At 41.2% G+C, this 72,089-nt stretch overlaps 4 protein-coding genes and 1 long non-coding RNA gene across 6 annotated transcripts in view; 2 read left to right on the top strand and 3 right to left on the bottom strand.

The window, feature by feature from the left end:
* LOC308141675 (serine/threonine-protein kinase BRSK1-like) overlaps window positions 1–8,500 on the bottom strand; it is a gene marked incomplete at both ends in the record, with an annotated part of 24,625 nt that extends 16,125 nt beyond the window's left edge. The window contains 5 exons of the mRNA XM_080511882.1: window positions 1,028–1,144; window positions 2,390–2,530; window positions 2,675–2,760; window positions 7,879–7,973; window positions 8,413–8,500. Coding sequence (XP_080368008.1) covers window positions 1,028–1,144; window positions 2,390–2,530; window positions 2,675–2,760; window positions 7,879–7,973; window positions 8,413–8,500 — 527 coding nt within the window. The remainder of the gene's footprint in view (window positions 1–1,027; window positions 1,145–2,389; window positions 2,531–2,674; window positions 2,761–7,878; window positions 7,974–8,412) is intronic.
* Window positions 8,501–16,665: 8,165 nt separating this feature from the next.
* Window positions 16,666–29,714, bottom strand: LOC308141500. The gene is made up of 4 exons (XR_013936977.1): window positions 29,579–29,714; window positions 27,128–27,289; window positions 18,155–18,265; window positions 16,666–16,992 (listed from the first exon to the last, which is right to left on the bottom strand). It is a non-coding gene; the product is annotated as an uncharacterized lncRNA (long non-coding RNA).
* Window positions 29,715–34,361: 4,647 nt separating this feature from the next.
* On the top strand, window positions 34,362–36,923 carry prl (prolactin; the record flags this gene model as incomplete). The annotated part of the gene is made up of 5 exons (XM_080511880.1): window positions 34,362–34,404; window positions 35,332–35,444; window positions 36,249–36,356; window positions 36,443–36,517; window positions 36,732–36,923. The coding sequence occupies 5 exons, from the start codon at window positions 34,362–34,364 to the stop codon at window positions 36,921–36,923; spliced, it is 531 nt and encodes a 176-aa protein (XP_080368006.1).
* Window positions 36,924–39,411: 2,488 nt separating this feature from the next.
* Window positions 39,412–45,505, top strand: LOC308141427 (dual specificity protein phosphatase 3-like). Its single transcript, XM_080511588.1, has 3 exons — window positions 39,412–39,654; window positions 43,168–43,400; window positions 43,935–45,505. Exons 1-3 carry the CDS (start codon window positions 39,494–39,496, stop codon window positions 44,141–44,143), a joined length of 603 nt encoding a protein of 200 aa, XP_080367714.1. The 5' UTR covers window positions 39,412–39,493; the 3' UTR covers window positions 44,144–45,505.
* A 19,681-nt stretch (window positions 45,506–65,186) lies between these two features.
* Window positions 65,187–72,089, bottom strand: part of LOC308141145 (thyroid hormone receptor alpha) — a 40,106-nt gene continuing 33,203 nt past the window's right edge. For both annotated transcript variants that reach the window (XM_080511173.1, XM_080511174.1), the window contains exons 6-8: window positions 69,698–69,844; window positions 67,484–67,742; window positions 65,187–65,683 (exon numbers count right to left, since the gene is read on the bottom strand). In XM_080511173.1, coding sequence (XP_080367299.1) covers window positions 65,433–65,683; window positions 67,484–67,742; window positions 69,698–69,844 — 657 coding nt within the window. In that variant the 3' untranslated portion in view covers window positions 65,187–65,432. The remainder of the gene's footprint in view (window positions 65,684–67,483; window positions 67,743–69,697; window positions 69,845–72,089) is intronic.

Below are 72,089 nucleotides of genomic sequence, written 5' to 3'. Positions count from 1 at the left end.
AGGACTGAGCAGGTGAATCCAGGTGGAAGCTGCTTTCTAATTTTATCTGGTAAATCCACGTTCACGCTGATGGTTTTTCAAAAAGCTTTTCATGAACGCTGCCATGGATGGAACAGTCCAGAAGTGGAAAAAGGATTTACATTATTTACTTAAGTAAAGTAGTTGTGTATTTCAAATGGATTAAAATGTTGTTGTTTTTTTTCCTTTTAAAGCATCTTGACCCTTTATTTCCTGGTGTGGATAAACATGTACTGTATTGTTATGGTGATACTATTTTATCGAGCTGAATCACTAAGCAACAATATAGATCATGATTTTCAATTTCTAAAATAGTTTTGAGTCAAAAGCTTCATTTTTTTAAATTTAACAAATAAGAGCCTGACTTATTTTTTTTAACAGAAGATCTTGGCATTATATTAATATAACCGGATCCCTCTTAAATTCAACTTCTATGTGATTTTCCTGTGTACTTTAAACTTATGTGGGGTCTATATAGTTAGAAAAGGTTCCTACATGGGAAAGTTTTTATTTAGATTTTTTTTACACATCCATACACTATTAAGCACTGTTACCCAACAATATAATGAACTACGGTTTGAAAAAAACATGGCCTAAATACAATTATTAAAAAGAAATGAACTGGTTGTTTTATCTGCACAATGCATATAATCAAATATGGTGTCCAAAGAACAAAACAAGAAACAAATGTGAAAATTACCAAGTGATAAAACAAGGACAATTCTCATTTGAAGAGAAAATGACCCGAAAAACTAATCAACACTTCATTAACGTTCACTTGTGAACGTTAAATGACTTTGAAGTCGACTGCAGTTAAACATGTTCAAGCACATTTTGTCGACTGGACGGTTTCTCTGACCGTGAGAACAAGAAGCTTTGACAAAACAACAGTTCAAAAAATATCACGTTTGACCATACAATCATCGGCCACTTGCTCATTAACACTGATAAACATTAAATATGAGTTAAACATTCTGAAACTTCCTGAGCTAATGAACCCAGCACTCACCCACAACTGGTTTCTAGTAGACTGTCGCCGACTTGCAGCGAGGCCATGCCGAAGTCTGCTATCCTGATGTTGTTCTTCTCGTCCAGGAGAAGATTCTCTGGCTTCAGGTCTCGATGACTGCAAAAAGCACACAAAGTCAACGAACGCACCACATAACTGACAGGGAAAACCCCTAAATGCTCAGTATACATGAGATCCCTTGTTATCAGGGTTTTAGCAGTATTTTCTCAAGATATCTGTCCATCAAGTTCATGTTTAATGTGTCACGTCTGCCTTCATGTGTGCTGTACCTCTCTGAATTTAAAGTCTGGAGTTGCACCGCCCCTCATGTGAAATGCAATATTTGAAAACTCTGATTACAACTTCCTGTTATTGCTAAACATCTGATTCTACTAAATCAGATTACGGGTATACATGTGCATAGACATCGGATTATTGTGGAGAAATGCAGACGTGCTAATTTGATTTCTCATCGCCACTGATGAAACCTGCAGATTTAAATGATAATTGGAATAGCCTGATAACTCCAGAAATTGCATAATGATCCGGTTTCCAGAGTGCGTGTAAACTGACTCACTGTTTACTTCCTGTAACGTTTGTCGGGTAACTTCTTTCGCCTTTATTTAGGTTTCTGCCTGTTGTCTTGTGCATCCTTTGGATTTGGTTTTTATTAATCAGAAAAGATTGATTTTTGTTTCAAAAGTTGCCAGTCTCGCTCTATAATATGAATGTGGTGCAGCTTGTTACAATAATGAAGCATATTTTGTACTTTAGAGAGATTTTAAGGGTTTTTTAGTGATTTATTTTACAACACAATCTGTAAAGTAACTGAAAATTACAAAAATGTGTATTATGGATAGTAAAACAGTTCTGTATTTATAGTTGATTTTATGTTGTTAATAAATTGATGTGTTGTTGCTCTCTAAGATCACCTCTTACTTCCAGTTAGGGCAGGCGATTGATGCTTTTGGCAGTTTTTGTTGGAAAATTTCCCATTAACACACATTTAAGACATAAAAATCTATTAAAATATGTGCAATTCTGGCTAATTCTATAATTTTCCAAAACAATTTAATATTAAAAAAAAGTGTATTATTTCTAATTGCTACTTTTGTGACTTTGAAAAGTGTCGGGTGGAATTTGACCCTTGAAATATCCTTCAAGATGTGTTTTAGTGAATTCTCTATAACTGGTAGCACCTTCAATTATACAATACTGTATCGGATCTGAATTCTTGTGGCTCATATAGAAGGAAACATTTCACACATCTTGTACAAAAAAACCCCAATATATTTGATCATTTTGAGACAATTTTAGAACTGAAAGTGCAGAAAGTGCAGGAGCAGAAGGTTTATTACTGACCATATGGAATGACTATGGCAGAAATCGAGGGCGGAGATGATTTGCCTGAAGAACTTCCTTGCTTCTTTGGGGGTCAACCTGCCCTTCTTCACCAGGTAGTCAAACAATTCTCCGCCTGACACATGCTCCAGCACCAGGTACCTGCGACACAGACACACAATAAACAAAAACAAAAAAACAACCAAACCTCACATATGGCTTATATTCAGTGTTGTTATTCAACTTCCCAAATTCTTCAAGGTTGTTGAAGGCAAGCGCACATGAGAAAGGTGCAGAGGTACTCACAGGTATTTGTTATTCTCATAGACATCATGCAGCTTTAGGACGTGAGGATGCTCTATTAGTTTAAGGATAGCTATTTCTCTCTCCACCTGCATCGGACACAGGGAGGGGGAGACGTGGAGAAAGGTTAAGAGAGAGAAAGAGAGAGAGAGAGAAAGGAAAGATTGTTAAAAAATGACAAAGCCGGAAAATGCCAGCCAGGGAAAGGAAGGTAAACATGGCGAGTAAAAACGCAGTGTGAGGGAAGAAGCGCGTATAAAGATGGAGTTAAGGGGGGAAATGCAGAACAGATGGAGACAGTACAAAAGCTTTTAGTGATTTTAGTGATTTTAGTGTTTTGTTTTGTTTTTCAGTCACTTCATTGAACTCCAGAAAGGAAAACAATCCGCCACTGTAAGAAAATGAAGTCAACAATGCGGGGGTGCAATATGGCATCCAAAAGTTTAAGAAATGTCATGCCTATAATGAAAAATACATGTATCTCAGCTATTGTACTATTATCTTGTGATAGTAAATTACACAATTCGGCTTAAACGTAGGAGCCTTTCTGTGCTGGGTTTGCATCTTCCCCCTGTGCATTTGTAGGTTTTCAAACAAAAATGTTCAAACTGCCATAGGTTAACTCAGTGTTTCAGCCGGATTCGTCCGTGTGGAGTTTGCATACTTATGGATTTAGTTTCATACATCGAACCTCTATGTAGAGGCTGTTAGGATGAGCTTATATGTCTTGCTGAAACATAGTGGGTATCGTGTGGTGTGTCGCGTTCCGGATAAATGTTGTTGACTTATACATATCTACAGCCCCGAGGATATGTCTGAGGAGGGTGGAAAGTATTTTGCGTGCAAAAGCTGCCAGACGAATGTGAAACATGTCACACAAATGCAAAAGTGGAAAAGAAATAAATAAATCCAGTTTGATTTGAGGCTACGCTGTAAAACCTGCAATATTAATGCTGTTCATTAAAGATAATAGCAGGGCTTATTTTTCTAATTTTGTGATCAAACATACGACCCGCAGGCCGGAACGCCGGCCAAACCAGCAAGAAAATTGCAAAAAATGTCAAAGAAAACAATGATTTCTTAACAAATTTCTTAAGAGTAGCGAACACGACATGACACGGTGATCCGATCTGAGATATCGGCGATGCTGCCATAAAAAAAACAAAAAATAGCTATGTCATTGCAAGAAAACTATCAATAGCTTCAAAACCATGTTGTCAGCATCAGAATCTTTCATTAAAATTGAACTTATGTTGAGATCGTAATCATTTTTACATAGTAATTGTCTGGTTTGTCTGGTATATGAAAATGTATAAGAAAAACTTAAAATGTATAAAGTTAGTATGGCACCATTTTACCTATCCAGCCCACTCAAGTTGAAATTGAGCTAAACGTGGCCCTTGAAATAAAATGTGTTTGACACCCCTGTTTTAAAGCAACACATCACATAAACACACATCTACCTTCACCCTTAAGCTCACCCTCTACTTGGATCGAGCTTATCAGTCTCTTTAAGATATAAGAAAAATCAATTAATTCTGATTGGCTGGTTTCCAAAAACCCTCTTGTTCAGCTATACTTGCTTGCATGTGGCTTGGAGCTCTTGTAATTTGACACCAGCCCCATCATCTTGCTAGGTGCTACTGTTCTGAGGTTATTTAAAAAAAAGACAAAAAAAAAAACTATGCCGGGTGTTACGTTTGCTCAAACATGCTCACGGCCATTGACTATAGAAAGATGAGCTCCGTGGCAGATCTTTAAAAGTGATGTTGACTGGTCAAACTGTTCCAACACATCAGGCTCTCTGCAGCGTTTCATGATGACACATGCATTAGCATGCATTAGCATGCATTGGCCTGCAAGGCATTTCAAACATGCAAAATATTGCACTGCATTGATTTGAGTGGAGGGGACACAAGCAAAACCTTTAAAAAAATACACACAAAAAAAAAACATGTTTTTGTTTTTTAATTGTAGGTTCTTTGTCTCAAGCTGATGTTTGAGTTAGGTTTTATTTCCACTCTGAATAAAGTTAATTAACTATTGGAATAAAGTATGAATAATAAAAAAAAAAAAGTTATGGAACGTAGGCAGAGACGGCAAGTCCTCATGACACTGATGAAAGTCCTTGAAAGTTTTGCCGTATTTGATATCAACATGAACATTGTGTCATAGGTCCTCATCAACGCAAACTCATTAAAGTCTGTTTCCTCACACAGAAGCAAAATCAAATCAACGCCGACGAACCTTCACTTTTATAAATAAAGAAGAAAAAGAACTTTAATAATTAATATTAATAATAGCTGTGTAACTTTTCCCAGGTCTGCTTCAGCCACAGCAGCTGCCCATAGCATGACCTAAAAACGGAGTCCCACATGGAACAGAATCAGGCCCACTATTGATTTGCTCGCCACGTTGGGCAACTAGAATCATTGGGCGGTATATTGTATTTGCGTCATTCTCAGTCGGAAAAAAGGGTTAAAAGCTCAGGCCGAACGTTCCTCAAAGCTTGGCTGTATTCAGTTATTGTCATTTCAAACAAACAAAATAAAATCCTCCCAACACTGATCTGCTGCAATCGAGTTTAATTGATTGGGATATACTGGTATGTATAGTATGAAGCGTGATTACCCGTGAATGTTAAAATATTCTATAATGTATCTTGAACTTGGGGGGGGGGGGGGGGGGGACTGCTTTCAGTGGTAAATTTACTTTAAGTGGCTGAAGCTGCATAATGTGTCAACTTTAAGTGCAAATCAAATTAAAAATGTGAAGAAATGTGCATATTGATTGATCAGCTTTTGCCAAATGTCTATAAAACTTGCTCAAAACAAAACTTTACTAAAACAAGAATCTCGTTATGGAGCAAGTTCCTGTCCATGGTCACATCTTGTTTTTTTTTAAAAAACTTAACTTTATGAGTTGTTAGCAGCCACAGAATATATCAGATGAGGTCACAGCTTTTTGAAGACTTTAAATGATCATTTTAACGTATTTAATGGTCATTTATAACTATACAATGTGAAATACAATCAGTTTGACACTTTCTTTTAGATTTAGTTCACATTTAAAAAAAAAAGATTTTTTTAAGATTGTCCCCAAAAAGTTGCAAAAGCCAAAAAAAAAAAGTAGCTTTACTTCTGGCCTGTTTCAAACCCAGACATAATCTTGAAGTAATGAAGTGAAATATGACCGGTAGCCAGTATAGCTTCATTTGAATGACAAAATATGTGCAGAGCAAGAATGCATCGTGCATGGAAATATAGAACTTTGTCCAGTTCAGTGTTTTACTATATACTTTTACAAAAGCCAATATGATGCAAGCACTCAGCCACAGGCAAAGCATCAACATGAAGGGGGGGGGGAGCTATTTAAATTTAATTTCAGTCCAGTGTGTTTTAACTGCAGCAGCTCTCATCAGAGGACTTAATTAGCAGAATGAAATCATCCCTATTGTTCGGTGTGCAGAAGCAGTGCCCACACACTCCACAGCTCCAAGTTACAACACACCGACGGGCTTTTCTGAACAGAAATAAAGACTCCTTTTCTGTTGCTATTTCTGCAGAGTGCACGCTCCCATGGGGTGAACATGGCGGATCTGCCATAATTATACAGCCACTAGGGTTGAAATAATGACAAATTTTGCTGGGAAACAGACAAAAGATTTCTGATGGATGGAACTGAACTTTATTGAAGCCGAGTTTTGCAAAAGGTGCTTCCAAGGGAGTGAATATATTTACCAAATGTGTCCCCCATGCAGCTCCAGTGTGTTCATTTATTGGAGTTGGATCCTGTTTGGACACTGGACCTAATTCGACAGTGCAATATTGAATATGCATGTTGTGCTTTTTTCTTCACATCTTTATTTAATTTTTAACTTGTGTATTTTATTCAAGAAATAACTTTTTAATCCATTTACATTTGAGCATAACATGGGGAGTGGGGGTGGGGGTAGTTCTTTCTGAAAACTAAGCTTGTAAATTATGCTAATGCAAGAAAACTACATTTTATATTCGGAGGGATTGCAATTTTTTTAATAGCTCAAACAATTCTTGCGCAAAATGCTTTGATGCGGCTGGTATGTAAGGTGATTTCAAACGTGATCCCATCCAATACAACATGCAGTCTAAAGAAATGTCCAAAATTTAATGCAATTTATTTATAACTAAATGAGAAAAATGCTAAAATATTGTTGGATTAAAAAAAAAAACATTTTTATTGCAGGATTCTGCAAGTGAAACAAGATTTCTAATAAGAGCATCATTTTACCTGTTCTTACTTTCTGCTTGTTTGTACATTGTGATGGCACACAAGAAAACTTCCTTCCGGGACCCAAACTTTTTAAAGCTGCAGATAATAGTCAAATTCTTCTGACATGGATAAAAGAAAGCTCATTTTACCAATGTACCTCACATGGTCTTTAACATTGTCACATTGTCTGGTTTGAGATTTGCAATATGTGATAAGTAGCCTAGTTGGAGGCCATGTTTTCAAGCTTATTAAAACAAACCCTGATATTGTAGTAGCTGTGTCGATTCACTTAAAACAAACCAATGCAACTTGCACCAGAGATGCAGTGAGGCGTCAGTGTAACTGGTTGCCCATGGCCCAATGCACTATTATTTAGGTGGGACATCAAGTATAATTGAATAGTATTAAGTGCATTATTTTAAAAAAGGTCATTAAGTTGTGATGAGTCTGTCTATGCAGAGGGGCTGTGCATTGAATAATAATAGCAGTGATGATGTCTGTAAAAGAAACGTACAGAATAGTGATAAATATAATATCAAATATAGCAAGTATTTGAAATAAATGTGCAAACCAGACTCTATGGCTTTCAGCGGGTCACACCCTGGACAGTCACACGCACACTCACATTCACACATGTGACAAATCCAGTCGGTGAGTCGCCTCAAATGTATGTTTTCCGTGGGAAACCACATAACCTGGAGAGAACCTCCCCGAGAAAGAACATGCAAACTCCACACAGGAGATCACAGGGGATGTTTTCTTGCAATGAGGTCAGAAACACTCAAGTGAAGTCATTGACTCATACCACAATCTGATTACAGCACGATGACACCAAATACCTTCAAAATGTTGATCATGTATCATCTATATACAGGCAAACAGCACACAGGCAGTAAAAAAAAAGAAGAAAAAAAGACATGTGAGTAAGTAGGTGAGAGTAATTGTGGGTACTGAACCTTCATCAGGACCGATTCGGACAGCTTCTCCCTGTTGACAATCTTAATGGCCACTTTCTGGCCCGTGATACAGTGGACACCCAACTTCACCAGCCCTGAGAGGCAGACAGAGGGAGGGAGAGCATGTTTGAACATCGCCAATCATGATGCAGTGTGAAAACAGGAAGGAAGTGATGGCATAAATAATTCAAAAAGCTTAAATTACATTGTCACAAAGTCAGCTACACCCCCCCCCCCCCCCCTTTTCTCCCGAAAAAAAAAAGAGAGACTCATTTAATCACAAGCTTGATGGAATATATGCTCCCAAAATGTGTTTTAACATTCGCAGACCCTGAAAGATGGTTGTAAGAGGAATGAAAGCACTGAAGATAAGAAGGAATGAATGAGGATTACACGATGAGCCGTGATTATTAACGAAAATGGTTCGGGTGCAGCTCAGTGGGATCTGCTCATGCACCTTGCAGACGCCCTGCTCCTTCTTGAAGGGAGGGATTGAGAGAGAGAGAGGGAGAGGGGGGGGGGGGGGGGTCCTACCTGTCTGTCCCTTCCCGAGGGTCTTCTCCAGCCGGTAAGGCCCCACGTACTGGCTGGATTGGCCAACCGACAGCTCCTTGCTGCTCATGGTTCCCGGGGGATGAAATCCTATTCCTGGTCGAAGGCAGATCAGGATCGCGCTCGGTGCTGCTCCGTGCGTAATGCCGTAACGCACATCACCGGCGGCTGCACGGCGGCGGAGAGGAGACGGGAAGGAGAAGGAGGCGCGGAGGACTGGTCGTGATCTAAAGCCGGGCCCTGCAGGCTACTCCCATGCACTTGTATGTCATGCGGTCAGGTCTCTCTCCCTCTCTCTCCCTCTTTTTTATCTCCAGAGCGCAGAAATCACAAGGGGTGTGTGGAAACGATCCGATCCGGGAAAAAGTGTGAATAGTCCCATCAAACCCACCCTCCCTGCTATAAATAACTACTTTAAAGCTGATTGATCCAATGTAGCGTATGCAGCTGGACAAAATATGAAAGTAGAGCAAAGAAGAAAAACCTTAAACAGACCCGGACTGGACGCTACATTTACCACAGGATTGATTTCTGCAAGAGCAGAGTCTCGAATATCCAAAGTCAGATTGCCCTGATTGAATCCATTCACAGATCGATACCAGGGACCCCGGTCCTTCTGCGCCTGCGACCGTCCACCAAGAATATTTTCGGAATCTTCCACGAGCTCTCACATCCCTCCTGCGGGCCTTCAGTTTGGTCAGGATCTGTCTGTCTGTGTGGATGCGGCGTTGTCCAGATAATAATCTATTATCACAACAGCATCAGCAAGAAGAATGGGTTTTCCAATATCCGGTGCACACTTTGGCTCACCCCCTCCCCGGCCCTGCATCAGGAAATAGAGGAAGAGGGGGTAGAGCATTAAAAAAAAAAAAAAAGGAAGGAAAAAGAGAGAGAGAGAGAGAGAGAGTCTGGAGGCAGGGACGGTGGCCAGACAGCCGCAGCGGGGGGAGAGGGAGCGGCGCGCACGGAGGACGATCACAGCTCGGCCCGGCGATGAATCCGGTTTCTCGAAACAACAAGCATCCTCAGCTGGCCCGGTGGTAGCCGACTCCCCGCCTCTCCTCTCCCCTCCCTCCCTTCCCCTCTCGCTCCCTCTCTCTCTCTCTCCCTCTCCCTCTCTCTCTCTTTTGGCTCATGATATCACCGCATCTCCTCCCTGCGCCGGTTCGAGTCTGATGATGCGCAAACCTTTTTTTTTTTACCCCCTTTGCTTTTCCTTTTCCTCTAATGGGGTAAAATCTGCTCTCGGGGTGTCAGAAGTTGCAGGATAGCGCTCATCACTGACGGGATGTCCTCCTCTGCTGCCCGTAATAACCCCCTTTCTCTCTCTCTCTCTCTTTTTTTTTTTAAAGCACCCCCTCCTCCTCCTCCTCTTCCTCCTCCTCCCTCCTCTCAGGCTTCCTTGTCTCCATCAGTCAGCATCAGCATCCGGGTTCCTTCATCTCGAGAGCCCCACCCCTCCCCGTCCCTCCCCTCCTCTCCTCAACCCCCCTTTCACTACAGCAAAGTTCCTCATTATGTGATTGGCTGCAACAACCAGGGATGCAAGAAATACAACAAGGTTCAATCAGACGCACAGAGAGTTAAAAAATTTAATAAATAAAAAGGGAATCCTGTTATTTTCTCTCAAAGTCCGCAGGGTTTGCAAAAGAAAAAAAATCATACAAAAGGGATTGTGTAAGTACAAACACATACAGTAAAAACTTTACTTTTGCCTTTTGCATGTTCTCATGTCCTGTTCTAAATAATTCACTCTAGACCAGAGGTGTCGCGTAAATCAGATCTCAATTGATGCTTGCTAATGCATGAAGTGAACTGCATTTTTAAATGGATTTAAAGAAAGAAAAAATAACGTATAAATAAAGAAATTAAAATGTCAATATTTGCAACAAAGACGTCCCATCTCTTTGGTTTGTACAAACTGTAATGAGCTCATGATCGATTAAATGTTGTACTTAAATTGTGTGACTTTTTTATTTGAAGCTCCAAAAAAACCCTATATTTTTAAAAACCATTTATATTTAATCAAACCTGTTTACTATTTTATCAAGCAAGGGACCATATCTGCTAACTTTCACTTTTCTTCCTGTGATTTTAAAACCAAAGTCGGTAAGAAGTTAAAGTTGCGCCACTTATTGACATGATCTTGTTCGGCATTTTGAAACTTGGTGAATAATTGTGACGTCACGTCTCATAATAAGACAAACAGCATTGTTTGAACCATGTTTGATTATATGCATTGTGTACATAAACTAAAACAAGATGGATTTTCTTTTTTGTTTTAGGTCATATGTTTTAAAAAAGAAAGTATCATATCCATTATTTTTTTCATATCAACAAGGTTTGTCTTTATGCACACTTTTTTGTGTGTTTGTTATATTTTAGCCGAAAATGGTTCATGATTTTGAAGATGTTTAGGCAAAGGAAGAAAAAAAACGTCATGAGGATATGTCTTATGAAGTGGTGAAAGCGACACCTTGATGACGTAACATCAGCGAGACATTCAATCTGAGTGTGACTCCACATCTGGATGCAGTTGGTAACATAACACAAAATGGAGCCTTGAACCCACAATTCCAATCTGCTCTGCCAAGTGGAGGCAGGGTAAAATATTTGTTAGTTATGCACGACGGTCCTGTACACAGTATATCTTAAGTAATTAAGCAGTGAAATTACAAAAGTTGTTCCATAAATATGACTCAATAGGGACAATCTGCACCTTTTGGAGTGGTACTAGTTTGGTTTGTTTTTTAATTGATGGACGTTGTAACAGTAAATAGAATCTATGATTCCAGCCGCTCGGGGCCTTTCTGCGTTGAGTTTGCATGTTCCTCTGTATGCATGAGAGATTTTCACCCGGAGTCATCCCACAGTGCAAAAACCTGAGACTGGGGTTCGTTGTTGACTCTAAACGTTGAAGAAGATGAACACTTTAAAATCCCATCCCGCTAAATGTTTTCGTCCACATAGAGCTCCTCTCATCTCTAAAACATGGACACGTTATTAATGAGCAGCCGTCAGTCACTCCTGACCTCCAGGACAGAACACAATGTGCACTTGTGATTAAACTTCACATTGTGATATCAGTATGACGTTGATTCCCAAATCTTAATCCCTTTTTAATCTTAATCTCTTGATACAGTCAGGTTGATGCAGCTCAGATTATCTAACAGCGTGAGCCCGTGTACGTCCGTTGATCTCGCAAACGATTGTGCCGCATGAAAAACATTGAGTCACACTTGGTTTTTGTCTCTTAATATCATTCCAGTGTTGATGCAAGATCGAGATTGAAGGAAAGGAACATGCTGCCTTTGATAAAATCTTGGAATTCCACGGATAATCCTGAATAGCGGTTAATACTACTTTTCGTCCACTGGGTGGTGCTGTTGTGCTATTTTGTGCTCACGTAATCACGTGTCACGCTCCTGTTGAGATATAAAATGAATTGATCGTGTAACCTTAGTGATTCTGTGGATACAAGTTTTATATGGATTCTGGTGGAGAAGATTGAAAATTGACGTATTTCTTAATAAAAAACATTAAAAACGTTGGCATTTTATTCCTTCAGTATTTCCATTTTAAACTATACCAAGAAAATATTAGGGTTAAGTGCACTGCAGGTTTTTAAACTGCTTTGTTTTTGTTTTTTCCTATTTTAAGGTGGAGTTGTTCCAATAACTGCCATGTTTATGTGGTTGCCTCAGAGCAAAGGGTGAAAGTTCAAATCTGTGCAGGGGCCCTTCTGTGTGCATGTGCAGGTTTCCTGCAAAATAGATCCTCCCACAGTGACAAACATGTCAGGATTTATGGAGAGGTGTGTATTTGTGTGTGCCTGTGTGTACTGATACCTGTCCATATTTTTCTGGGATTCGATCGAATATGATATTCAGCGTGGATACATTTAATAAAGAAAACTGATGTGGAAAGATGTAAAAAAAAAAAAAAAAGTCAAAACATGCAGGAACGATTATAGGCATACTGAGAAAAGGAAAGGCAAGCAGTCAGTTTACTGAGCGCCTCCATAAATACAAAATCTCCTTCTCATGTTGCCTTCTTTGTCGCTTCCTCAGTCTGGATTCAAACAGCATCAGGTTGGGACGAAAAGGAATTGACATGAGTTGAAGACCTCTGATGCCAAACCTCTGCTCTGGAAAACTCACATCCAGGCTCATAAATAAAGCCGACTTTTATACCTCTATATGGAATAGATGAGATTATAGCCCTTTAAAGGAGCACAACTCATGGATAATTGTATTTATTTCCCTGTCCAAGTGTGTAACATCATAAAAACACCCTCCCCCCTTTATTAATAATATTATATTTAAAGTGTTTAAAAATACATTTTCTCTTTGGACAACACGAGCTGTTGACTTTTTCTTATATCTGGTTTTGACTCATCTTATTTTAATCACATTTTTTTTTTCATTATTCTATTGTCGATCTTATCTATTTTTTTTTGTCTAAAGTATGCACCTTTACCTCTTATTTATTCGTTCATACAGCACTTTGGTCCACTGAAATGTCTCAAATGGGCTTTATAAATAAAGTCGATTCCTTAAAAAAAACAAAAAAAAACGGTTTGCTTATGGCATGTTGAAATGTTTGAATGGTTTACCTATCAAAGTGCTTGAGTCCGAGTGTTAATTATAAACTTTCTCAGTCCTTGTCCACATGATTACTTTTGTTCATGGTTACCCAGAGAGGAGAGATGAGGAATCTTACTCCCTTCTCTCCCACACAAAGGTTTTTTTTATTTTTTTTAATATACATGTATTCTATTTTTAATACCTGATTTATGCACATCAGGGCTACAGGGAGGTGGAATCTACTCCATAAATCCAGCCAAGACAGGTCTCTAGTCCATCAGAGTCCACACACACACACACACACACACACACACACACACACACACACACACACACACACGCACACACACACACCAAGAGGCAAGTTAGTCACCAATTAACCCAGTGCTTGTGGCTCAGGATTGTGGGTGGAAGCCTGAGTACCCAGAGAAAACCCACACACGTCTTCTGGCTGTGAGGTTGCATCGCTTCCATCGCCACACAGGCCTCGTAATCAGACCAACACGGATCTGATGTTGGACGTGTGTCAGGACACGGAATCAGATGAAGAGGGAATCAAGTGATCTGCCAAACGGAAAAAGAAGTAAAAGTACAGATCTCGATTGTAGTGACACAAGCCAGGAATAAAGCAGAGGTGGCGAGTCAGTATCAAATATTTCTCCTCTGGTTCGTCTATATTTATACTTCAATTGAGCACGTTATCTTTCTACATTTCCTTAAAGTCTTCAAAATAGCTTTTTTTAAATCTCTATGGCAGGGGTGTCATACATGAGTGGCCAAAACCAGCCTGCAAGGAGTAAATTATAAAAATTTCAAATAAAATAGATATTTTTGGCTTTTTCTTTTTTTTTTTTTTACATTTCACTGTATAATGCACCAGGAAGGTTCAATAATATTGGATTCATGTCAACATTGCAGTAATTGTTTGGTTTTTGCCCCCCCAAAACCAAAACAAATAACATTTTAAGTTTAAAGGTTAATATGAGATTATTTTAGCCACTCAAAAATAATCTATGGTCTGCATGTGGCCCCTGAACGAAATTATGTTTGACGCGTCTGATCTATGAGGAGGATTCAGACAAACAGTTAAAGTATCAAAGCAGCTGATTGTAAAAGTTTGACACACTGAAGCTGCAGAATGTTTAAGAGGCATGAAATTCCACAAGAAGTCGGTGAATGCGGAGACTTCCTGTTTTGAAAATAATAAATAACTTTTTGACGAAGTTATTATGTGTGCTTCATTGAAAATGATATATTTAATGATTTATGCCATTGCTAATGACTACGTTTGCTGATAAACAGCAAACATCATTATCATAACAATAGTTATATGTGCTTGTGCGCATCATAGAAAGGCACCAACAAAGACACATTCTCATTTTTGTGCTTCCACTTACTAAATTAAAGATGTTGAATCAATACATTTACAAGCAGTAGTACTTCCACCTACTTTAGTACGATTTAAATACACTGTTTCAGCTTTATTTGGAAGAGAAATGTGTAAGTGCTTCACTGCTGAGAAAATGTAGGATCACACCCCACACAAAGACTCACTGTGCTGTTTATTAAAGTGGATTATCGGTGTATTTGAGTACTAACGTCCACTGGCTGGAGCTTCTTTCATGCACCAACATGCAGACAAACACCCTTTGCCCTTTAGGCTCCTCTCTGCACAGGCAGACAGAAATACAGTATCTCTCCCCAACCCCCCCCCCCCCCCCCCCCCCCTTGGTTAAGATCTCCCGAGGCATTTAACATGAAGCGCCTGCACATGGTATATCTGATGTCAAGCACAGAGCCGTGCAGCTTGCTGCTTTTCCAAGTACCACATGGACTGTGTGTGTGTGTTCAAAGTGTGTATGGAAATTAATGATTGATACGGCTCTTTCTCGTGCTCTGTAATAAAGATAAAGAATGTGTGTGTGTGTGTGTGTGTGTGTGTGTGTGTGTGTGTGTGTGTGTGTGTGTGTGTGTGTGTGTGTGTGTGTGTGTGTGTGTGTGTGTGTGTGTGGGAATGTTCTGGGAAACATGGCAGGTTGATTACACAGGCACATATATACAGTATGTACTGTATGCACACATGCAACGAGTTCCATCACCTGGACTGTGTTCAAGAAAACTATGTTGAACACAAAGTGTCCAGTAAAACTTGTCACAGCTGTAAAACCTAAGAGTGGGAACACAGAGTGGCTTTAACTCCCTCTTGTGGACACTGTCGTCACAGGAAAAAACGAGGGAAAATATGCTTCAAGGAGCATTTTCTGTCTCGGAAAAACATTTCATATTCTTCAAGTTTTGGGGGTAAATCCTTACAAATCCTTTCCAGGACGTTGTTTTGTAATGCGTGAACAGCTCAATCTTGACCTCTGACCATGAAAGTGTGAAAGTAGAGGACAGACTAAACTGGGAATGTGTTGGTGTCATGTAGAAAACCCTGAATTTACCCCCCGAGGAAGGACCAGGACAGTCCAACGGACAGCTGACAGTATTGATGTCCATGAGCGGCTCTGTGGCCCGGCCGGCACGATCACTCAGCACATGAATGTAGTTTATTGGACGACCTGTCAGCGCTTCTGTCAAGGCACACTGAATTTACAACCCAATCAACCGATGGCTTTAATCTGTTTGTCGAAAAACATTCGTTTTCTGTTCTGTAGTTTAATGCAACATGTGGGGAACTTGAACTTATTTGCACACTGCTGGCAGTTGGAAAGTGAAATGACTGAACTTTCCTGTCATGCATGCTTCCTTCAAAAGAACAATGTCCTGACATGTGACCTTCAGGCTGTTCATGCAGAAAGGTAGGTCAGAAACGGCAGAGCAGCAAGTGCAAGCTAATAAGCCTAAGGGATTATTCTCCAAAAAGAAAAGTAATGCTGATTTTCAAAAGGCCCAAAAGGTCATCTTGAAGTGTGTCGCAATATCACTTTCTACCACAAGATGGTGTGTTGAGTTACAATTATATCTGATCTGAATTTAGAAGGAGTAAATTAGAATCCTGCTCATTGTCAATCCCTGCATTCAAAACAAAAACACTTTTTTCCCCCTCAAAAAACACGAGTTAGAAAAGAAAAAGTTCTTCTCTACTTTCCATATACATCAGATAGACAGAAAGTTGCTGGTCAGATAGATCAGACAAGTTGCAATAGCTTGAGAGCTCTGTTAGCAGATCTCGTTCATGCTAATGCTACGTAGGATACAAATCAATCATACTGCAGTCAAAATTGCAAATTCATATTTTGCAGCTGTTTTCATGAGACTGTGGTCCTGGTAAAATCTAGTTTATGTGACAAGCGTGTAGTTAACCGTGTGCTGATGTGAAGATTTTAGGATAATGTTCTTGATAAAGTTCTTGATCCGATCATTGAACATAATCATTTCACATTCAGAGAAACGAAAGGTGAAAACTCACACCAAGTGACTCAACACTGCCACCCAATGACCCAAAAGCAGTATCGCATAATTCTACATCATGGAACTTAAAATTTACTTGTGACAATAATGGTGTTGAAACTAATAAACGTATGGATGGATTTTTCACACACTTGACATGTATAGAGAGATTAATCTTTGTCCGGTCATCTCAAAAGAAAAGGCCAGAAACCACAAGTTCTTTTTATACCAATTATTTGATACTTTTATTTCCATTTATAAGTTTTCATTTCAAGTCGACAATTTACATCACAGCCCATCGGCTCACTGGAATTGCCCAGGTACTGCATGTCAGCCAGAGAGAAGAAGAAAGGGAGTGGTGGGAAGACTGAGGGACACCAGATAAGGCTAAAACAGAGGGAGGGGGGGAGGAAACTGTGGTTACTGCCACCAGATCCCAAACTCAGCCCGAATCAACACAGTGTTTTTCACGCTATGATCATCATCATCTTCAACATCGCCACCATTGTTGTTGTCATCGTTCAGTCCAGTGCTGTTGTGCAGAAGGGAATGCTGGGAATTTGGAGGAGTCAGTGCGGTGGACCTGGAGGAGACGAGATGAGACATGAGATGATGAGGAGACGCAACCTGAATTCGAGCTCGGCTCAATGAGAGCACTTCACAGCAGATTGTTTACAATTAATTTATGATTCTTTGAGCCCCATTGCGTTAAGAAGGACGTCTGATGTGAAAATGTCATTTATGGTACAATGGCTCCCTGTGCTGTGATAGTCTGTAGCTAAAACATAAATACAAATGAAGTACCGGTAACCAAAAGTAAAGTGATAACAACTATTTGATAGATATCTGTTTTTCGTTATTATTTCCACTGAGCAAAACTTACGGTTAATGCACATACAGCATTTAGCCGAAAATCATTGCATTCAAACATAAAAAGGTTCCCAAATGTGTCTCGATGTGAATTTTATTACCATGACATTGAAAACTTCTACACCCTTTGGCATTTGTGAATAGTTACCAAAATCCCTTGCTGCTCTCATGTGAACTGATTAGTAACATACAATAACAAAAGCATCCATTAGAATGAATTAAATAATTAAGATTAATATTCAGCTCTGTATTCGTCAATATTATTGTATAAATAACTATAAAAAAAAACATGTTTGTGGGAACTTAAAAGCACCATGAACTAAATGCACAAAATTAAGCTTTTGCACTGAAACTGTAACTGTAACCGAAACACACCATTCATTCATTCATTGTCTATGAAGTGAAAAGTTTGTAATGAATAATAATGTACATGTACGACTCATAACCTATTAAGTTATTTGTAAGCACAACCTTACAAACGTATACTGTATTTAGTGTAGATGGCAGCAGCATGATTGAATAATTGTTAAAAGGTTGAATATTTATGGATTTTAAAGCTTTTTTTTTATTCTTTCAGGAATGTGATCCTATGGTGGAGATTTGTGTCATGTCCAGATTAAACTTTTCGGGCCCAATAGAAACTCTACTTTAGCAGTTTACGGTACAGGTAGCTACATTTCTACTTGGGGGAGCAACAACATTAAAAATGGCACCGATCATCAGCATCAGCATGCATTTTGACTTGTCACGTTAGTAAAACAAGACACTGGAACAACTGAATGTTTATATTCGTTGCATCTTTGCTGTAAATCAACAGAAGACTGTTAAGTTACATTTTTTTGGGTAATTTTGTGCAGGAGTTAACCAGTTCTTACATTTGAGGCTGGAGGGCGACCCCTCATGACGTCCCCTCAGCCGCACTCTTCACACAAGCAGCGAAGGCCTCCATCAGGTCTTTGCAACCCTCAGCTCCCTTCTCCGCCACGCTGAAAGAAACAACAAGGTTGTGTTAAAATGACGGAGCCGCACTTTTCAGAGGACTGATGCCAGTGACAGGTCTGATACTGGAAGGGCCAAAACAAATTCAAAGGCGAGTAAAATCATTGTAAAAGGAGTAGCAATCTGAGGAGGGAAATGAAGGTTCAATACAAACGACATACAAAGGGACATGTGAGAGTGAGAGAGAGCGAGAGAGAGAGAGAGAGAGAGAGAGATTATTTCAGTCTCCCATTCAGGAGTGAACACAGCAGCCGACACTGACACAGTGCATTAGGTTGATGGAGCGAAAGTGGGGGAGAGAAGGAGGGAGGGAGGGAGGGAGGAAGCTGAGGCAGATAAAAAGGGAGGTGAAGAGAGCAGAGCCATGTGCATACTCCCATCTGTTTGACTGGACATCAGAGAGGGAGGGAGGGAGGGAGGGAGGGAGGGAGGGAGGGAGGAGGGGAGGGAGGTGGCACGATAATGCTGCAATGACAGGATACGGCGTTAAAGAGGAGGAGGAGGAAGATGAGGGAGGAGGAGGAGGAGATGCAAGTTAAATGAGTATTTGCCGACAATGACTGGCTCCTCCTTCAGCTTCAGGGCAACTCATCATTTTTTCTCTTTCCCCCCCCGCCCCCACACTTTTTAAGTTACTGATAGAAAACATACGTCTGCTTTAGTATATCAATTCTCAGTTTTTTTTCTTGTGACATGCTTTTTTAATCTTCGATATGTATTCAATTGTTAGAAGTGTGTTCACTTTTATTTAGGCATATTTATTATTTTGTTTTTTCTCCTCCATTTCTCAGTAAACTCTATGCAATATGAAATGTATAAAACATTTTTTTTATTGTTATTAAATACATTTTATCTTTATTTTAAGAGTGACAGAAATATTAGAATCTCCAGTGAACAAGCTATGTCTCAACTTTCTTGGGACTTGCTATGGTGATTTAATTCACACTTTGGTAAAGCTTTTAATAAAATTAAAGTGATTAAATGTTGCCTTTTACGAAAATGAAGAGATCAAACACAAAAAGTGTTGACGATTTCTACTACATTACCCACAATGCACCAGCTCCTCCTGAGACGAAGAGGGGGCATCAGAGGTCTGGTTTCTCACTGTCCCCAGGTGATATATTTGAGTCAGCTTCATTTAAGTTTCAACATGTTTTTTGAATACGCATGCATCCTGAACACATCAATTTCTTCTTAATCTTTGATGATGTATTAAGTGACCTACAAACTGTGATATATTAGCAGTCTTACAAGTCAGATCTCATAAACTTGGGTTCATTGGTTTTCAAATATGTAGTTGATTGGAGCAAAGTTTGCAGGTTTTCCCTTCAGGACAAACAAAGAAATGTTGTCTCAGTTATGAAGAACCTGAATTACCACTTGAGGAGCGAAGTTGAAAGGGACTTTCTGTTTGAAGAGCGTCAAATAGAGCACAAAGATAAGAAGTTAACGTCCCTCACTTATGGAGCACATTGTCTTGTTGCCAGTCTCAAAGTGTCTTCAGGCCTCAATGCGACATTTACACAGAGATATCAATGGAGCTGCAACCCATCTGGCTCTTTTTCAATTGAGAGGATGAATAAAAGACACTTGTGCAAGGCAAAATAAAAAGATAAAACTGAGGCTCCAACCAACAATCCTGCAATCAGAAGCCACGCAGAAATATATGCAATGGCATCAGGTTTTTCACTCTGCAATCCAGTGGTGGTGTGGCTTCATTTTGCGGCAGTAAAAATGATGGAAAGCGATCGTCGTCGATTCACTTTACTGTGCCACATTCATTCAGAGGGTCATATTTGCTGCTTTATCTCTCTGTGTTGTGGCCGGGTGCCTGTTCGTGATGTAACACACAGCTGGCTGCAGCAGATTATCATTCAGCGCTTTAGTTTGCCAGTAGAGATGGAGCAAATGGTGTGTGTGTGTGTGTGTGTTGCTTGGAGAGGTCAATGGGATCCATTGGACTGGGTGTAGACTGTGCGGATGCTTTTCTGAGGGTGGGTGCTTGGATGGGCAGAGTCGATGAGTGCCTGCGCTTGATGCAACGCACTGATGCACCAGACATTAGATCAGCAGCAACCCCGAGGGTGTGTTCTCACATAATCCACGATACACACACGTACACACACATGCGTGTGTGTCCCTTTAAAGCTTGAGAAAACGATTGAGAAGCTGTGTATTTTGTTCAAACTAGACGCACAACATGGCTGTAGCTGTAATCTAAAAGCAGCCACAATGTTTACACTCCTCAAATCAACAGCTTTGAATCAATATTGTCCTGAAGATGCTTGCTTGCATGTTAAATAAGTGAACGTGAGGATTAAGTCCTCAGTGCCGGGTGGTCACATGCACAAGCCGGCAGGGAGGGGGGGCTGAAGCTGATGTCATCATTACTGCCATCACGCAACCTCCTGAGAGGGCGAGCTCGACCGAGCGAGGTCACGTCACAGAGTCACCCAGCAAAGCTTTCGTGGTCGTCCTGATCCGGTGAATTCCCTCGCGTAATGCATAGTCCCGCTTTCAGGAGACCGGAGGCACACTTTCAGGACATCCAGAACCCGAGCTCTGACCCCGCGTGTGCAGGGGTGAAGCGAGGGGTAGTGACGTGACGTCACCATCCTTCACTCAGGCACAACCAGGACATAAATTGTGAATTATTCAGGCGGAGCTCGTCGTATTCGGTCCTCCGGGACGGCCATGAATAATAGATGGCCGAGCAGGTTCAGCGGTAAAACATGATGCAGGGGCTAAACTGTAGTCAACAGATCATGTTCGCGTGTCATTGTCTTCTTGAATTGACTAAGTAAATATTAAATATAAAATTTTTGGAGAATTACTCTTTATTTACAAATCAATATAAGTTCACAAGTTTACCAAAAAAATTAAAAAGATACTTCCGAGTGAGGGTTGCTTATCAGATCTATTCTTAGTTTAGCCCCTCATGTACTGCCGCAATATACAGAAGACATTACAATACCAAGTAATCTTTTTGAAGGTCATGTAACAATGCTGATGGCTGTTCTCAATGAAAGAGGGATTAAATCTCTTTTTTCAAACTGGCTGCCCCTGAAAGTATTGAATGTGTCCTGTGAACGGTGAATTTGAATATATTTGTCTAATATGCACAGATACTTTTTTTAGTTTTTTTTAGTTTTTTTAAATCTACGAAGTTGGTTTTGCATTGGAATGTGGGCAACCCAATGACCTTAAATTACACCTTTAATATGATTGTGACTTCTTTGAATGCAATAAGATTTCAGCTGTGATGAAAAAATTATTGTAATGAATTATAATGATTTTTTTTTTTTTTTTTAAAGTGGATAGCTATTAAAATGGACTTTATTGCCATTACACCATGTTCATGATGGATTATTCTGTTTCTATAACAAGTGTTCCAGTCAAAGATGATCTCAGTCTTGGGGTTTGGCTGGGACACAGAAGATTTTATAATTTTTCTAGTGATAATCTGGAGATTTGGAAATGGCTGTAATTCAGCATTTGACAGTATTATGGGGAGAAACATGAAATGCATCTGCTAAAAACAATGCGAAAACAAATGTATACATTAATATGAAACGCTGCACATGGGCATTTAAAGTTGATCGACAACTCTAATTATGTGATTGTCTCTCTGTTTGCCCTGTCATGGACTTATTAATTGCTCTCATGTCGTCATTATGGAAGTCACTCCTTCATATAATGTTTTTATATGATCACTGGCCATTAATAGATTTTATTGGATGTTAATGCAGAATTAACATCATCGTTTGATGATCTACTTGAAGTTGGGAAGAGTGTTTTGCACTTTGTGTAACAATGCAGCGAAACACAAACGAATCCTCACTGCACTTGTTTTAAATCAGCAGATGATGGTTTTAATTGCCAAATGAAGTTGATTATAATGCATTTTTTGATATTTGGGGTTGATGCAGTCTACTCCACAGGATAGTGGAAGCATAAATCATCATAAGAAGTGTACAGAGGGAGGTTTGCAAACCCCTGGAAGATCACCTTTTCCACCCCTCCTCCATATATATCGTTTGAAGACCTTCCCCTCAAAAATGTTCTTTGGAATTTTTTCCTGTTTATTGCACAACTCTCCAGCTCTTGCCTGGAGCGGCTGTCATAAACTCTTGTTTGCTGGGGTAGTAATTACTCCTCATACCCAGTTGGAGTCGAGGCTTCTGGGATTCCCTGTATGGAGTCTTTACCAGGTGCTCCCACGGTCTAAAAGTCAAGAGAATTTGTGTGAATGTCTCTTTCTCAGTTTTTTTCCCCAACCACATCTGTGTGTGTGTGTGTATTTACATGAATGCATGTTTTAATGTCAACAACACAAATTTATCAGACCAGATCCAAAAACAGATGTTAATAAAATAAAAAGTCACAGTGAAAGAAATCAAGGTATTTTGGGAACGTGATTATATTGTAACGTTGGGTAGGATTTTAAACACTTTTGTAAATTATAACAAGATAATACCTCCTTAAGGATTTCCTCCCACACTGGTGAGATGCTTCCACACACACACACACACACAAAAAGAAAACCTCCCCCCCCCAAAAAAAATCAAATAATACCGACTTGACACTTTAGTGCTGGTGTGTGTAACTCCATTCAGAGGAAGGAGGCTGGAGTCGGACACGGCACTCAGATTACTGGCTTGTGTCGAGTCACCAGATTCCATGAATAAAACCAGCACGCTTTCCACAGGCCAGAATGTACACACATGTCTGCACATATAGCCGTGGGCAGCCGGTAACAGAGAGGAAAACCCCGAATGTGAACATGTGCTCACGCTCGTCCCTCATGAAAGGTAACACAGTGTCAAAGTACGGAGGTCCAAACACTAATCAGCATCGTAACCGTGTTTTTTCCAAAAATGTAGGTTAATGTAACACCAATGTACACTTTTTGGAATAGAGGTTGACTTTAAGCTTAAAATATGTTTCGCGAGCTAAACTTTTACTTATTATTCAAATGAATCCTGTCGATTGTTAGGTTGTGAAAAATAAATAATAAAAAAAAGAAAAGCACATCGAAAGCAGGAATTAATTTGAATGTCTTTAAAGCTTCACTTGCACACTTCATTGTGTGACTTTGCCTTTGTGACCTTGACAAGGTTGTCACTCACACTCTTATTTAAAATGAAAAATATCGTGAAAATCTCATCTCTTTGAAAAAAATCCTATCAAAAGTATGTCATAAATGTGTGTTGAAAGGATTCGACCTGATGCAGGGGGGGGATTTTGAAACTTGTTTGTCATCTTGACATGAAGGCCTTAATCCAACATGGCTGCCTCCGTGTGTCCGCGGCTGGGTGCGGGGCCTCAGCTCGTCCGGGTGGCTCCGGGTGGGAAGGAGCAGGTGTCAGGTGGAACAGAAACATGATCCACAGCCGGGAACATGTCAAGGATGTCATAGTATCCTGCACGTACAGTCTGTCTTGGACACACTTCAATCCATGTTCTTTACCATCCAGCCGTCTATTAATACATACATGGAGTTCTGGTTTTAATTATACAAAGTGAAGTCCATTTCGATCTATAGCTGGAGTGAGAATCGGTTCTAGACGGAATCAAAGCGAAGGTCCAGACAGGCCTGTCAGGGTTTTCTGACTATGTCGACACTTTGGGAGATTTAACGAGGGAACCACTTATAGTCGGAGGCTGGAGTCCAAATTTGAAATGTAACCTGTTTCACGTGAATAAAACTAAGAATAGAATATAGTTTAGGATATAACATGCATCTAAATATTTTCAACAACCATAAATTAAAAAAAAAAACTTAAAAAAACAAGTGGTAGAAAAAGAAGTTTCTGTTGTTGGCAGTTTTCCAAAAGGTCAGTTTGACTGGCAGCGAGGCCTGCCCGGAGAAGAGGTCACTGTCAGCGTATTAAATTTACCCGCATGGTCACATGTAACAAAGGAAACTAGGGAACATGCTTGACGGGCAAAGACGCACGAGGTCGAGAATCTATAAGCGGGAAATGTTTTGCATTGAAATTTGCCCAAAGAGCTCCTCACTGGTTATCGCTGCTTTGAGATGAACGAATTTAAACCTCTTCTCATAGTGTAATAAATTATCAAATCTTCAACTACAGCCTCGGTTTTGAGAGGAATTCCAAACAACCTTCTGGGTTAATAAAGAACAAACCCTTTTCACTGGCTTGCTCGCAAATTTTGATAATAGAAAAATTTGAAATAGGAAGTCTTTCTTTCTTCACCTAGGGAATATCAGCTCAATATTGATTCGGCTCTAGTTTTAATCTAAACAGCTTCTAGGAGAATGAAATGGTGGATAGCCTTGAGCTGCTTCATTCGCGAGTGGCTAAATGACATACCGCTAGGCTAACAGCTATTGTGTTGCGAGTGTGTCGGCAACTGACTTGATAGAGTCAAATTAATGGCACAAACTTAACCCAAAGAGCAGATTGCTCAAGTCGGGCAAAAACTGTAAAACTAAACAGCAAAACGGATTCAAGTGGCAGCTCATTCCAAGTTCACATCACTTCCTGCTTAAACGTTCAATAAAGACACTTTATAGATCACATCTGATTGCTCTGCATAAACATGATATTCTCTTTTCTGGTGAAAAGAAATCTGACATCACAGGAAGCAGAGGTCATTTGAGAAAGGTCCGGTACGAGCAAGGTCAAGTTTATTGATACTCAAATGGGACGACTGTGGCCTTAAGATGAGCGCTGGCGGCTTAACACATACCTGCAGGGTCATATAGCCACACAAATGTGGCTGCTGCCCGACTGTCTTCCTGCTGATATGTTCAGCTGAGAGCAGCTGCATTCATATATTCTCCACGTAATCATTTGACAGTGGGATTGAATACAACGTAGAAGCAACCACAATTTCAAAACTATAAAAGTGCAATCCTTCTCTTAGTTGCTCCACATATTCTCTCTTTTTTTTTAATCCTTGCTAACTTCTTGGTGTTTATTGTTCTCCAGTCTGTAAAACAACTTTGCCAAAGGTTCTGCATGCTTCATGAATTCTGCAGGATTGTAGTTTTTTCGGGTGAGCTTGGATCTGAGTTTGCAAGTAATTCTCCTCATAGCATATTGTAGTGAGTCTGTTAGAGCAGACGAAAGGAAAAAAATGGCTTTGTACATTTATTCAAGTCAGGGATGCTATGAATGTGAATCTTAACCATCTATTGATTCAGTAAAACAGCTCATATGAAAGAAATCAGCTTGCTGTTTTGCTGTGGGTGTGTCACTATGTTGTTGTTGGCAAGATCAAGAAATGATGGAGAAAATAATGTTGGTTATGAACCTTTGATGTGGGAATGCGTTGAGGAGGTTCTGTTTGGATTCTCGCAGTGTTGACAGGACGGCTGTTCTTGACAATCCACTTTGCCATGGCTGTAAAGTGGTACTTGACCTTAACACCGCAAGTCTGCACACTCTCATCCAATGTAGTTATGAATGGAATGGCAACACAATTTCCTGAGTCTCAATGCAATACAATAAACTCCGTATTCGCTAGACACTGCAGATACCTCAAACAACAAAATTCAAAGTATCGTAAATATTCAGAGTTTATCAAGAACGTTGTTATGCTAAGCAATTCTGAGAGTCCAGAATTAGCCCACGCACATGAAAAAGTGCCGCCAAACAGCCCTGCTACATACCAGAAGTGCTCGTAAAAAAAGACTGAATCGTCTTCAGAACAGCTAAACCAGCGCGGGAGAATCTATCTATGTAAACCCTAAACATAGAACACTGTCCAACTAAAGTGTCAAAGGCATCTCGGTGCAGCATTGGCAATTGTACAACTTTAGCACATGATTAGCCAACCTTGCACGCCTTGCTTTCCTCCCCAAGTGCGACCTGCCGTCTTATCTGCACGCCTCACATGCTGACGCCTTATCAAGACCCGACAGTGTTCGCCAGACAAGAAGCAATACACATTGTCATAATGTTGGGTTGTCCCATGAAAAAGATGCAATTATTACAATCTGAAGAATCTGGATTTGTAGCTACATCTCTAGATATCGCGAAGTGATCCAATGACGAGAGACAATTCTCCTACTTCGAGCTTGATGCCGACTCGTAAAGTCTGTCAGTGGTTTGATGTGTTGGAGTGTTATGTAATTTCATCTTTTTACACATCGGCTGAAGTCAACTCCATACCGGTGTCCCTGACCGTTGACACAGCGAACGTCTGAAGGATACACCAGGGACGAACAGAACGAGCTAACGCAAGGTATTCTGGGGAACGGGAGGCAAGTGACGTGAGCAGATTCCCAGGCGTCATCCATGCGTGCAGACATCACCCCACCGCCACACATCATTAACCCCTCAGAATTGTTCTTCCCGACAAGGGGTACCCCAAGTTTTCATAACTTCCACTGTCGTGTTCAGCAAGGATGTCAAATTCAGTTACATTCCAATGGGGACAATTGGTTGTTTTGTTTTTTTTTCTTTCCTTGCAAACCGAAGCATCGCTTCAAGAGACTCCATTTTAACATGGCGCATTTGAGGTCGCCGTTTCATCTCAACTAATCTCTCCAATAGGAAGGAAAAATTTTGGGCGAATTTTTGCTATTGTTGCATCTTTTTCTGAGCTTGTTACAGAATAGTCAAGCACTTCACAGATGATTCGGTTGATCGGGTTTTTGCTCAGGGTTTCGCTGCGTGAACATCACAAATGACAAATGATGGAAGGCATCGAAAGAGTGAAAGCTAAGACAAAGAAATTAAAAAATATTTCAACAACTTGATTTCATGGTCTATCTCTCGTCTCATGTTCTCCAAGTTTGGCTGAAGTGGAAGAGACGGTTGTGGACATTTATGATCTGCACACAATCCCTTTGCAGCATGCAAGCCATCACCTACCATTTGTCCAGGTCAGCCTTGATGGTCGCACAAGCAGCAGGGACGGGGGCCTCAGCGGGGGCAGCGGCGGCTTCAGAGTCGGACATGTCTGTGGTGCTGGTGGTGCTGCTGCTGTGTGGTGTCAGGGGTGTGTGTCCTGTCCTGTTCCTGTCCTCTGAAAGCCTGTAGATCCCAGTCCCACCAACAGAGAGAGAGCGAGAGAGAGAGAGAGACAGAGAGACAAGGGAGATAAGAGCGGGTTGGCTAAAGGGGAGGGTAGTGCTGGAGGAGGTGGGTGGAGATATAACATGTGAGAGTCAAGCACACGTGTGTACACAGCAGTCAGGGGAGGGGCGGAGGGGTGCAGGATGGGTGAAGGGGCAGTGACCCGGAGTGAATTGCAGAAGAGGGGGATTGTGAAACGAGGGCAGGAAGAACGGGGGCGGTTGGGGTTCCTGGTTGGCTGAGGCTCATCGTGAGCTTTGTTACCTTCGGTGCTATTTTAATGGAAGCAGGGCGCCAAAACCAACAGCAGAGTGCAGGCATGGAGGAAAAAGTATAACACTGCAGGGAGAAATGCAAGTTAGGACGAGACACCGGCTTTAAAGGTGCCTAAGAATGTGTGTGTGTGTGTGTGTGTGTGTGTGTGTGTGTGTGTAGCATGATTGTAATTACGTGCAGTGTCTCTACATGATCTTCTACAATTGACAGCTGCCATCTAGTGGTCACTTTGTGCAGTTAGCATCTCTGCAGCTCATGGCAGCACATGGCTGCCATTCAACAAAGGTCAGAAAATATGATCCAGAAAAAACACAATAAAAGGCCTGTATTATTTCAAATTTGTGTCTCGATGTAGTTTAGTTAAAGTATGTGTTGCTTTATTGCAAGATAAGTACAAAGAGTTTTCTTATGGCTTTGAAAATTGCATCGCAAATGTTTTCAAGGTCAACGTCAGGACTGGGAACCTTCAGAATTTAGGTAAAGGTTGACATAAAAATGACTTTGACCATCAATAGATTTGTAGTCATTTCTCACCTTTTAGAAATACAAATAAAACTTAGAAAAGTTATGCTTTTACATGTTGTCTTGGGCCTGAAACACAGTTCACAGCCAAACATTGTCAATGGGAAATGGCATTAAACTCTGAAAAATGTGTCTTTTTTTCACTACTTTTACAGGAATTTTTTTCTATTTTTTGACTTATTGTCTAAACTTTGGTCTTTTCTCAGCTTTCTCGGAAGAGGATTTTTCTCTTGGTAACAACATTCACAGCGGCTGTCCATGCTGAAGTAAAAGGTATTTAGCAACAAGTGGAACCAGTTTTCCTCCTTCGGTAGCGAGAAGAACATTTTTCTAAATGCTCTCTGTAGTTTTAATGGGACGTCAACCTACTTCTCAGGGTCGTCCTCCATTATCCTTCATTGCGAGACATTATGGCTGCTTGTGTAACGTTACAACATCAGTGCCACTGTGTCTTAGTTGTTATGTAATGCAACAACCTGAAGGAGTCTGGCTCCGGGGCAACTGTTGCCTGGCGTACAGGCTTCAACCGGTATTTTGTGAAGCACAAAAAGCTGTTTGCAAGGATTGAATTTTAAATGTATAACCACAACAAGCACATAAACCTCTTTTACGTCAACCTTTGCATGTTTTTTCTTCTTATGGGTAAATGTGACCGACCGAAGACCTTTAAATCTGACACCAGTCTGAACCTCGTATGATTTAGATGCCTCCTTGCTTCAATTTGACTCAGACAAATGAGTTGTCATCAACCTCTGCAGGGGGCCGATTGCCACCTATTCCTTTGAAATGTGTGCAGAAGAGCAGGATGACACCTAAAACATGCAGAGCTGTGGATCCCGGGGTCCAGGAATGGGAAACACTCACATAAAGAAGGCATTTCCTTGATGTTTACAGCCTCATTCAAAGAAATGTTTTTCTTTCTCCATGTTCCAGCTTTCTCTTCACTCCTAACCTTAAACACACGTTCACTTGAACTGGTTTGTCCCAGTTCCTGAACTCCTCCTTCCCCCTCATTCATATTCCACTGAGCAAAGTGCCTCTAAATTACATCAGCATCAAATGTCAACTAATTAACTTCCTGCATGGGAAAAAAAAAACCCTCTTGTCATCCACTTTCTCATACATTGAAATGCGAAATAAAACAGGTACACGTTATGATCCATAATAAAGAAGCATAAAAGTGCAATATGAAAATTAAAAAAACGTTAAAAAAAACTTAAAGAGTCTTTAAAGTACAGGTGGAAAGAAAAAAAAAAGTTTTCAAAGGGCAGCAGGAGCTTCTCCTCTGAACAAACAGAGATGAGCTTCAATCAGAAGCCAATTCCTCACCTCCATGTGAGCTCATGTGCATCTAGACAAGAGGGAACACCGTGTACTTTAAGTAGCACGAGGGTCCTCCTGTGTGGAAAGAAGCTCGTATGAAGAGTGCAAGTGGTGGTAGATTCCTACCTATCTGCAGATGGGACGTCTTGGTCCTGAGTTGCTGGAAAAGTGTCTAAGTTGTGTTGCAGCAGTCAGAAGAGCAAGGGGGGAAAAAAAAGGCAAAGGGGCACTTTGACGGGCTGCAGACTGCTCTGTAGTGAGTGTGATCTCAGTGGAAGGGGGTGTGTGCAGACTCTGGTTTATGATCATGCGTGTGTGCATGTGTGTGCATGTGTGTGCACTCAATGTATGCGGAGCCGAGAGACAAAGGCAGAGGTGTTTGAAGGGAGGGCAGCAAAGAAAGGGGCAGAAAAGAAGTTTGAACGCATAGAGCAACGGACTAAAAAAGAAGAAGCCCCTGTTTGAGATTCCACAAGGGTTAAAGACAGACTTGGAGTGGAAGACAGTGCACGTGTGGCACATACACTGCATGCAGGCTGGCTGTGGGAGACTGCGGCAAGGTCGACGTTTCAGCCCATAAAATTGTGAAATACGACTCTGGTGGCGCTCACAATGTCCAAGCCTGTTTATTCCTTTCAACCCTTATTTATCCCCTTCCTGATCCACTTCTGTTCTCTGAAGGTCTCTTTCTCCCTCTTGCTCTTGTGTATGCATTCAAAACCTCCAGGCTACATGCTTACTCTGCACCATATAACAATATACACATGTTTAAACACTCACACACCCACATAAATTGTTTTCCGGTCAACACGCAAGCATTCGCCTGCAGCAGTTTGGCCGCGTTGGAAAAGGCGGCGATAAAGATCGGAGGATCTTTGAAAGTCAGTCTTGTAGGTGGTTACATATGAGACGGCTGCATCGATTGCGCATGCGCTTGCGTATACATGTGCATTGTGTCATGTGTGCTGGTGTAGGCTGACTGGAAAAGGCTGGACGCTGCACTGTAAAACAGGAAATGGAGGATTTAGTCGCCTGGGCTTATTATGCAGCGTCGGTGCAGCTGAAAAGCAACGTGTAGAGAAAATGTCAAGCTGAACGTAAAAGAAAATATTTACAGGAGCTCAACGCTTTAGGCGGGTCATTCAATTTGAATGCATGGAGCTCTTAGCTTAGGCCTCAATGGTGCAGGTTTTGACTCTTTACAATTTCATTATTGGGGCCAGATTTGACCGTGTTGGTGGGTCCCGGTTTCAGACTCTGGGCCCCATGTTTGAGACCACTGGGTCATTGATAGAGATTGAAGGACAGAACACGGGACACAGCAAACTAATCCACTTTAACAGATCAGATAAACTGATATAACATGTTTAATTTCACTAAAACTCAAAGTTGGTTAAAGTTCTCACATATGTTTGCTCAGATAAAAGTGAAACCCTAAAAAAAAAATGTTGGTAACAGGAAAACTTCTTTCTTTAGGTAAAATTAGTAAATGTACTAAAATATAATATACATCTATATATGTAGACACATGTCAGACACACGATCTGTGTTAATTTTTTTCTTTTTTAAATTTTGGCCAAAAAGTTCAACTTTGAATGATTTTCTTTGACCCAACCCTGCTTTAAACTTCTCTACAACTTCATCCGTGACCTGTCTGTCATGCACTATTTATACTGAGAAGAAATGAAGCACAGGTGGACTCCATTTATCCAGGTGAGTCCTCTTTACTGATGAGGTGACTCTTGAAGGTGATTGGTTGCACTGAGCTTCGTTGAGTTCAATCGGAGTACACAGGGAGCTGAATGGAAATGTGATCCACACTTGGAAAACTATGTTGCATATTTCTTTTCGGTTCACAGTCAGGCTCTACGTTGCGTTGTGCCTCACATCGAATCCTAGTAGGTCAGTGCAGTGTTGAGAAAATAATAAATAATAATAATCTGTTCAAGGGGCGTCAATGTTTCTTCAAAGGATGAACAAGTTGAAGCAGTGGGTTAGTTTTTACAGTGTGGCACGCTCACGTTGGAGGGAGGTCCGAAGCCAAGACTTATGGGAAATTCTGAATACAGGACACAGGGGACCTGTTGAACCCGGAGGACAGGCGTGACCTTGACGTGTCTCACACACTTCACATGCAAGAAAAGAGATCCTGAATTATCTGTCCGTGTGTGTGAAGTTTCACGACTTTCTCGTTCTTTTACACGTTTGATTATTGGGGTTGGATGACGTAACTTATCCTGCAGTGAATGCCCCCAGTTTGGAATAATAACATTTTGTCTCCAACCAAATGTATCTGAGACCATAAAATTAATGTCAGCACACTGTGGTTTCACTACTTTTTCAGTTTCAAACTGCTTCAGATTGTTATCTATCAGTTGATTTTTGAAGCTCAAAATTCTGTTTTGAAAAACTGGTGGAGTTATTTTACTAGTTACCAGAAATAACTAATAAGTAATAAATAATAAGTATCTCGTGACTTGGTGCACGGAACATGACTGTACTTGTCGCCATCTGTTATTGAGAACGATGTTCTAAAATATCAAACATGCGTCATTTTCATATATTTGCTAATTGGAAAATACTATTTCAATGATTTAATATGTTATTGAAGTAGAAAAACGTATTTTTTTTTCAACTTTATTTGAACCAATTACTCTCCAGTTGAAGTTTTTCATCAAACTCCTTATATATTCAATAAGCCATGCTTCCTGTCTGCACGCTGGGACCGAGTGACTATGACATTGTTTTCCACACATGTCCACCAGATGTCACTAATAATCTGAAACAGTCCAATGTCGCAACCAGTTCAATTGAACCACAGTGCAAACCATAAATATTATTCCCATAACTGACACAGATCTGTAACACCACGCAGCTCCTCTTATAGTCTTTGAGACAACTGCTGTCTATAAGAAACATTAAAAACGCCATTGTGAGTAGAAAAGGCCAGTAAAATGACAGAAAATCACAATTTGCAAAGAACCTAGTCCATATATTTTACAGGATTTAAAAAATTGCAAAAAAAATCAATTGACTTTGACACCATTTTTTTTCCTCCCTGCATCAACTTCGGAAATTCTCTTCATTGCAATTCTGCTTCAGGTTAAAATGTTGCCTGGTGTTTCTCAAGACACAATTTCTGCAGTTTTTAGTATGAATGTTTGTTTTTGTTTTTGTTTTGTTGTTGTTGTTTTTTTAAAAACATTTCATCCTCACTGTGTGCTATTTGTATGTTTTTGTTCTAACTATTCATTATGCTATTAAAACATTTTTAGAGCTGAATTCAAGTGTAATCGAAACACATTTAGACATTTGAACTTCATATCGTTATTCAATTGAAGCAGGTGAAGTTGCTTCGAATTTTGAAGAACTTCAACTTTCCACTCAAAAGGCTTCATCAGTTACAGTGAGTAGCTAAAAAATAAACTACAATTTCATCTATTAAAACTAATTACAATGCAGTCATGTGACCTTTTTATAGAGAGTAACTCAACAATTCCAACTGGCCAAGCATGGAGGGAAGGTGGAAAACAAACTGGCTTTCAACAGGAAGAAACCTGCAGAACCAGATTCGGAGGTGGAAACACTGGGATGAGAGGATAGAAAGAAAGAAAAAAGAGAAAGTGAGCGACAACATATTGGACAAGCTAATCCACTGGGTTGGAGCAGGAGGCTCAGATTACGAACGTCCAGTTCTGCTGGAAGGGAAGGACAGATTAAATTAAAAACATCCAATTAGCAGGAGCTCAATTATGCCTCTTATCATTAAATAGTTATTATTATTATTATTATTATTATCATCATCATTATTATTATTATTATTATTATTATTATTATTATTATTATTATTATTATTATTATTATTATTCGCATCATCATAACAAAGCATGCAGTCATCACTACTTTAATTTTGTTTGTATGCAATTTGTATTTATTAATCCTCAGACACTCAGTAGTGCCTTGAATTCGGTGCAAATGCACATTTAACCATTATATTTTCATGTGACATTAATCATAATTATGTAGTTAATATACTACTGTTTACATATTTTGAAACACGGTACATAATTTATGGTTATTTAGACATGAAGAGTCATAATATTAGCTGGTGTCCCGGTGCTGGCTGATTCAACGGTAGATATCTTAAATGGATGTGTGTTTAATTTAAAATATAAGTACTATTCAGGTCTGCACAGTGTCAACGCAGCTGGATTATTAGCACTAGAGTTGTAGCATCTCATATACAAATACAAAAAAAAGTAACATTTAATGGAATATAATGGTTATATGTGGATGGGGGGTAATGAGAGAGAGCGTTTCTCATCACGTCAGAGTATCCTGAGGGATAGTTTGTCAGTTTTTCCATCTAATTAGGAAATTAAATCATGTTTTATTTACGTTTGCTTACAGCAGATGGGGGTGAAAGGTCAAAGGAGCTGTGCCACGGCCTCCAGTAATAACAATAACCAGTAATAATGTCGAATTAACATCACTGCATTATTTCACAAGCTTGTTTGCACATTCACGTTTTCTGTGCAACCATTCAATCACAATCATAAGGGAACTCTTTTTCCACGCCCCACACACACACACACACACACACACACACACACACACACACACACACACACACACACACACACACACACACACACACACACACACACACACACACACACACACACACACACACACACACACACACACACACACACACACTGCTGCATCCATTCAAAGCTCCACCACCATGTTTCTCATTAAAAACTGGTCCAAGCGAGTTCCAGACAATTATCAGACGTTCACCCAAATGCTGCATAACCAAACCACTGGAGCCAGGAAACTATAAAAAGGGAGGCAAAATGGAGCAGGAAGGAAGAAGAAGGGAGCATAAATCGAAGAAGAGAGAGAGATGGCTCACAGGAGGAACAATGGATGCAAGCTCTTTATGACAGGTGAGATGATGAATCAGAAAAATGAAGTGCTTTATTTATCATACGAAAGACTTGATGTGTTTCAGGAGACAGAAGGGAGCAAATTTAAAGATTTGGGGATGAGAAATATGTGGTAATCTTGAATTAAAAAGCAACTTGAAAAAAGTATATAACAATCACAGTTTCTTACAGTACAAGTTGTTTATACTGTTTTTCATTACAAAACAGTATAAACAATTATCCCAAAATCAGAAACATGCCCATAGAAATAGTGAATTTCAACACTTGATTGAAAGATATACTTTTTTGAACATTTGTGTCTTTTTAGAGTCAGCATTACAAACATGCAACTAAATGTTATTTACGTCTTTAAAAAAAAAAGGTTTTCAATTATGACACTCACAATTCACACTGTATTTCACCATTGAGCATTAAATCGATATCTAAAAGGGCTAAAATACTCAATGGATGTTTTTCACAAGCTTTCCCAATCCTGATGCGTCATCTTATTAGTGCCCAGGAAACCATGTTTTTCATTACAAAAGCGGTGTGTTGTGTAATTGTCAAGTTATGATGATTAGTTTAGATAAAAAAAAAACAAGACAAAGTTGAAAGTGACCGCAAAGGGTTTAAACCTTGTAAAGGACAAAAGGGTTGCTGTGTAATAAGATCCTCTTCAACACTTCAAAAGTTGCCTAAATCCAGCAGAAATCAACAGATCAGTCACTCTGAGCTTAGAGACATGGTGGTTTAACTCGTAAAGTGACTCCACTGCTTTTTAAAAAGAGCTTTTATGACATTTTCAACGCTGGTTATCATTCATTCAAGTGCAGTGTGACAAATCTTGTAATCATAAATTTTAAAGAAAATTAAAGTGGAAGTAAATTATTATTATTATTTGGTTTTTTTTTGTTTGTTTTTTGAATGACCTCTGTTTTATGTTCACAGTTTTGTACATGATGGCGACGTGCAGCGCCATCCCCATCGGGGACCTGCTCGACCGAGCCTCTCAGCACTCTGACAAGCTGCACGCCCTCAGCACCATGCTCAGCCAGGAGCTGGTCAGTGTGTGTGTGTGTGTGATATGATTGGACATATTTCTCTAGTAGAAATAACAGTGGCCGCCATTGTTGTTATTGTTAATATCCACACGTATGTGTAGAAGAAACATTTACTACAGCCGGTATTGCAACAAGCGGCGTAGCAGCATTTCAGAAAAGTTGCATTTTCCGTCATTTCCACTGAGTCGTTTTGAAAAGTTCCACCATGGGAGCCTCTTTCAAAGAGTTGCCTTTCCAGAGGCTCCGAACACCATTGCCATGGAAACGGACGCCCAAAACAACACAACAGATGTTTTCAGGTTTCACTTGAAAACGTTGTGAAAACGGGGCATCAGCGTCTAAAATCAAAGTGGGAGGAATAAGATGTTCGGTAATGTAAAAGAAAAACTGGAAACATTTAAAACTGTTGAAAATATAGTTCAGAATATGTTTTTGAAAACAAGTCCAAAGTCGAAACACGTCGACAAAAATAGGTAAGTTCAAAATAAATTGTTCACTGTTCTACATCGTGTCGGCCGATTGTCGCCGGTGACTCGTTTCAGCTGGTGATGACCAAATGAAGCTTCATGAACCACTTCCTATATTTTCTGGAGCCACTGGATGGCGCTGTGTGTTGAACAAACGTTTGAAAACACATTTCACTGCCAGCCCTTCAGCCGCCATCTTCAAACCGAGAGCGCCCCCTGGTGGAGTCAGAGACTAAAGAAAGTGCTTCATGACGCTTCGTCTGGCCGTCACTCGTTTCAGCACTGACTCTGACGTGACGAGCTTTGTTACGACAGTCATCCTTTTTGTCCCATCCAGGACTCTCATTTCCCCCCGATAGGGAGAATCATCATGCCGCGCCCTGCGATGTGCCACACCTCCGCTCTCCAGACTCCCAACGACAAGGAGCAAGCCCTGCAAGTATCGGTAAGTCAGCCTTCGATCGTTTTTTTTTTTCTTTTTCTCTCTCACTCATCCTCTCGCCTCCGTCTTTGGTGTGTTTTCTCTCGCAGGAGTCAGACCTGCTGTCATTGGCTCGCTCCTTGCTCCAGGCCTGGGCGGACCCCCTTGAAAAAAAACAGCAGAGAGTAGCAACATTTCCTTGCTGGGGTGTGCTGATCTGATGCTGATGGAAATGGTGAACCAGCATGTTCTCAGTGCCACCGGCATACCGGCCCCAAAACAACAGTCTGTGTTGTAACTTTGGTTTAGAGATGAGCACGGTGGATCAGATACACCGGAAAATCAATTTGGCTAATTGTGCATTTATGACTAACTTATGCCGCCTCCCTCTGCCCTCAGATGGGTCCCGACGCCCGGACCGTCTCCGTCCTGCCCTACGGAGGAGGCAACGACCTCGGCCAGGACAAGATGTCCAAACTGATCAACTTCAACTTCCTGCTGTCCTGCTTCCGTCGGGACTCCCACAAGATCGACAGTTTCCTGAAGGTCCTGCGCTGCCGGGCAGCGAAGACCAACCCTCAGATGTGCTGAAAGAGTGACGAAGCCGAGCTGCTTCCGTCTGCCAACTGCAAATCGGCACATGCTAGGACGCTATCGTAGACTTTGTTCTTTATCGCTCAGGCACTGCGGCGCGCTCCAGGGCGAAGATAGGGATGAGATGTGAAGCACACGCAAGACCGCCTGCAAATTCAAAATGTGGTTTCACCAGTAAAACAGCCATCGGGCCAAAAAATAATAGAGCCAAATACACTAGATCAAGATATCAAGGTTTCAATTTGGTATTTTGAGAGACGCAATCTGAACCTGAGGTTGTGTCTCTAACCGAGGTTCCCTTCCCAGGTTCCTTCAGGTCTTTTTGTGATGTTTGGCAGCAAAAGATTGTCTTGCCCAATATTCTGACGAGTTGCAATTATGATCTGGAGCCTTTCGGTAATTCTTTCCATGGGTCATTTGGTCATTTCAGGGACTAAAATAGTAATTTAACGCAACAGGATTCTTAAAATATCTAATGAAGTGACTGTAAAAACCATCCAGCACAATGTGCTGACGTGGCAGCCACCGCTAATCAGGAATGTAATCATATTTAATTCGAGCTCAGCAGTTTTAGCACAAGATTATTTTTAACCAAATCATCATGACCACATTTTTAAATATTTATTATTGTCACATGATATGCCAAAATTGTTTTAAGTCACAACATTCTCTTCTTTTTTATTTGCTTTTGGACTACTACTCAACTTCACAAAAGTAATTTATGATATCTTCTTGAGACATTGGGATTTAACACACATTACTTTGTCATGTGAAACAACATCCATGCTTTTTTAATCCACAGACATGTTTGTTCTTGAATTTTTCAAATTGGTTACATGGGAGATTAATTCAATTTATGGTTTAACGCTAAATACACCATACCAGTCATTGTCACCCAGCGGGTCTGGCACTCACAGTAAAATCTCAACCTTATCTTTTTCTTCAGCTGAAACCAGACGACTCTAACTGCAGCCTGTCGGAGCAGCTTCCTTAAGGAATAACTTTTTCTTCCAACCTAGCGCTTCACGGATGTTATCCTGCAACATTTGCACTTTAGATTTGACAGAATGCAATGCCCATTGCTTCGAATCCTGCAAGAATAATAATCATTAAAAAAAAATAAAAAAATCTATTATTGCAAAATAAGAATGTGTTGTTTTTCTTTAACTGGGAATCGAGCATATGAGAAATTGCCGTATCCAGTGGACACACACCTTTAGAAGCTGTGCATGCTCTTTCTCTATATATCTAGTCATTTCTAGTAGCACTGTGGAATGATTACATTTTCTTTAAAAATCAGATTGATCACATAATAGCTGTGTTTGTTAATCACAGTTAACTAATTTTAATCTCAACAATCCCATTTTGCCTTGCATGATCAAAGAGTCTCCCGAAAGAAAGGAATATATTTGCACTTAACAAGTTTATTAAACACATTTAACAGTTTATGTTAACAAAAAACTAATTTTTTCAATACAAACATTTATCCACACTGATGTGACCCTAACATTTGTAATCAGATTTAAGATAGTGGTATATTAATAGATATTAATGCCTTATTTTGACAGCCCTGATTTAAGGACATTTCATGGAACAGCATCAGTTAATCATCAATAAATCAATTAAAGGTATAGTAGAGGATTTTCTTCTTCCGGGTGGATCATCAAAATAACTGGTCCTCCCAATTGTCAATCATTCTGGTGATATATGACATAAGCCCGTCGTACGTGCTCGTTCCTGCACGCAGCTCACTCCACACGGTCCTCATCATGCCGGTGGCCGACCCGACGCATTATTCTCGGACATTTTTACACAGTTTCACCCCCTCTGGTGCAAATCTTCTTGTAAAGTGAGCTTATGTGAGCGATGCCGACTTGTGACTTGTAAACAGAGCGTGCACGAGGAGAACTGGGCTCGTGCATGTCTCTCGCACGCGTTTTAGTAGGCGTTCCGTCCCGGGAGCAGGTACAGCGTTGCGCATGCGCATTTTTTTCAAACGGTGGAGAGGGCGGTTCTTTACTAAAATTCCTGAAAATCCTCCTGTATACCTTTAATTAAATATATTGGTGCTGTCAATATGAAGGTGTGCTGCAGAAGCTTCTGATGCTGATTGGTTTAATAAGGCGATATGACAAATTTATCCATTTCTCCGTTATTGCATGATCGATCTCTTCTTCTGCATTTTTGGTATATCTCTGTGGCATTGTTACAGCGCCACCTATAGGCCTGGCATATGTACTACATCATTTTGAGTAGTTTTCATGATGTAGCATGGACTCAGGCGTTTCCAGTGTGGACATGACACTTATTTACGAATAAAGGGGAGAGATAGAAGACCCCCCCCCCCCCCCCCCCCCCCCCCCGAAGGGTGGCAATGAGGGTGGGCTGGTGGCCCCCCGCCCCTCAAGGAGCTGAGCTCCGGCCCTGGCGGAGGGTTCATGTTTATTTCTCAGTCAGACGCACCGTCGCTCCGTCCGGAGGCGCACTGACCGAGAGCTCAGCCACCGTCGGCCCGGTAAACCGACACCTCTCCGCCACCTTCCGCCGCCTCCGACCAGCCTGAAAGCATGAAGAACAAACCCGGGCAGCAGGTGAAGCCGGCGGCTCCGGAAAGCTTCGAGGTTTCTCTGCAGCAACTCAACGACCTGCTGACGGACGACAGCGGCTTCTACAGCTGGCCGACCAAACACTTCCACGAGGTTTACAACAGGATCTACGTGGGGAACGCGTGAGTCATTACCCCCCCCCCCTTCTTTTTATTATTTTTTATTATTAATTCTATTCGTTTTTATAAATTTTTCCTGCCATTGCTTCACATTACAGAGAATGTAGGTCATGCAGCAGCAGCAGCAGCCCTTGTTACTATTTTTGGATTATTTTGACTGCAATCACGTCCAGACAGTATGAAATAATCTGATTAAGGGTTATTATTAGATTATTGCACCCCCCCCCCCCCCCAAAAAAAAAAAAAAAAAAAGCATTGTTTATTCATGCAAAGATGCTTTGGGATTACCCTTAATGTCTCTAATTCATTAACATATATTGATATAATATCAAAAGCAGTTTCACTGTTTGAAGTTTCAGAAGCACGGAGGCATGCAGGGAAGCAAGTTGTTTAATTTTTCAGAAGGTGGGAGGGATTTGACTATTTCAAGGCGAAATAAAGCAGACAAGGTGGGTGTCAGAGGGGGGAAATGAGACGAAAATAGCTCTGCAGCTTCATCAATGGTTCAATTCAATGTGTCTATAGGGGTTTGCTCCATATTTGAAGTTTCTGCAAAGATCATTACAGACTCCTTTGTGTCCCAGTGTTCTCAGTCTTGTGGGTCAGAGAGAAAAGAGACACTTGGGTTTTATTAATTATGGAGCTGAAAGACCTGAGATTGGTTTTAGAGCCTTATTTAGAACGATATTGTTCGATATTGTATATATATATATATATATATATATATATATATATATATATATATATATATGAGAACTGGATAGATCTTCGTCTGAACATATATTCCTGCATTATGAATCATGTTTCTGCCACTGGTGGCAATACAGTGTATCATGTTCGATTGCAGCGATGTCGTAAGCATCCATCCATCTTCTCTAGTGCCTCGTAAACTTTCAGGATCGATGGCAGCTGACAGGTCTCCAGTGCAAACACAGTGACAACTTCAGAGTCACCAAATACCGGAAATAGATGCACAGGGAAAAACGTGCAAACTCCACACAGAGAGGAATCTGAATTTATAAAACATTTACATGCAACGCAAATAATTATGTATATCCTCTGAGATTGTAAGTCCATGTAATGTGAACGACTGATAATTAACAGTGTTATTAACAACTCTAATGGACATTATTTCAACCTTGAGTATATTTACTGGGTTCACTGACACAAGTTTACTTTGGATTGTTTATCATTTTATCTTCTACATGAGAAAAAGCAGTCTGCAGCCTGTTTTACAACACCTCTTTAAATTCTACCCATTTTGGGTCCATTTCTCTTCCTCGGACATCAATGAGCTGCTTTCTTCTCCTGTAAAAAAGCTGTGGACTAAAAGATGCTTATCTCTTTGTTATATTACACTGATCGCTACTGCCAATGTCTGGTCAAATGTCTTTTTTTTTGTTGTAATTCCCATAGACGAGGGAATTGCTATTTAGGTCACAGGGTTTCCTTATTGTTGCATTACAATGACGGACCACTGAGGGACGTTGCCAACAAGTTTAAATGCCAAAGCTGTATAATGCTGTCTCCAATATAAGGGTCTTTCTTTGTTTTGAAAAACCATGTATCAGCCTTCTCGGTCCAGTGGGACGTCTCTGGTTTGAAGCCGGGTTTGGCTCGCAGACTTTTCTGTTTGGAATTTGCATGTTTTTTTGCGAGAAAAACATGCATTTCAGACGAAATGGCAACTTTCAATTGTTTGTTGGTGTAATCATATCGCCACCTAGAATCAGTTCATATCGGCTCCAGTGCCCTTCAACTTAAAATTAGACAGTGGTACGAAAGCTGAGCTTTAGAAGTTTGTTTTTTTTTCCCACCCACTTATTTCTTTCAATAGGAATTTCTTCTCAAAAGTTGAAAGACAAACTAATGCAAGGAAAAAGCACCCCACAGAGAAGCCCTGCCTCACACTCTGAAATGATCAGTCGCTGAAATGACATCAAAAAGCGATACCTATGATGCCAAAACATCCCTTTGCAGGTCATCTTGCAGTCTGTCACATGTTCGACAACAGAGCACAGAGAAAAGTGATAATTGGGAGGCAGGAAAAGTCCAGAGCAGGAGTGTGTTAATAATTCAGAGTGTGGGGCATACAGTATTTAAAGTCCATTACAGCTCTCTCATACGTCCTGGCACACAGAGCAGGCGAGGAAAAGTTCTGGAAACACACGTTCTAAATTTTACATGACTTATCTAAAAGCTTCAAAGACAAACTCTGGGACGTGTTTTCTGAGCGACGAGTCACATTTGTGTGTGTTTTAGGAGGGGGGGGGGGGCCTCCCGTGTGCTTGTTTTATTCTCCCTGCGAAAAGGAAAGGGAGTCACGGAGGACGGCGCAGAAACACTCCTGTCTGTTGTATTACAGCAAATATCCTCACAAATATGGTCTCGGACGTGCAGCATCCCTGCAGCCTCGTGACGCGGGCCTGCGCCCACGCATCTCTCTCTCTCTCTCTCTCTCGCTCTCTCGCTCTCTCTCTCTCTCCGAGCGAGTGTTTTATGGTTTGATCCATCTTGTCCTGATTCCACCAGAGTCGACTCTATTTTTAGCCCTCCACGTCGACTGCGTGATGCAGCTTTCTCAGAGGTTCCCTGCGAACAGCAGCTCTTCTGTCTATCACAGCAGGTGATTTCACTGATGGCCGCAGACTCCTGTAATCTTCCATTCAAAAGGTGAAGAGACGAGAAGAGATCAACAGCTGGAGCTTCAATCGCAATGGCTCATGTTGGCTATTGCATGAAACCAACATAGGTTATTGAAAAGACAACACATTCTAGGGATGGCTCTAACACACACAAATACAAAGACACACCCCAAACCCCCCCCCCCCCCCCCCAAAAAAAAACAGGTTAAAGAGAGAGACAGGGTGTTTAAAGGTCTGGAAAGCAGGACAGAGGAGCACAGACCGACACACCAGAGAACGATCCAGACTAGCTAGCAACCAGAACACACTGACGCGAGTCCAATATATACTCTGCTGCCACCAGGTGCCGACAATCACACACTCAGCAACAGGTGAAACACATCAGGAACACCAATCAGGCAGGAGGGAGGCTGAAACAAGAGACCGAACACTATTTTTAAATTCTTGGGTCGAGGCAAAAAAGACCAATGTACATTTCTTAGGTTAATAAAGATCGAGAAGTGAAATCATCTTCTGGAATTTACTCATAGCCAGAGAGGTGCAGTAACACTTTATTTACTCCAATAACATTTTCAATCAATTATACTTGTCGGAGTCATTTTAATGCCTCATGCCTCCATCACTGTGAGCCACAAGAGACTCGTGTCCATGCTGAACTACTCGTGCACAACGATGCTTTGCCTTCCCAAATTGTTTTGTGCATAAACAACTGTAATTACAACCAACCGAGACAATGTATGGTGGAACATGTGAGACTATTGAGGAGCACCATTTGCATTGTCGATAAATACGAGATCAATGGCATCGAGCTTTATAATCAAGAGAGTGACTGTGCCTGGTGGGGGCGGGGCGCCTGTTTTTCACGATGCAGGTTCGTGGCCACCAACGTGATGCGTCTGAAGCGTCTGGGCGTCACTCACATCCTGAACGCGGCGGAGGGAAACTCCTTCATGCACGTCAACACCAACGCAGAGTTCTACGCGGGGACGGGCGTCGTCTACCACGGCGTGGCGGCCAGCGACACCGACCACTTCGACATCAGCGTGTACTTCGACGAGGCGGCGGATTTCATCGAGAAGGCGCTGGCGTTCAAAAGCGGGCGAGGTGAGTCTTTCGTCGAGGGTTGTGAAGGCGGGTCACATCGGGAAGTCCTGCAGCACAAGTGTTCAGGATGGAGTCGTTTTCTGGCCACGACTTCACCATTCGTACACTTTTTACTGTTCAGTTTCAAGACGAGATATTCAAGATCGCCTGTAACAATTGTGACATCTTTAGGTTGTTCACTGAAGCGGTTGATTGGTTTGTTAAGCTAGTTGGTTGGCTGGCTGGTTGTTCTTTCAGTTGTTTGTTTGTTTGTTGGTTCTTTAGTTGGTAATAAAATTCATCTTAACTGCAAATTTTAATTTTGATTCACAAAATTGGGAAAATGTAGTGAGGCAGCTCATAATTTCATGATATAATGTGCACAAATATAACAAAAAAACTTCAGTAACCGTTTGAATCTGAAGTAAAGTAAACAGATTTCACAGGTTTGCATCGTGACACGTTTTTTTTTTTTAGGTATGCGGGCTCCACCGTAAACAAGAGTGAGTTTCACACTGCGGCTTTGAATTTTCGAATCTGCTACTTGTTGTCCAGGGAAAGTCTACGTTCACTGCAGGGAAGGCTACAGCCGCTCGCCCACCTTGGTCATCGCCTACCTGATGCTCCGTCAGAACATGGACGTCCACACCGCCCTCGCCATGGTGCGGCAGAAACGAGAGATCGGACCCAACGACGGCTTCCTGCGCCAGCTCTGCCTCCTGAACCAGAGGCTGTCGGACCAGGGGCGCTTCTGGAACAAATGAGGCCAACCCGGGATGCGTCTGTAAGAGAGATGGGAAGCTGATGTCGCCGTGTTCCTTTCACATGTTGGACAGCGGGAACTCGCCGCGCATCAGTTCTGGGACGGGAGGCGGAAAGCTGACAGCGCTGAGTGTATCTCCATCACACCATAATACATACAAACTACTAACACGTACATGTACTATTGTAATTGTGCACACGTGGTGAAGGCGACACTGCTAAACACACAGTGTAATGTGTAAATTCAGGTAGTTTACGTTCACTGAGGCTACGCTCACGCTGCAGGCCTTAAGACCAAAGTCTGATTTCGTGGAGAGTCGTGTCCGGGAATAGTGAATTTTTGAAAGTTTTGGTGCAATCAGAATCCATAAAATTATGACCGAATGATAAATGGATTTTCCATTACGTGGCTCGTCTCGTTAAGAAATTTGAGGCTTTTCTCATTCCAATGAATTTCAACATAATCCTTCAGACTGAGTTTGCTGTGAAAAACTTTGCATGCATACGATATTCAATTTAGGACCAAATATGAAAAAACAAAAAAAGATTTAGATGATTATTAAAAATAAATAAATAAATAAAATCAGATACGGCTCAAACTGGGCAGATAAAGTCAGATTCTAAGCACTTTGTCCTGCAGCGAGAACGTAACACTAATATATTCTGAATATTAGACATCGCAGAACTTCATCTTCTGTACAGTTTGGTGTGTTTTCCTGCTGCTCACTATATGAGAAAACAATATCCAAGTACAAAGAGTAACGTTGCATTTACATACAGATATTGAGAGAGAAAGAAAACAAAAAAATCATGAAAAAGCAAAGATGTCCGCAAACACTGCCAAATATCTCCAGTGGACACTGTGATTTTTAGACCACTGGTGAATTTTGTCTCAGTGATCAATTATACGTCTTAGGGAATCTTGTATAACCTTTTTGACCTCATGTTCAGACGCCTGCCTGTATCAATCAAAACTCGATATTGTGGCTTTCTCGCTTTATAAAGAAAATGTACTCGATTATAAAAAGGTGAAAATGCACTTTTCTGAGGTCACTTTGGGAGATTCAACCGTCCACTGATTGTAAACCTTAACCACTGCCAAAATGTGAGATCTGTTTGCCAGCGACTCCTTAAACCTCTCGGTCGACACCTTTTTGCACTTTTGATGTGATTTGTGCAGGTTTTTTTGTTTATTTTTGTCCGCCTGCATGCAGTTCCATGCTTTCGTGACATGGCTTTGCATATTCGACGCGCTTTCCCTCCGTCGTGATGTGTATCGTTGTGGCTGTGGATCTCGGTGTGCGTTGCAGTGTAGGACGTGATGTGTCAGTGCGGCTTTCGTCGACTCCCACGGAAGATCACACCGCTCCTATGAAGTGCACTTTATCTAATGACACTGGTGATTGTTGTCGCGCGCTTTTCATACATTCAGTAATAAATTATGGGAAAAAAAAGACCCGGTTGTTTTCTCTTTATCCAACAAATCCAGTTGATCTAATGTCCTGCCTGGTCACATTTTACTCAATTGGAACCTAAAGTTCTAGACACAAGAAGCAGGTGCAAAGGAAGCCCTTCATCCAGTAGAGGGCGCAGTAGGACTGCAGCCAACAAGCCTAATGGCAGTAATTGAAGGATAAGAATCATAATACAGGTAAATATCAAGAATGCATTCAAACACCTGGTGTGTGACATGTCCTCTGCAAAATTCAACACCAACGACGATCATATCTGTTCGAGTTTAATCCTTAGTCAATGCTTTTTTTTACCCATCCCATCAACACCTTATATGAGCCCAAATTCCACAAAGGAAAGCAGAATCTTCCCCAAAACCTGTGAAAAGTGTTTATGTTCCACACAATTCCAGGTGTACAGGAGATGACAAACTGACACAAATCAAGTTGGAAGACATGAAAGATTAACTGTGTTAACAATCCACCATGAGCAAATAAACTATAATGTAATAACAGAGACACATGAAGCAACTGCAAAGATACAAAGTGTGAACAAGAATATTTGGAGAGAAAAAAAAAACTACAACAAAGCACAAGTCAGTGACTTCAAAAACACAATAAGCAAATATAAAGACAGTATACAATGAGATCCGAAATAAATACGAAGACACAAATCTTCAATAAGAGGACATAAAACCACAAAGAAACACAAATCAAGTACAAAGGGAGGAGGAGGCAACAATGAAAAAACAAAGCAAAAAGAAAATACAAAGAGGCAACCCATCTGCAAAGTTAATTTAAACAACTGCTGTACATAGGGGTACAAAACAACTACAAAGAAACACAAAACAACAATATATTATATAACAGTTGACACAATGAGACACAAAGAGACACAATTTCCACACAAAGGAGGAAAAAAAAGTATTTTAACTGTCAAGAAAACATAAACATGTGTGTATCAAGATGGCTTTGTAATCAAAAGGCCCCAAATATTGGAAAATAAAATGAAAATCTGCAATAACAATGACCACGAAGACAAGACAGGACATTGTGTTATAACCCACTCAGGTGGAGCTCCATGATGTCAGTCCTCAGATTCGCCACTAGGGGGCACATTTGGACTCAGAATGAGACCTCCTGTTAATCCGTTCAGTCACTGTGATTCTCATCACTTATTGTTTCCAGCACATTTACCATATCAACTCATCAAAATATCCAGGAAATGACTCCGTTCTAATGAAAAGTCTCCTGCCACCGTTCAATAAGCAGAGATATCGTGAAGCAATGCGAGGCCTCACTCTGTCAGAGCAGCCATGGTTCACTGTCACCGCAGATGGAGGCAATCTGCAGCCTCCAGCACGGCTGCGTCACTTCTTCCCACTGCAATGAAAGTCCATGTCATCTAAAAAAAAAAAAAAAAAAAAAAATTGCTTTAGATAATCACCACCAGAGTCTTTTTAGTCGACGGGGCAGAACAGGAGCAGGGGGAAAGGGACAATCATTTTATAACATGACCTGTCTCCATTTAATTTTCAACAAGCCTTCAAATACTACTTAATTTGAGACAGAATATACAGTAAGTATGATTTAAGCTGGTTTAAGTCTTTTTTTCCCCGCCACTTTATCTGGGCTGATGTGATGTTCTTGGAAAGTGGTGTGTCGTCTGTGTGTGTTGGTTTGGGTTAATACCGCTGGTTGGACTGAATCACATTCACACACTCACATTACGGGCCCTTGTCACAATCGTAGGGACAAGATTGACCAAAATCACACATGTTTCTATTTCTTTTTAAGAAGAGAGTCTCGGTGTTGCGTTAGAACTTCTACTTTATTAACGTTGGCCTGTTTTAGCCGTTGAAGTTGTTTTGACTCATTTTGGCTGGTTTTCCTTTTCACAAAAGTCCTTTTTTCAAAATCTGTCTTCATCGCCATTTTCGAGCCTTTGTTATTATTATTTTAATTGAGAAGCCACATGTGGCTCCGGAGCAGCAGGTTGCCGTCCCCTGGTGTGGCGTCAAAGGTCAAAGTGAAGGAAATGAAGGTAAGTCGATGCTACATCCTCCCAAACCACACGTGTTTGACTTCATTCCACATGCTTGGCAGATCCTCGATGGTACTCGTCTTCCCCACATGTTGTCTTTGCTCTCTTGTGTTTTTCCGCCTCGGTTGACACGGGGACACGTCTGGCGGGAGAGGAGGGCAACTCTCTTACGTAACGACAGTCTGCATGAATGAATCGTTGAGGGGGTGGGGCGGCCATGTGCTCCTCCACCTGTGCGTTTGCACATGTGGGTGGATCCTCAAATCCATTTCCTGCTGGTAAGCAAACGCACAATTCATATATATGGATCGACAACAAAGTAGAACGTACGAGTGTGAAGGTTACTATTTCCCTAAACTCCTGTTCATCGGAATAAGAACGAATCATCAGTGTCTGAGCAAACTGAACTCTCCTGACTGACACTTTAATGCAAAGTAAGCATTAGCATTTCCCCATAGCCACAGTCGTTGTGATGAGCATTAGCATCCCTAAACACCTTCATTTTTCTATAAATCCCAGGCTCAGCGGTTTGGAGTTTTTGCAATTCACAAACTTCCAGGAATCAACCATCTACATTTTTAATTATTTGAATATGGCATGCTACATTTTCTAATCAACTATTTACGTATCAGCTATTATACCGTTATTTGTTTAATGTTATTTAATGTGACTTACACCTACCGACATTTTTAACCCGTTTCAATGCGATAAAGCCATAATAAGATATTTGGTACATTACCACAATGACAATCTGCCTATTGAGTTATTACACGATTGAAGTAGTGTCAAAATGCAATAATAATCTTTTTTTCTTTTTTGCATGTTTTGTGCAGTTTGATTATAAAGAAAAATAATAGGATAGAAACAGATTGAAAAATATTCACATTTTTTTTTACACATTCCCGGTATTTAGAGCTACCAGTGGATGGATTTCATACTCAGGACAGCAAACCCAGAAAACCTCCCCAAAAAAGTAGTGTCCTCATTCATTTTTAATAAGCTCCAAATGTTTGCATGAAACATCTCATGTTATCCTAAGCAATGCGTGTTTAAAAAAAAAAAAAAAAAGATAAAAAGAGACGTTGTTCTTTCTAAGCAAACTGATTAAAATCATGAGGGATGTCAGTAAATGTGAGCATGATGAAACTACAGTGGGTTATTTATAGACTCTTGCTGGGAGGAAAAATCTGTAATGTGGATGTCCCAGTCTGTCAATCTGTGTGTGTGTGTGTGTGTGTGTGTGTGTATGTGTGTGTGTATGTGTGTGTGTGTGTGTGTGTGTGTGTGTGTGTGTGTGTGTGTTCCCTCAGATTCGACACCCACCGTTTTTCAATGATTCCACGCTGCCATAAACGTTGGGACACTGTGTAAAAAGGTATAAATAGAAAAGAATGCATGAGTATTTCAATATAAGCCCATTTTTATCTTGATGTTTTCAACAAGTTTCCGAAATCGTTTCGACAGGGGCATATGTTGGTTAATAAATGAAAAATCCATGCATCCACCCATCTTTTGTAAAACGATGTTTTTCCTTTTACTTGAATTCATAACGATCTTAATAAAAAAAAAATTAAAATGCTGTAAACGTCTAACATTTCAATATGTTATCAACATAAAATAATTCAAATCTGAGGGGATTTCTTTTTTTTTATTATTCTTCCAACATATCACACTTCTTTTCACATGAATATAAACCATTTGCAGTCCAGTCCATTGTCTTTATTTTAAAACCTACATTTCACTCAGCCTCCAACTTTTCCGATGCTTCATTTGCATTAATGCATTCGCTGCACAGTGGGATTCACGCTGGTTAAATATTAACATGCAGAATAAAGCAGCTTTGGGATTGACAGATCTCTTGACACAAAGCCCGAAATCAACTAATCTGTTCAAAAAAAAAAAAAAACGTGGGATATTTGAGGCCCTTTCAGGTCCTGTGAGTCAGACCTGTCATCGCCTCATCAGAGCTGCATCAGGCTCTGATGTATCAGGATCAGTGGTCGATATCTGCGTCCTGACCGTGTCTCCATCCCTCTTTGTAATTGGATTAATTTGCCTGAGCTTGAGCGTATGTGTGGACGTGTCTGCAGCTGGAAGGGAAAACAGGTGTCGTCCGTCTGCGCAGGAACTGTCAAACACTGTCAAACTGAATTATCCGGCAGTGTAATGCGAGAGAGTAAAGTGCTCACTCGGGCTCTGGTCTGCTGAAAGTTTCGTCATTCATAAGTCACGTTCTGCAGGAGTACAGAAAATAGCATTAGAGTGACAAAAAGGATCTAATCTCTTAGCGTTCGCTTGAAAACGCATGAACAAGAGTTCAAAGTGGGGGTGGATGTGCATGCACGGATGCTTTTATACCAAGACAACAGCTCCTGAAAGATCGTTTGAGTTTAATAAAACATGCTTTTAGAATGATAATGTAATAAGACAAGTAAAAAGCGTCGATGTGAATTTGTGAATGGATTTCCAGCCAATTAGTCAAACTCAGTGAAACCATTCTGTTTTTCACTCTAAACTCATTTGGCGCTGTCAAGTTGTTGCTCAAGAAGTCGGACCTCGACTGGAACAGAAGCTCCTCTGACCAAAAACAAAACAAACTTCCACCGCATGACAGGAGAATCAAGAAGATATATACACACACACACACACACACACACACACACACACACACACACACACACACACACACACACACACACACACACACACACACACACACCATCCGGCTGTCACCAGGTGCAGACAATCAGGTGAAACACATCAGAGAAGGGAGCAACAATCAGACAAGGAGGGGAAGTGAACGCACTGAGAATCTCAACTAAACATGAACTGTGACACTATTTCTGTGATCCGATCAGCGTTTCAATATCGATCATTTCACCCTGTGTCACCAATCAGTCTGAATCTGTGTCGAGACAATAAAAGGTGCAGTATGAATAAAGCCATTGATATATGAAGCCACGAGGACGTCGGGAGAGTTTCGTGCTCTTCTTTAGGTTTAGGATTTAAGAGCCCCCGGCCAAGCAGAGTCTCTGGCTGGAGTTTTTACTGCGTGTCGGCTTTTATTCGCCATGTGTTTATTGCATGAGCGTAATTGACAGAACAGGAAACCGAGCTGGAAAATAAAACCCAATTATCCTCATCAGAAATTGTTGGGTCGTAAGCGAGTTTCTGAGCTTTGGACTTGGCGGCGCGACCCGTCCGCATACGTGTGATTGTGTGTGGGTGTGTGTGTGTGTGTGTGTGTGTGTGTTCTTCCCCTCGTTAAGCCCTGCCACTGACGGAGCAACGCCAGGAAAGTTCACCTCACTATTCAAGGCTCTGGCAAAAAGTCAGGTACAAATATAAAATAAAAAAGATTTTTAATTTTTTTTTCTTATTATTCTTAATTAATCTGGGGATTATGTTTCTGGCAATACGTTTTACCCAGACAAACTCCATGTGTTGTTTTCCCTCGATCCTGACTCTCATCAAATGCAGTGTTATTTTCCCGACATACCAAAGGTGAAAAGAAGATAAGATAAGATAAGATAAGATAAGATAAGATAAGATATGCCTTTATTGATCTCACAGTGGAGAAATGTACTCGTACATTCAGCTCTTAAGGACTCATGAGGAAAGGAAAGACAAGGAATGTGCAAACAGTTAGTAGAATAGAGGTATCTTATATCCAATGACTATCAAATAGGACCAAAAATAAGATAAAAAAATCACAACCTATAATAAAGTTGAATAAGTTCTAAAGTAAAATATACAATAGGATGAGATACAAGGAGAATGAACTATGATGGGGGGCGGCACAGTGTAGAATTAGTACAATAGACATACTATAGTAAGAAAAAAAAAAAAAAAAAGAAGCGCTTGGTTTAGATTGAAATGTGTGTTTGACCTCGCTGGCGATGGAAAAAAAAAAGCTTCACAAACCCAGTGGAGACACGGGGAGTAATCACAATCAGACCGGACGACTCCTGCAGCTTTTTCTGATTAATAATTAAACCATTGTCTACAATGTCTGCATAGAGATGGGAAAAAAAAAAAAATCTCAAATCTTCCAGATGGACAAACTGAAGTTTTCTCAGTAAAGAGTCAGACACTGAACACATTAAGAATCTTGGCTCGATGGCACTACGGACGGAGAAAGATAAGTCAGTACAGCTTTTTAATATTACAAAAATGTCTCTTTTTATATATCTCTAATCTCTAGTCTCACGCTGACTTAAAAAAAAAAAGGTTCTTGTATGAAAATCACAAATAAATAAATCTTGCTTTTACTTATTTCATTCCTCATTCATCTATTTGTTTCACTCCACTTTGATAAATCTTTTAAATATACGAGTGTCCAACAGAAATGACTGGATAAAACAGACTTATGTAAATACCTTGTAACTTTATCACAACCTAAATATTTAGAATTTAGCAACATCATCATATTGTTTTTATTTTATTTATTTTTTGCTCAAAAGTCTAAATATTGATAATTAAATGAACCTAAATTCAAACAAGACGTGAATTATTGATAACGTGCCATCATCACAGGTTTTTCTGCTCTTGAATTAGGACTTTGCTCTTTGACTTGGATGTCACATGATCGCCTCGGAGAAGCATCCTCCTCGCGGGATGTTGCCGCCGCCATGCTTTAATCCCAGCAGACTGAGTTCAAAAGTGTTTGACGTTTTGCATTAAATCTTGAATCTTAGCCTGACAGATCAGAATTAATCAACTCAAAGTTGACTGTTTTTAACGTGAGCGGCTTCTGCACCGACGACGAAAAACAACAACAAAAAGAATTGGCAAAATATAAAATTAGCAGATTCTACTGAAGATTTTTTTTTTTAAGGCTAAATTTCTGTTGTCTTGCAGACTTTTGCCATTAAATGTTCCCGATTCCCCTTTTTGTGAATCCACTGATTTGACTCACGTGTGTTCCAAGATATGAAGTAAAGCAGGACGTGGAAGTTCGTGTGTCTCTGATCTTTCAAAAGCTTGGAAAAGCCTTTCAGGTTTTCTACTTTCCCCGCCGGCTCTCAGTCCCCCGGACTTCATCCTGTTTGTGTTTTTCCTCTTGTAATGCACGGAGTGTAGCGGGAGCTCCGAAACCCCAGCGTGTGCCTTTTGTCTGTCCAATCAATTAAATTGTGCCACAGGTGGACTCATTTGAGAGCCTTTCAAGGATGATTAAACCAAACAGGACGCACCTGCAGCAAACCGTGTAATTACTCTGTGAAACAAGAAACTTTCCAGCTTTGCTTTCTAATAAAGGTACGAAAGCCAAACAGAAAAAGAAGCTTTTCTTTTTAATTCCTCTTGCGGGTTACTTCAGCCCAGAAGAATCCCACCTTTCAGAAAATCCAAGTTAATACTTTTTTTTTTATGTCTCAAAACATTTATCACAATGAAAAAAACTGCTTGTTCCAGTTGGCACGGAGGATAAATTGAAAAAAAAAAAAAGTTTTCTGCTGCTAAGAAATATTGATTTTAATTTAAAAGATGGGATCAGTTAGTTATTGAAGATGAATGAAAGGAGGAGAAATGCAGATATTTATCCGTAACTATGACAAATGTGTTTAAAGATATTTGACGATTTTTTGTTTGTCGCTAAATTCGCTTCATTCAGCCACGGCGGCTTTATTCGGCTGTCATGAACTAAGTTTATATATATTTAAAAAGCTCATATTATTCAGCTTTTCAACACTTTGTGTCTCCTTGGTCCAAAAACATTGTATGTAACATTTTTGGCCAAAATCTAGTTTTTCACCTATTTGAATATTGGATCATAGGAGCTGCATTCAGAATCTGCTGTGTCTGTGTGAGCTGGACTGGCTCCGTCCACACATGCCCATCTTAGGAAGAGGAGGAAGTACTGCCTCTCGCCATGTGCCAGAGCACAGCTGCTTAATTGTGGGAGGAGTCAAAGGGAGGAGCCTACGTTGATTGGGATTGGATAAACCCCCGATGACGCTATATAGGGTTTGATTTCTGATTGGCTGATTGGAGTAACACACTTTTTAAAAATGGAGACAAGCCAAGGAGATAGATGACAGACTTTGTTCACTTCGTGGTCACCATTCCCAGACACAGGGACACGTATTACTGTTGGAAAACCATTAGCAAGTGAATTTTGCATCATTTGACCCCTTTAACATAATTTAGGATTTACTTGAAAGCAAAAACAAATTTTTTTTCTCTAATAATAAGAAACACATTCAGGCATCAAGGGGTTAAGGGGGTTCAGGGGAACACCTTTTCTTATTAGGAGTTTTTGCATTTATTTATGTGGATAAAATCTTGATAAACAAAAAGAAATGCAAAATATGAAAAGGCCTCCAGGGACTAAGAAAGAAATGTGCATTGGAGGGGGTCACGGAGAGGCTAAAATAAAATGTAAAAATAGAGGGTAAATCTAGGAATAGCTTAATAAAAACAAACCTTTCTAACTTAATAAGTGGCGTCTGTCATGGATAACGATAACGAAAGTAATAAAATGTGTTTCAATAAAAACCCCTCAGACTCGGAGATTTGGCTTCACTGAGTGATAAACAGGACCAAACAGTGCGTGCCTTCCTGAATCATTCCCAGAAACAGAGACAAAGCAGAGACAAGAAGTGATATCAAATAATTTTATAATGTTGAAAATGAATGTCACATAGCCACAAACACAAACAGCTTTGAGCCATTGAGATGCCATTCTCTGATTGTGCCATGAATGATTTGTCACAGAAAACAAGACAACAACCGTGCCCATTACAAACCCACGACCGGCATTAATCTTTTTTTTTTCCTTTTTGTTTTTTGTTTGTCTTTTGAAAATCAAATACACCATCAAACTCTCATCTCGGGGGCGCTTCAACCCACGTCACATTCAGCTTTACATTCAACACTGTGCTCTGCCAACAAAGTTATGGCTGCTTCGCAAGTGGGAAACGGGCCGACTCGCCTGATAGTCGCGGTGGTGGTTTTTGTTTTTTTGTTTTTTTCGGGGTGGGGGTGGGTTCTGGCCAAGTTGTGTGCTACCGCGTAAAGTCACAGGGGAGGAGGGTGGTGGCGGTGGGAACGGGGGAGGGGGTTCTGCAAGGAGCAACAAACAAAAACAAGAGAGGACATTTTCATCACGGGAATAGGAGTCGGGACAAAGGGTCTTAAACGTTTGTTTTTCTTTTCTTATCGAAGGCACAATTTCGTGGCCTGTGTTAAAACACTGGGTGCAAACAGCAGCAGCACGGGAGTTTGGAAGAGGATGACATCTTTCTACGCAGATGACTGTGTGAATTTGAGCTTGCGTTAAAACGGTTTGGGTTCTGGGCCAAACGACTCAGCGGGTCCCTCTGGCGCGCTCGTGTCCTGACGATGAAGCGTCAGTCCTCTCTTGGGTTTGTCAGGGCAGAACACACGTAGAGAAGGAATAAATACCTGCCAGCTGATGATAAATACTCAGAGCATGGCTTCATAGTTCATGCTATCGATTCCTTATAGACATAACAAAGTTGAGTGCATTGTTTTTTTTTCCGAGCCACAATATTGTCACAATGGTAAGCGTTTCTACCAAATTCACCCAACATTAATGACACATCTTGAGCAGTAGATCTTTTTTTTTCTCTTTCTTTGTAATCCAGTCTAGCTTACATTTCTGGGATGTGAAAAGGCTTCAACCGGAAACTTCCAAACTAAACTGGGCCTTGCCAAACAAATTTCAGGCCACCACAAAATGAGGCCCACGTGTTTTAAATCTCCCCGACGCTCCTGTACTTTTCAACTGTTCCATGCTTGAGACTGATCACTCCCCGCTCCTTTACTCTGGTGCAAAGCAGTAACGATGAGGTATGAATAGTTGTATAAATCTTTTTTTTTTTCCTCGTCTTTTTGGTTTATATTGTGATGTTTTTACTGTTATACTTTCATATTTTTGAATGGTGAGGCTTACTTTCCATCAAAAGCAATAATCTTGTCACAACATTGAGATTTATATAGAATATATATGTACGTATGGCAGATTTATACATCGCAAGATGATCCTGGTCTGAGGTTGAGATTGACATGAGTGTGAAAGTGGGATTTTTTAATTTTTTTTTGTCTTTTTGTTAGTCTAGATCAGGAGTAAGAGCAAATATCTAGTTTAGCAAGTGATACAGCTCAAGCAACTGCAGAGAGCAGGTCTCAGGTTCACATTCACTGTCAGTTCCACTAACTGGATGTTGGATTGGGAAACGAAAAAACTAAACAAACAAACAAGCACTTTAAATCATCAAAAATTTCCAAAATATTTGGACTTAAAACTGTAAGTTAGGTGATGTTCTGTGGAAACAGTAGAATCTAAGGGAGTGTAGCGAAAGTATTTGCAAGGAAATGGGTTAGTTTTATAGTTTTAGCTAAAGATTTGCCGATAAATTATTACCAGTTGAATCTTACCTCTTTTAAAAAAAATGACTTTAGATGAATGTATCTGTCATATTGGTTTCGATTGTTTCACCTCATCCAAGCGCTGAAACCATGAACAATAAAGAACACAATTAAGTCGGGTCTTTTTTTTATTAAACAAAGATAACCTTTAGTGATGTTCAACTCTTCTAAACACCCATGAAAGTACTTTTTGTATCATTAAAGTTAATTTATTACAAAATATATGTTGGAATTAAAGCGATCAACCCTACGCAAATACTTTTTCTACACTCCCCCCAATTTTTAGTTTTTTTTTAAATAAAAAAAAATAAATCTTTTAGTCAAAACAGAAAAGTTTGGTCCGACTGGTCCTCACACAATAGAAAGAGTAAAAATGTGCGTGCTAATGTTCTCTTCAAAGTGCCAATGCAGGAGAAGTTCAACAATAGAAGAATTTGTAGCGGGAAGATACGCTAATTTGGTATAAGACGGAAATATTGTTACATTTGCAGTTTAAAGGACTGAATTAACTTCATCGAGGGTTATAATGCCGCCGCTGTGCATAGGAAAGTTGTGTTTATTTAGAAAACTGAAATTGTCCTCGTTTGAAATTATATCTTGTGTTTTAAAATGTCATTTTTTTTCTGAATCAGTGCTTCTCATCCAGTGGTATTTCCCCCCCCCCCCCCCCCCCAATAATTGAATGAGAAGACATCAAAAACAAAATCAAATTTTTTTTTTTTTTTTCTCGTGATTTACATTAACCACATTTTCCTGCGCATTGTTTTTTCTTCTAAGAACTTCATGTGTTATACTGAAGCTTTGAATGCTTCAAATTTGGCTTATACACGGTTTGGGAGATTTATTTTAATGTAGTCATGATTATATCCATAACTATTGTTTTAGCGGAAGCGAGCGGTTGTCAAAAACGGTGGGAAGCAGAGACGATTAACTGTGTTTAAAAAGTTGGAAAAATTGCTTTTTATTCTCTGAAAAATTCAGAATACAAATTCAAACCACACTCTAGTTTTTGACGCTAAAATGTTTGAGGTTTTTTTTCTTTTTTTTTTTTTAATGACTAAAAGTCAAGCACTGTTAGAAAACAGTGAATAATAAAGTGCCACTATATACAACTGTTAGCATTAGCTGGCTCCGGCGCCAAAACTCCTCATTGTGTGAAGCGACCAACGGACCCGGATTTATTTTAACTAACTCGATCCCGTGTGAAGGTTTTTTTTTTTTTAGTTTTTGTCTTTCCTCCAAATTTGTCGATTAGCGAAACTGACGGTGAAGTGAACCCTGACCTCTGGGTGACGTTCGAGCACTAGCTACCACTGCACCAACGATGGTCTGAAAGTGCATATACAGCCATATTCTCACAGTAAAGCATCAACACAGATAGACAGATATTCACTTACCAAGAAAATCAGATGCAAATTAATCAATCATGACATAAAAAGAAGAATCATTAAAAAAAAAAAAAAAAAAAAAGACAGCTTGTTTTTCTCCACCCCAAAACAAAGTCACTTCATCCCTTGCTTTTTTACATCACTCAAGATATTCAGTCCTCACACCACAAGTCTTTTTTGTTTTCGTTTTCGTTTTTTATAAACATACTATATCAAAAAAAGTACTCAATCAGTAGCAGTCTGCCTGTCACGCGATCCGGGTTTTGAACCCAACCCGCAGAAACCCATCCATCCCTAGAATAAGCAGAACAACGAACACTTGGTGCACAACGAAAGCAACGTCATCAACAACATCAAAAAAACAACATGAGTGTGGGACTTCACACCGTGTCTTTAATCGTACAATTTTAGTATTTTACATTCCACATGTGGACATATTCCTGCAGGGATTGTCGTCTTTCTCCACCAAAGAGTGCTAGTATGAGTTGGAGTTACACCGAGTGGACGGGTCGGGGTAAAATTGAGAGAAGAGGTATCGGGACAGGAATCGGGGGGAGGATTCGAAGACTGAAAAAAAAACAGGGTATTAGATGGGGGGGGGGGGGTAATTCGGAGTTGCGAGGAGCTGGAAGAGAGATGTAAAGAGAGGGTGAACAGATGTTAACTTACAGATGTGTTCCCTGGGTAAGTAGTAAATAAAAGCAGTAGTTGATCTGTTCTCAGAGTGGTTGTTAGAGTTTTGTGCCGTGCTGCATTGTCGAGTTCACATTATAGGTTATTGTAAACGTAACATAACCCTAACTCTAATCAAAGAGACCGAGAGAGAGAGAGAGAGAGAGAGAGAGAGAGGGAAAGGGAAAGAAAGAAAGAGAGAGAATACACAATTCTATGGTCACGGAGCAGGAATTATGGAGACTTTTCGCTTTTCTTCTGCAGCCTTGTCTCAAGGGTGGGAGGGGTGGGGGTGACACAGGAGCGGAGGTGGAGGGGGGGGGGGGGGGGGGGGGCGAAGCCGTCCTGTGCACCACGACTCTCAGACCGTGTTGGAGAAACGCAGAGCAAATCTTTTTCTTCTCGCTTCAGTTTGCGACGGATCACAATTTCCGCGATTCCAGACAACAGTTGGATGAAATGCACAAAAAAACGTCTGAACGCCATTTTCCTGATCGTTCCGTCGACTGCCGAGGAAGCACTTTGAATTACATTCAAAGTATTAAAATGACTGTAATCGTGATGCGGAGATGCGTTTGGGCTCATCTCACGAGGACTGATTTGAAGTTGGAAATAGTTCCGGGGAAGTTTTGTGTATTTCCGTATTTGTGCACACGCCGCATCAAGGAAGACTCAATTAATACTGAATGTCTAGAACCTGTGTCGCGATCCAGATGGTTTTCGTGGGTCATTTGTTTCCGTCGCACGATGCTAAGCATGGAGCTTAGCACACGTGACAGCAGAAGAGTCCAGTTCTGCGTTTTCAACACGGATCTGGACTGTAAACAAGAGTCCAGGTGCCGAATTAGTGAATTAAAAAGCAGAAATGATTTGCATTTGATTTCAATCAGGACTAATGTACCTTTTTGTGCATTCGCCCAACTTTTCTAGAATCACAATCTCGTGGTGGTGGTGGGGGAAGCTTTTATGATTTCCTGTTTCATGGCGAGGAAGTGATGAAGCCATAAAAGTTAAGAAGAAGCATTCCATGTCTTTGAGTTTGCTGCAGCGATGTGGGGGAAAAACACGCTGGCGCGCCTCCGACCTTTGACCCCCTCCGAGGTCACGGAGCACGGAGGGAGCGCGTTCTGTCCAATCTATCCAATTAAAACCCTCCCGATTAACAGATCAGATTTAAAAAGAAGCAAAGTGGAATTGCCCGCGGTCTGAACTGCAGAATGATGGCGTCAGTGTCTGGGTTTAAATGGCTTTTTCGGTGAAGGAGGATGGTTTGCTGTCTCTCTGCTATGCTGGTGCATCTGATCATGGCTGAAGGCAGTGTGCTCTGTGGTGCTGGTGTGTTTATTTATTTTAAGAGGACAGGGAGAGGATTTCTCCGGTGATCATTTGGCTGAGAAAGAAAGAAAGAGAGAGAAAAAGAAGACAGAGAGAGAGAGAGAGAGAGAGAGAGAGAGAGAGAGAGAAAGAGAGGCTGTGCTGCCAGCTCGGATCGCAGACCGTGGCGCCCGGCCTCGTCTTTGCAGTCTCCGAACGGGGGCGGCGGCGGGCGAAACCGAGGACGACGGGAGGGGCGGAGTCATCTGGGAAGGGGCGAGATCGATGAAGGCGAAGCTGGTGGTCGCCGCAAGGCAAACGAAGCGCGTCGACTGGGAACTAACGCAGGTGTGTAGACGGACTTCTGACACCCTTTTGCTACGAGACGGGCCGGGCGGCGCGACGGCGCGAGCGGAGCTGGCAGCAGGAGATCAGCCATTGATAGCTCTAATGCCACGTACAACAACTGTAACATTTATATATATATCTATGTATCTATAAATATATGCTTCTATACTGTATAGTGTATATTTTGTATTACCGACCTCTGCGAGGCACATTGACATGTCTGAATTACTAAGCCAGCAGTTTCCCCGTCCGAACCACGACTCCCCCCCCCTCCCCCCCCCTTCCCTCCCCCCTCCGGCTGCTGCATGGCTTTCATTCACAGTGATAGTGAGCGGAGTACAAACACAGCAGGCCTGGAGACAGCGGGTGTGAACCTGTACAGCTCGATCATCCTATTGCTGCGTGTGTGTGTGTGTGCGTGCGTGTGTGTATGTGTGTGTGCATGCATGCATCCCTGTATAATCAGCATGTTCTATTTAAATACCCTGCAACATAGATTAGTAACACTGAGAGTGGCGGCGCCTAAAGGCCATATGTCACAGTCCTTGTAGGTTTTTTTTTTTTTTTTTTTTTCCTTTCTCCCCTCTTAAAACCAGGTAATCGGGAGATGAGAGAGCGGCTCGCGTGTGTCGGGGAAAGTATTGTTAAGACTGCTACAGACAGGCAAGAGCAGGAAAGATGTCGGAGGCGTGTTAGAGGAGGTGGAGGGGTGGGGTCGGGGCGAGGGGCGGGGGGGAGGGGGGGGCCTCTACGGGATACAGACATTGTGGTTTTAGTGCAACAGAAAAAAACCTGATAATTATTTGTCGTGGATGGCAATTGGGGATATGGTTGGTGGAGATCTTCTCAGCAGTGTTAAACTCATGTTGTAAGTTTTCCGGGATAGGACGGTCGCTCAGAAAAGTCTTCTCGATAGCCGTAGTCCGTTTCTGTCGCGACGGCGAGGGAAGGATCTGGAGACGTATCATCGCAGGGTCAGTTTGTTTTGTTTGTTTGTTTTCTTCTTCTTCTTCTTTTTTTATTTTTGCGTGGCGGTTGCAAGCGGCTTGGCCTTTGCGTCACTCTGCCACAGTTGCACACTCGCCGTTTTCCCTCACCTCAGCCCGGGGTGACGCCCGGATACTGCTGACCCACTCGCTGTTTTGAATTCACCTCCCAGTCGCCACCCACAAGAGTCTGTTGGCCTGACCCGACGGGGCCGTCATGGCTTCCACTGGAGTCCCAGCTTCCAAGCTGTCGTCCTCCGTTCCTCCGACAGCTTTGCGTCTTTATTAAGTTTCAACCGGCACACGGTCAATGTCCCAAAGTCACCCACCCCACCCTCGCTGTCATTTCAGGACCCCAAGTAAAAAAAAAAAGGAAAAAAAAAAAAAAAAAAAAAGGAGGGATTGAGAGGAAAAAGAATTCAGAGTGACTCTTGGTCCCACGTGGTGTGTGTTGAAAGTCGAGTTAGAGACGTTTGCCGAGTGAGCGGGTTGATCCATGGCCCGTTTCAGAAAGGAGCCGCACACTCACAGGGTCCATGCTGGCAATTCGTTTGTACACTAGATATATATCGGGATGGGTGACCAGCTAAAGGAAATAAAAACCTGCGATAAAGAGGAGATCCGATGCTTTTGTTACGTTCTGGCAAAACATTTTCTGCCCAATGATTTGTGGCTGCTTTTCTCTGTAACCCTGAAATCCACCGTGTAATATGTGATTCTACCCTGCCTGCACTTAAGTTTTTCAGAAATCACATTATTTTTTTGGGACTATACGTTTTTTTTTTTTAGTGTTGAGCTGGCAATGTGACAGAATACACTGGTGCATATCATCTGTGACCACCAGATGGCAGTGTATGGCAACAGTATGCTGCTACGAGAACAATGAAAACTCTCCATTACAATTCTATGTGAAACTGACTGTCGAGCACAATGTTGTCAAAAAGTAAAAGGTACGCTGGGGAATTTAAATTAAACAGAACAGCAGAAAGAGTTCGTAAGAGAGTCGAAAACAACGAACGTTAATCACGGGCTAAAAGCATGGCCTATGCAACTTATACTCAGGTGGAACTTATAGTCCTGAAAATACGGTAAATCTTTTGCCATTTATAAATGTTGAATACAGCTAAATAGAGAGGCACCTTTGAGGGCTGCGCAATACATCGCAATATCAACATTCACGATATGGAATGCCAATATATACATAAAAACAACCCGAAAAAACCTAAATTAAACAACTGTGTCAGTGAGTGGCTAGGTCTCGATCCGTTATGACATCTTTGCGTATTTTTCAGAACAGTATAAAGCTGAGCAACTCCTGAAACACAACTATAATACAGAGTAGAATCACCGGTATTGAACAGAGTGAGCTCGAAACAACAATCTGGTGGATTTCACAGGTTAAAAGGACTCGCAAGGGGGAAAAAAAGCAACAAAAAAAACCAACCTCAAAATAGATTTCAAAGGGTGCCTTTATCCTGTGATGAAACCTTTGTATCCTGACGTAACAACTACGGATGACCCTCACGATCACCAGGTCCAAAACTCTTCAGGAGTTTTCTGTGGGTTTCTCAGCTCCATCGCCACCATAAGATAAGAGAACATGTTATGAATCATTGCTCCCAATAGAAAGAAGTGGAGAATCAAGGTGGCTGGAACTGCTTTTCCTTTAATTTGTCGCCCATCTGTGTGTGTACAATATATATATATATATTTCTATATGATCTGCATGCTGTGTCTGTTTGTGTGTGTGTGTGTTGCAGACAGAGGGGCAGCTGCACTGAGATGAGAGGTGAGGTAGAATCTGTCAGTTTCAGGCGGGACTTGAAATGGGAACAGGCGCCGTGGGGGGAAAGCCTGTAGAGGTAAGGTTCCCGGACCCCCTCCCACCACCGCCTCTCCGTGCTGGTGCTGAACCCAGCAGGAGGACGGCGGGGGCGCTGAGGAGGTGGAACTGCGGAGGGCAGGAAGGGAGGAGGAGGAGGAGGTGTGGAGGAGCGGGAGCTCCGACGAGGAGACGCGTGGAGAAGGGAAGTGTGTGCAGCCCGGCGGGATTTTAGCAGGGAAAAGAGATGAGCAACAAAAACAATTGAGGTAATACATGAGACAACAACTGAACGGATTCGTGTAATATGCGCGTGTGAGGTAATGAAAACAAGAGGTATGTGTTGGAGAGGTATTCTAGCTATATAAATATAAGCAGACGTTCACGGTAGGCTGCAGTTTGTTAATAATGACACTGGATGCAAAAGCACAAGATGCCATGAATGTAACTGTGCTTTCGGTCCAAGTACTATTTATCTTTTTCTTTTTTTCAAACTAAAAGTAGAGACATAATACTGATGTGTGGCACACGTTCACAAACTGTGAATATTTGAAATTCATCAAACGTTATCTACTCGTTATATACTCAGCTGTCACTGAACTATTTGGCCAATTAGTGGACGTGAATACAATAATCGGCTGCTTTTAGCACGTTTGGTCTCCATCTTCAGTTTTTCGCTACAATACATTTACTTGCTAAGTACTATGTTTGGCACTAGCATACTTTTGGTCAAACTAATTAACGAGCTGATTACGAAGGTCTTGACATGTTAGCTGTGGGATTCGAACCTGCGATATCCTGATCCCAAGTTTGCTTCTCTAACCTCCGGGCCACCGCTTCCGCAAAACACTGCACCTTTAAGGTACAGTGTTTTGCTCAAGGACACTTTAGTGGAGCTGGGGAATCAAACCTTCCTATCGAAGGACGACCACTCCACCCAAGCCACACATGCATGGGGTTTTTTTGTAATTTTTTTTTTATAGAGCGCTTTTTTTCTAGGAGACTCAAAGCATCTCTGATAATAAATAAGTAAATTTAACAACACTTTGTGAAGGGTGAAATGCCATACATGCTGACATTAGCTCTAAGAGCTGACGCTTTTAAACACTATATTATTCTAGGAATATTAGCTTAGCGCAAAATTGGAAACATGTGGAAGTTTGCCACCTCTTTCACTCTAAATATACTCTCAGAGGTGAGGAATAGCCACTTCGATTCTCATAACACTTTAACCACCAAACAACTGCTTTTAGGTGAGCTAAGCTAACTCGCTATTTGCTACAGCTGAATATATAAAGTACAGACTGTTATTTAAAAAAAAAATCTACGACAGAAAGCACAGTGATATTCATCACATCTTATAAACTTTCAAGGTACAATATATAAGATTTTGTAAATGCCACATGTGGCCATTAGATGGCAATAGTGAGTCACTGTAGCATTCATTTAATGGTCCTTTTAAAGTTTTGGGAGTCTGCTGTTATTTGCCCCGGAGCTTTAACAACCATCTTTATTACCACTCTATCCACTCGTGGACTGAGGACAAGCAAAATGTCAAAGTGACTCACTACACCACCAAGTGTTACAAAGTGGCATTACACAACTGGACGGGCAAGAGCTACAGTAAAAATTCCTACAGCACCACACACAAACGCCTCCGAGGTGACGTTAAAAGTGTATTTTTCTACATGTTCTCTTCATTATTGTAGCTTACTGTTAAACTCTGTGAGGTAAAAATATTACATATTGTACCTTCAACGTAGAACTATTCGGCGGCTCCCACCCACAGGGGGCGCCTCAGCAAGTCATTATATACTTGGCAAGTTTTTACGCGGGATGCCTTTCCTGCCACAACCCGGGATTTAAACCCGGCTCATATAATAAATTATGTATATCTCTGACATGTCGTTTAACTGCAGCTACTGTACGTGACGCACGTGCCAATAAATACTATGGTTATAGATATAAAGTGTTCCTGTTGCATGCATGGCTCTGTTTTCTAGATAGACTACCATCACCCACACTATTAACGAGGAAACACATCTTTACAATGCATGAGGTAAGAGTGTGGGGGTGTGATTTTACATATGCACGCATGTAGTGTGTGTGTGTGTGTGTCTGCATGTGTCTCTGTGTGTACGTGAGAACGGTACAGAGAGGTCAGCACGTGAGGGAGGTAGGTTGGCGGACACTCACAGGGCCTCGCGAGCGTGGACAGACGACGATGACGACGACACGTTTTGTGGTGGAGCGGACGTGGGGGGTGGGGGGGTGGGGGTGGGGGTGGAGCAGGGTAGTATTGGAGGGCTGGGGGGGTTGGTGTGTGTGTTTGTGAAGCGCTAATGGTCAGGTCCCAGAGATTTCAAGAAAATGGACTACACTTGTCTGAGGTGTTGGGTGGGTGTGCAGCTAGTCGAGGTAAAACCGAGCCCCCCGGTTTGCATCAGTCGCAGGAAAAGTACAGCTGTTTGTCCATACAGGTGCAAAGAGGAGTTAACTGATGTGTTTGCATATAGAGATTTTGTACTTCGATGGCAGTGTGTTTTCAAACCTGTGAATAAATCCTTAAAACTCTGTATGTGCGCACTTCTCAAGAGTGACGAGAAGCATTGCCAGGTAACCAGGTGTGTGTTCTTATTGGTGTGGATGTGTGTTTGCTGGTGGCAGGCGGTGGGTCTAAAAAAAAAAAAAAAAGGGGGGGTTGGGGGGGGGAGGAAAAAACAAAAAACTAAAACAAAAAAGTTAACGGATCACGTTCCCACTGAAGGAAAAAATTCTTTAAAAAACAAACAAAAATAAATCCTTCTTCTCTTGTCCTTCGCCCACGCTTCCTCGTCACCCCCGCATGTGTCCTTTTGTCAGAAAGACAGATTCACACCTCCTGGTCCTCGAAGACCTCCAGGAAGAGCGGGGGGAACAGTTCGTTGGGACACTCAACCTTCATGTGGAGGAAGCGGCTGGCGTGGCACGCCCCGATCATACGCAGGTCCGTCACCTTCATCAGCAGCTTGGGCCAGAAGTGGGGAATGTTGTGCTTGCGGTAGTTGATGTAGTGCTCGAACGCCAGCAGGTAGGCCTCCTGACACTGCTCGATCTTCTCCACGCTGGTCAGCCCCGAGCGGTCTGCACGACAGGAGACAGGACTCATGATACAGTGCCAAGAATGTTTAAAACCTCACTTTTTTGGGGGGGGGACACTTGGATCAGACAAATAAATCCTTCAGTGTGAGGCCCCATTTGAAAAATTTACAGTTTTTGCGTTCGTTCCAGAAATGGTACAAATGCTGAAAACAATGTAGTATTCATGTGGGGCCACTAGTGGGTGCTGTTGTTTGCTTTTGTATTGAAACCACACACGTGCATGCAGAGAACAACAGGCTATAAACATTAACAAAGATTTCATTGCTATTACGGTTGACTTTCAACTCTAAATGACCAAGTCCTGGGAGAATATCGACTTGTTATTGTTGATCTACTATCAGATGTGCAAAATAAGGATTTACTACGGCCGAGGTGTGCATGCACAGTAGCAGCGCTTCAAAAAAAGCTGTGTTTTCCAACATTTCTATGGAGATAAAGTCAAAGACAAAACACCCAAAATGCAGCAAAAGTTTTCGGTTTAAAACATGTAAACTTATTTGGATTTCCACCAAAATGAGGAAATGATTTTTGTGGAACCAGCTGCCATGCAATAGCAGTGCTCAACTTCCACTCAAACAACTTGGACTTTAGTATTTTGCTTAACAACTCTTCTACACACGTGGGATCGAACCCGAAAACACTTTTTGCTCGAAGTTACTATAAAACTTCTAGCAGTGGAGCTGCAGGATATCGGGTGAAGATGCCATAACTGATTAGCACATACGAGTGGACAATCGCAATGAGCTTGTTCGTGGAAATGCGCTGTTATTCCAAATAACAGTGCCCGTTTAGGAGTGAAAGCCGAGAGCTTGCTCGAATGCGTCACGGGAAATTCACAATAACAAGGAAGGGTGAAGAGAAAAGCACCTGGAAAACATGATGACTCAAGCTGCGCAGAGTGTGGACGAACACAGACTCTTTGAAGTAAGAAAAAAAACTTGACGGAAGACACAACACATCTGTGGTTTCAGGCTGAAGAATACCTAACATGACTGGTAAAGTGATCCCAACATACAGTAGAGGCGCAGCTCCTCTCTGAAGTAGCGGGAGATGTCGGTACAACGCTCTGACAGGACATATTTTGTTGGATCGCAAAACCGAGTTGAGTTAAAAAAAAAATTCTCTGCAACGGCTGAGTGATGTGAGCCCAGAGGCAGGGATCTCTCTTATTATTTATGAGTCGGTTATTGAATATTTTACTGTATTTTTGTCAGGATCTTTTCATTCTGCACGGGAGGAAGCCTCTGATGCACAGTGAGGAGAGGTGGGGGGGGCACACATGCAAAACAAAAATGACAAGACCACAGGTAACAATCAAACAGCTAGAAAAACAAAGGTTTTCTAGAATCAGAAATATAATACGTGAAAAACTTACGTATAAAACATGTTCTCTCACATTCACCGTAAAGAGTTTGAAAACAACGTATTTCGGACAGGAAGTCCAATCCAGTGTTTGTAATGATGGCTTCAATACTCACGTAAAGAGGTTCCCATTGTGGAGGGTATTCCCATGGATTATCGGAGTGCAATGAGATTTTGACTGTGCATGTAATGTTGATGGCTTCTGGAGTATGCGCACGCATATACAGTATTCATGTTGACATTATATAATTATCGTAACCCTGACATGTCGTTGTTGCTGTCGCTGTTCAGACCAGTGAAATGTAACGTACTGGGTTCCTTTCGAAAAGTGACCACTGAATGTTCATGAAGCATCAAAGCCTATTCTGTAAGTCTTTTCAAAGTTGAGATCGAGCCAGCGTCGCCCCCGGTGCCGCTCACCTGAGCTCATGAGCAGCACGGCCTGCATCAGGGCCACCTCCGAGTCGTCCAGGTTGAACTGCGCCAGGCTCTTGCCCAGATCAAAGATGGCGTCCGACACCACGCCCAGCCCGCCGTTCTTCAGCTGCTCGCGCTTCACGGCCATCTCGCCGTTGAGCGTCAGCGTCTCGCTCTCCGGGTCGTAGCGCACGGCGGCGCGGAGCGACATGATCTCCATGCAGCAGCCCTTCAGCAAGATGATCTGGTCTTCACAAGGCAGCTGCGGGAGAAAAACGTTTTCATTGGGGGAAAGGAAAGTGGACAGACCAAGACCAAGACTTTAATTCTTCTGAAAAGCACAACACAATTATTTGTTAACCTTCACTGCTGCCCCCTAGTGTCCACAAGACATGTGCTCGCCCAGTTGGAGCTTCAATATAAACATATTACATATATTCCCATATAATATTCAGAGCTGCCTTGTACATTCTGTGGGAAGGTAAAACACTGTACACTCCACCTGATTTCTAATTTTAAAGCAAAAAAAACACAAAAAAAACAGACAAATTTTAGTTTTTGTGAGGGATTTTTCAACTTTGTTTTTTTTTCAAGCTTTGAATGGTCTGGGGCCTAAATCTATCAAATAAATAAATGATCTTTGAAACATCCAGACCCCTGAGGTTCTCAGGAAGAGGTTTACTTTACTCAGTGTTTCAGAGTTCGAAGAATCAAGCATCAAAATGTAATAAAATGATTTGCTCAGACTTTCGATTAAACTCTAGATTTTACTTTTTTCAATTACCTTTATCTTAATATAGTTTTTACTATGTTTAGTCTACTTTTTGGGCAGTTGTTTTAATCTATTTCCTTTACTTCTTTGATAAGTACTGTGAATTGCGTCTCGATGGGGCAAGAGAATATATGTGCTTTCAGCTTTTATCAGTGGAGTTTCAAACCCAACAGATGGACGTTGACAACATGTGTTTGGGGTAAACATGTGAATCTATAATTAGCAGGTATTCATTTGTTGAAAATACTGTACTCCCTCAATTCCCAGTGGAGATCATCGTGTTTGGTGTTCAAGATCTGGCAACTTGGGTTTCCCAGTGGAAACATGGGACAAACCAAGCCTCATCAGCATTACACGCAAAACAAACTTAAAGTTTTTAAATGAAATTAATAGTTTTATCCACCAGTTTCATTTCTATAAGGATTTCCTTTCATGCGGGGAAAGGGCATTCCTCCTGCTGTATATAGTTTATTTCTATGTCCCCAAACGTGCAGCAGGTAACTTCAAAAGTCTTTGCCTCAAAACAATTTTTTAGAAAAGTGGAACTGATTGTCACAAATGAGTCTGACGTGTCGGACAAAAGTGAGACGATGTTTCGGAGCACTGCGGAGAATAACGTACACAATTTAACTCACAACAAATCCCCTGCTGTGCTTTATGTAACCGAGAAGTCCCTACAATATACATGACGACTGCACTCTGCTAGGTGGGGCACGCATACACGCGCACACGCATATACACTGGAGTGGTGACTCATCATTTCATCCACAGAGACAGAATTAGGCAGATGCGGAGGGTGAGGAGGTGGATTATTATTCGGTATATTCCCAGATGATGAGCAGCCGGGCGAAAGCTGCAGGAACAGGAAGTGCACATACCCCCCCCGCCCCGGAAAAAAAAAAAAATCATTTCAGTTCAGGACTTCACCATATTTACTGAATTGCCTGCAGAAAAAAACTGCATGTTTACTTCTGCAAATTCACAAATATGTACAAATATAGCAGCTGTCAGTAAAGATGCTGCTCATTATAAAGCACGACTTTGTGTTTAATGAATGAGTGAACATGTTGGGGCGGATACAAGATCCAAAGGAAGTGAACGCACTAAAATATTTATTGTAGAAAGTAGGCGCACAGTAATGGAAACTTCACTGACACTGCGAAATACTGTTTAAACACTCGGGATATTTTCGTTTCGTTCAAAGTGAGCGGTTATTTCCTTTTAAAGTTTGCATTTTGTTTGAGATTTCTTGGGATAAATGCTGTCAGTCAGTCACTTGCTGCGTGGTTTCTGAACTTAGACACTCTTTCTCCAGCTTTGCGAGTGAAATCCCGGATTTACCTCGCATACTCTTGCTCAAGTCCGGACACTTGATTACCAAAGCATGCGCTCGACATGTGCTTCAACGTCCTATGGACGCACAGGCTGATTTCTACTCCACTCACCTCTGAAAACATGGGCAACTTCTTGGCAAAGTCGACGACGCGCGTGATGGCGGGAGTCATGATCTTGGTGAACTCGCTGAAGGCTTCAAGGTCCACTTTATCTCCGTCCGACGTGGGCATCATGGGACCCTGGCCGATATCGTCGGGCTGGAAGCACAACGGGGAGAATCGGGCCTTGTTGTGACACGCGGTATTTAACGAAATGTGTCATTATAAGGTTATGAGCGACTCCTAATTCTGTGGTTTCAACTTCCCAAAGCTCAAACATTAATGCCGGTGTCAAATTAGTTTGGAAACCGTCGAAAGAAAGCTGACTTTCACACACATGAGCCTTTGAATCTGAGCTCCCTCGCCCTTCCTATAGATCAGTGATTAGCCGGCAGCAATAAAAGATGATAGGAAGTGGATTATCGGTCCAGTTGGAATTGTAATGGGACAAATTGTTACAGCAAATCTTCGTCCAACTCTTTGTCAGATCGCAAACAAAACAGCAATAACATATTACACGTTGTAATATAAAGCTGATTAATGTTTAATGTTGAAAGAACGCTTGTTTGCAAAGCCGTTCCTGCAAATGTTGATTAAATTAGTCTGCAGAACTATTAAACGTCTCACCAGTCGGCACCAGGAATATTGATCAGTTCAACAAATGAGTGTTTTATTCATGTACAAGGCCATTTAACGATCATAAAGCGGCCTGCCGCATGGCAGGCTTTCAGAGCCGTCAGTTTTAGAGCGACTCGGGAGGAAAACAGGGAGATATTCTCTCACAAAACAAAGACTGACTGGCAGAACTTTCATCCAAAGCCAGGGGTTTCAAACCCAAGGCCAAATACAGTCCAATTTAATCTTGAGCCGGCCGCACCGATGAAATAGTGCCATAATAACCTTTACATTTAAACTTTAATGTTTATTTTGTTGTGGTGCAGAGTATATGTGGTGAAAATGTCTATCATAAATCCTATGCAAAAGTCAGGACACTGTTCCAATTTTAATGAAAACTTCTGGTGCAAAATACAGTGAAATGTCCAAAGAACTTCCCCTGCAGTTTGCTATATTTCCCGGCAGCATCATCAATAGCTCAGCTCGAGTCTCAGTCCAGCATTATATCTGCAACGCTTTAGAAAATTTGCTTGGTGGTTTGGCAGGAAGTCCCTGTTGGGTTTCAGAGACGTTCTTGTGTTTTGTTTAGTTTGCATGTCCTCCCTGTGTACGCATAATTCTTTTTCTCTTGACTCGAGTGTGATTTTCCTGTTCACATTGAGAAACAGCAGTATGCAAGGTGGATATCAGTGTCGCCATAAACCATATTCAGAAACCAAATGTTTCATTCATCCATAAAGATTCTTTTTTGGGAGGTTGAGCCTTTTTTTTTCGTTCTCAATCAGAGCTGGCGGGAACGCAATGGTTTCAATTTCTCGTTTCAGAGGGTGAACATGAAGAAGTCCGTAAAGATAAATATGGATTTTTTTTTTTTTTAAACTGTGAACCACAAAAAGAAAAAGAAAAAGAAAAAAAACTCTTGAAAATTTGCATAGTAGACTATTACATGTTCAGAGGACTGAAAACCCTGAGCCACGGCTGAAAGCTCAGCTTGTGGGTTGATGTTTGATTCTCTCCTTTTTTTTTTTCTTCCCTCCATTGTACAGCTTTTACAATAAAAATGGGGCTCAGTCCTGGTTTGTTTTTTGTTCAATGCATGAAACTCGTCTCAGCTGGTGCAGCGGTGATGAAACACTGACTAAGAGAAAGAAAGAAAGAAAAAAAAAACTGAATCTTTGAAAGTCACTGCTCATTAAAAGGCTCGGAGACTCACATGGCAACAGCGTGGAACCAATTTAAATACCGCCACGCTATAAAAAGACAGAGCAGATAGTAGACAGGAGTGCAGAGCAAATTAGGAACACATCATCTGAGTTTAACAGGCTGACAAAAGGATAACGAGAGGAGCCATATCGCGGAGCAACGGGGACAAATAGGCTGGAGTCAGCTTAGAGGGACGCGGCGGTAGCAGTGCACAGCTGATCCTCATCCTGTTTTGATGAAGAGGGATAATGGGAACACGAGCGCCGCGGCAGACAGGAAGCAGCTTTACACAATGATGGAGTGGCTTTATGGATCACTTGGGGGGGGTAAACTTGAGGGTCATTAGCAGGATATCATAAATCAGCCAGACAACAAACGGCGGTAAAAATCTGCTAAAAAAAAAAAAAAATCATCCGCTGACGTTGAACACGGTACAATGTGTACAAGACGACGCAAGAAACAACAGCGAGGACTTCTGATGGCCATTTATGGGGGGGGGGGAGTTTGGACATTCCCAAAAATTGTTATGTGCCTATCTCTTTTTTGATTTTGCCTATATTTCTCTGTAAAGCTGTGACATTACAAT

Source organism: Blennius ocellaris (genome assembly GCF_963422515.1).
Source record: "Blennius ocellaris genome assembly, chromosome: 16".
Lineage (NCBI taxonomy): Eukaryota > Metazoa > Chordata > Actinopteri > Blenniiformes > Blenniidae > Blennius > Blennius ocellaris.
Note: the sequence above shows the minus strand (reverse complement) of the source record. Positions and strands in the feature narration are given on the sequence as shown.

Excerpts from the sequence above, each read along its gene's own strand:
- LOC308141427 (XM_080511588.1), top strand. The coding sequence starts at position 39,494 with ATGAAGAACAAACCCGGGCAGCAGGTGAAGCCGGCGGCTCCGGAAAGC. Across the intron at positions 39,655-43,167 it reads AGGATCTACGTGGGGAACGC|GTTCGTGGCCACCAACGTGA; the intron begins GTGAGTCATTAC and ends TTCACGATGCAG. Across the intron at positions 43,401-43,934 it reads GGCGTTCAAAAGCGGGCGAG|GGAAAGTCTACGTTCACTGC; the intron begins GTGAGTCTTTCG and ends CTTGTTGTCCAG.